The sequence below is a fragment of the Bubalus bubalis genome, chromosome 14 (assembly GCF_019923935.1).
Source record: "Bubalus bubalis isolate 160015118507 breed Murrah chromosome 14, NDDB_SH_1, whole genome shotgun sequence".
NCBI classification, from domain to species: domain Eukaryota; kingdom Metazoa; phylum Chordata; class Mammalia; order Artiodactyla; family Bovidae; genus Bubalus; species Bubalus bubalis.
In genome coordinates this window covers 9,797,784-9,860,280 of record NC_059170.1, presented here as the reverse complement: position 1 = coordinate 9,860,280, position 62,497 = coordinate 9,797,784, and the positions used below count along the sequence as shown (strand labels likewise).

Genomic DNA, 62,497 nt, shown 5'->3' with positions numbered 1-62,497 from the left:
TGAGTAAGCATTTGGACCTGTGAGTGTGGGATTTAGAAGAAACGATTAGATTGGAAGATCAATACATGAATTATCAGTGTGTAGGTGATGAGCGTGCCATGGGTGCCAGTGAACTTACCCAGGGAAAGATGGAATGAAAGGAGGGTTATAGGACCTAGCCTTAAGGAACATTAGGTCATTTTTCATATTAGGAAAAATAAATCATCCCACCTCCCTTCATACATCAAACCATCCATGGGATCAGTGACCTTCAGCCTAAATCTCAAAGCTCTCTGTGCAGTTCAGGCTGAGTGACAGGGCTGCAGGCTTCCCAATAGCTCCATTTTGCTTCCATCCCTGCAGGGGGCTGTTGTAAGTGACAGTTCTTAAGTGCTTTTCCTAGCACTGCTGAAAAACTGGTGGGAGTTCTGTGCCTCTTTTGTCTAAAAGTCTGTGTCCCAGTTGAGATCATCCACTAAGCTGGGCCAGGGCCCAGCCTCATGTTAAATTTTGTGGCTTTTCTGTATTGCCAATGACTTCACTGTACACAGAAGACACGGTCTTCTCAACCTCCTGACTTCAGCGGCTGAGCCTTCTCCTGGGCTGTACCGCATGGTATCTGCAGCTCAGCTCTGCAGGGTTTCTCAGTTCCTGGGATCCCCCCACTCCCCATCCAGGGTGAATGGTGGGAAGCTAGCCTGGCCTGTTTGCTGTCAACATGTCAACAACCCTGGGCATACAGTGCTAATGGGGGCAGGGAGCCTGGCTGGGGAGAGAGATCTACAGAACTCTGGAGAGGTGGAATTGTTCATGAGCCTACGGGGAGCCTTCAGTTCAGCTGCTATGAGCCCCAGCCCGCCTGGGAAAATCTAGGGTCAGCTGAGACCCCAGGACCACTTCCTGTTTGGACAATGATCTCTTCTTCTGCCAAACCACAGGGCCTTGGCTGGCCCTCAGAGCCAGCATCTCCAGCCGACTGTTTTTTTGTGGCCACAGAGGGCCCTTAGAGATGGGGGTGATGACTTGGTGCCAACTCCGAGGCAAGCAACCCAGCTTTCAGCCTCTAAACCACAGTGTGGCATCTTCTGTCTGTGGCACAGGCTTGTCATAGACCCTGAAGCAGAGGGAAGAAGACAGCCTCCTCCTATAGAATCCTGTGCTGTGGAGGGGCCACATCTCAGTGGAAGATTCCCTGGACGGCTCACACTGCAGCTGTCCCCAGGAGTGCACAAGACTTGATACTGTGAATAGCACAGCAATATGGGGACAACGTGGAATGATGTTATGATGTTGTCAAGTTTGTTTGTTCATCTGGACATTACTGAGCCCCCACTCTGTGCTAGCTTCCTTGCTTAGGCAACAGAAATACTAATGTGGCCAAGAGTTCTTCCAGGAAGGGACAATGTCACAGATAATGGAAATATAAAGTGGGCTGTAGCACCAGAGGGAGAAGGTAAGTCTTCTCTGGGGGTGGCTGGATCTTGAGTGATGGGGACAGACAATTTCAAAAGAAAACAAAGCATAGAAGTACAAAGTAATCATCATAATTGCAACTACCTTAACATTTTCTTTGAAGTTGGTGGTGTGGACTCGAGTTCTGACTCATTGTGATCTTAGGCAGTTATCTCGGTTTATGTACCTCAGTTTACTCATCTGTAAAATGGAGATAATAGTACCTTCTTCATAGAGTGGGCTTCCTCGGTAGCTCAGGGGTAGAGAATCTGCCTACAATGCAGGAACTGCAGGAGATGCAGGTTCAGTCCCTGGGTCAGGAAGATCCCCTGGAGGAGGGCATGGCAACCCACTCCAGTGTTTTTGCCTGGAGAATCCCATGGACAGAGGAGCCTGGCAGGTTATAGTCCATAGCATTGCAAAGAGTCAGACATGACTGAAGTGACTTAGCACGCACGCAGAGGTATGCACCTCATAGAGTTATTTTGAGTAAAGCTTTGCAGAAGTAACTAAGCACTTACTCCATTCCAGATTCTACATGCACCTAATTTCTGATCCTTACAATAACCCTGAAAGTAGGTTCATCCATTTATAGAGCAGGAAGTGTGGCGCTCAGATTGCTCATGCTCATATGGACTAAAGGCTGGGGGTGGGGATTTGAACCCACGTCTGTCTCACGTCTAAGCTCAAAGCCTTCCTTCTGTTCCATGTCTAGTGGGTCAGGAACACTTGATGTAGGTAGAATGAGGGTATACTGAGATGAAGACATCTTTTTGACTCTTCCTCTCTGGTTGCTCAAGGGTATATCTAGACCTGGTGGACACCAAATTTGGCTCTTCAGAGCCAAAATGGTTGTGAGTTTTACCAAGAGACTACAAAGCCCATCATGAATGTGCACCTGATTAGGCAGGTGGAAAAACCAAAGCAAGAATTGTTTGGAACTCCTCCAACTCAAGCCAGCACAGAAGGGGAGAGGTAGAAAAAGATTTTAACAGATCCTTTGCAAAAGAAAATATACGAATGACCAACAAATACATGAAAAGATGTTCAACATCACTAGGTACTAAGGAATGCAAATTAAAACCACAGTGAGATACCACTACATACACACCTACGTGGTAAAAACTAAAAAGACCCCCAAATTAAATGTTCACCAGGATATGGAGCAATAGGAATTCTCATACATTGTTGATACAAGTATGAAATGATAACTTCTGGAGAAAGATCTAGCAGTTTCTTATAAAATTAAACATATGTTCTCTTTCACCATTAGTAAATATTTATCCAAAAGAAATGTTAAGCTTATTCCTACAAAGTAACGTGTATAGCAGCCTAGCTCATAAGAACTAAAAACTTGAAAGAGCTCAGGTGTACATGGACAGAACAGATAAACTATGGTATATTCAGACAATGTATGAATGCTATACAGCAATGAAAGAAACAAATTGCTGATACATGCAAGAATATGAATGATTCAACAGAACATTATTCCCATGAAAGAAGTCTTTTACAAAAGACTGTACATAGTATATGATGATTTCATTTATACGGAGCTCTAGAACAGATTAATCCATTTTGTGGAGAAAAATCACAACAGTGGTTGCACCTGGAAGGCAGTGGGCACAGGGGTCGACTAGCAAGGGGCATTAGCCAACTTTCAGGGGTTTAAAGAACATATCTTGATAGAATATGTGTATCCATTTGTTGGATTCAATGGACGTGCACTTCGCAGTTGAACATTCCTGTTTGTAAATTTTACACCAAAAGAAAAATGTTAACAGGTATTGAACTCTAGTTAATGATGTGCATGCTAAACTATTTAAAGAGAAGTGTCCTTATGTCTGAAATCTCTTTGAAATGCATCAAAACATAAGATGAATTGTGGGAGTTAGACTGATAATAAGAGAAGTATAGTAAAATGATAACGGTGTAATCTAGGTGATGGGGAAACAGGTGTTCATTGTAACAGGATTTCATCCTTTCATCTTTGTTGTATGTTTGAAATTTTTCTTAATAAACAGGAGGGTTATTTGAGGGTTTTGCGGGGAAGTTTTGCACCATAAGAGCTGGCTAGGCTTAGGACAGAGCAAATAGAGACAAGAAGCTACTGGAGGCAGGGGCCCGGCTGTGGGACCTCGCAGAAGAAATAACCATTTTCAGTCTGCTTCTTCAACTCTCACGGAGGCACAATAGCAGTCATAGCTAAGCACTTTATCGTAGGGAAAGGGGTCCACAATCCAGACCCCAATCGGTTGTGCCCCGTCAGCTCCACACCGTCTTGAAGGGCCTATCCAGGCTGTCGTTCCGATAGCCGCACCCCGACTTCCGGGATAGCACCGGAAGTCACTTATCTTCCGCTCTTCCTATTGGAGGCCAGCCTTTCGCAGGGGTGGGGCCACTGGGAGGTGGAAGCAGCCGTAGGCATGGAGGCGGCCGTAAGGATTTTCCTGCTGGTGCTGCTGCTTCTGGGACCTGGCGGCTGGGGCCAGGCGGAGCCCCCACGCGACAGCCTGCGAGAGGAGCTAGTCATCACCCCACTGCCTTCAGGGGACGTAGCCGCCACATTCCAGTTCCGCACGCGCTGGGATTCGGAGCTGCAGCGGGAAGGAGGTGAGGAGAGGAGACTGACGGTAGAACCCTGTGGCACCTGCTGGGAGTGGGGTGGAGGACAGCCTTGGGGGCAGGCACTGACCCCACGGTGAGGTTCTGATCCCGGGGCTTGGGTCCTTGGCGGAAGGGTGGGGCAGTTTTTGAGGAATCACATTGTACCAGTGAAGAAACTGGGGCCCCGGGAGGGCTGACTTCTAGCGCGGTGGTCTCTCCGCAGCGCCATGCTACCACTGGTAAACCTTTAGTTAGCACCTTCCGTGGACAGCATTGATAAGGATGCTGTTGACGATTACCGTTTATCCTGGGTGCTGGGCATCGTGCTGAGTTGAGTGAACGGTTACAGGGAAGAAATTGGAGACAGAGAGAGATAAAGGCACCGGTCTAAGATCACATTGCTTAGTCAGTGACTGACTGGTCAGGAATTTAGATTCCTCTGACCCCAGAGTTGGGGTGTTTTTATTGTTTCTTTGGGGTGGCTGAGAGCCCTCCCTCCAGGATCATCACTCACCTGCTGTCTCTTCTCCAGTGTCTCACTATAGGCTCTTCCCCAAAGCCTTGGGGCAGTTGATCTCCAAGTATTCTCTCCGGGAACTGCACCTGTCCTTAACCCAAGGCTTCTGGAGGACTCGATACTGGGGGACACCCTTCTTGCAGGCCCCATCGGGGGCAGAGCTGTGGGCCTGGTTCCAAGACACCGTCACCGAGTGAGTGCCCACCTTGAGGCCTGTGGCAGGCCATGGTGGGAACGTGGCATGGCAAGTGTTGTCATCCTACCACTGCTCTTTGGGGGAAGCAGTTCCATGGGGGTAAAGCTGCACTGGAAGTAAGAAGTATTATGGCCTAGTGGCATTCTTGACTTTGCTTAATGTTTCCTTCCCCTGATACATCCAGACCTGTGGTTGCATGTATCTACGGAGATAGATAGCAGTTATCTGAAGCCTACTTGGATGTAAGGCACTAGAAAGCTGTGGCAAACCGGACAACCTTTTAAAGACATTCATTCACACAATAATAAAATGCCACAAAGGCCAAATAAAATATATGTGGGCTAGAATTGGCCTGCAAGACAGCATATCTCTGTATTCGAGAAATTACTGCTTTTTAGGAGAAGGCAATGGCACCCCACTCCAGTACTCTTGCCTGAAAAATCCCATGGACAGAGGAGCCTGGTAGACTGCAGTCCCTGGGGTCGTGAAGAGTCGGACACGACTGAGCGACTTCAGTTTCACTTCACTTTCATGCATTGGAGAAGGAAATGGCACCCCACTCCAGTGTTCTTGCCTGGAGAATCCCAGGGACGGGGGAGCCTGGTGGGGCTGCCATCTATGGGGTTGCACAGAGTCGGACATGACTGAAGCGACTTAGCAGCAGCAGCAGCAGCAGCAGGGGATGGACGGGTTAGGTACTGTGACTGGACCAGGTGCCTGTGCGCTGAGTCACTCAGTTGTATCGGACTCTGCAACCCCATGGACTGTAGCCTGCCAGGCTCCTCTGCCCATGGTGTTTTCCAGGCAAGAATACTGGAATGGGTTGTCGTTTCCTACTCCAGGAGATCTTCCTGACCCAGGGATGGAACCTGCATGTCTTGCATCTCCTGAATTGGCAGGTGGATTCTTTACCATTGCCCCACCTGGGAAGCCCAAATTCTCTTAATCTGACTATGGGAAATCAGCACGTATGTATAATTAAAAAAAATTTAGGGGGACTTCCCTGGTGGTCCAGTGGGTAAGACTTCATCTTCCAATGCAAGGGGTACGGGTTCCATCCCTAGTCGGGGAGCTAAGAACCCACATGCTTCATGGCTAAAAAAAAACACACATAAAACAGAAGCAATACTGTAACAAATTCAATAAAGGCTTTAAAAGTGGTCCATATTAAAAAAAAAACAAAAAACCTTTAAAGAAGATTTAGGGCCTTACCTGGGAGTGGTGGGGACTGTGGCAGGCTGGAGAGCTTGGGAGGACAGCTGCCACTCAGCCTCGATGGATTGTTGTCATGTGGGAACAGAGACTTACTGTTGTCAAATACTCTAATTTTTTCCAGAAATCTGGATTTTAATGTGAAAATTGGTAAGCTTAAGTATCAGCAAGTGACTTAAAAATTTAAGAAATGCCTGTGGGTTAATGTTGTGTACAGCAAATGGAACATGGCTATGGTTTGCATAGCGTTTTCAGGCTTCCAGTTTGCAGTCTTTATTTGAGGCATAAGGATTGGAGCAGTTGGAAAGCTCTGAACCCAGGACTGTTGAAAAACCCCAGGCTAGCTCTACGGTGGTATCAAATGAAGAGCAGGCCCCTGCACTGGCCAGGGCTTTCTCTCTTGCCTGAACTTAGGCTTCCTTGCCTTTTATCCCAACTGCTCTGCTGCCACTGTCTCCCCTCATAATTGCCTGTAGTGTGGAGGTGATGTTCAGAAATCTACTTTTATTCTATTATTTCTATAAAGAGCAAATCTGTTCTGCTGTTTCTCTAAAGAAAAAAAAAACACCTAATTTAATTCGATGTTTCTCTGGGGTCCTAGGATGCTTATTTTCCCTTGTTCCATGAGCCTTTGTAGCTGTAAGACTTCCCATCCTGAGGGTAGAACCAGGACTCACCAGGGTGTTCACAGGGAAGTAGGTTGTTTTGCCCAGCGGAGCACAACTCAGGGTGGATCAGTGAGCTGATCTCGGCTCCTGGGGTGTGGGGCGCTTTGTATAGCGTGGGGTGTACGTGGGTGACCCAACCTTGCTCCCTGTCCTCTGGTTGCTCTCAGCCTGGTCGAGGAGAAAAGATGCTTACGACAAGGTACTATTGCCACCCAACCATTTCCCAGAAGGGCCCTGGTGAGAGGCAGGGACGGTCAGAATGGCAACAGTGCGGCAGGAAGCTGTGGTTGAGGAGGGCAGGAACGCTGCCTGGAGGAGGGAACACCCTGGAAGGGGAGCATAAGGCACTACGAGGTGCGAAGAGGAGCCACCTAAGCAGAGGCCGGCGGGGATGCAGGGATGTTCAGAGGAGAGGGAGGAGGAAGGGGCTGATAGGGGAGATCCAGGCTGCAGGCCCAGCGGGGGCAGTTGCGGCTCCAGCAGCTGGCCGGCCTCACGGCTTGGCAGCCAGCTGCAGGCTCTGAGCGAGGGGGCAGGCGCAGCCCCGGGACAGTGAGCGGGTTTGTGTCTCCATCCAGCGTGGATGAATCCTGGAAGGAGCTCAGTAACGTCCTCTCGGGGATCTTCTGCGCCTCTCTCAACTTCATCGACTCCACCAACACGGTCACGCCCACCGCCTCCTTCAAACCCCTGGGGCTGGCCAATGGTGAGACTGCCCCACGCCCCGTCCTTCTTCCTGTGCTGTCTCACTCTGGCCTTTGCCTCCTTTCCCCTCTGCTTCCTCCTCCCTCTGCGGGGCCAGGTCATAAATCCCCAGGGTGGGCAGGCCCTCCCCCCACCCCCCGCCCCCAGGAAGATGTCTCTGCGTTGCTTTCTCCTGAAGGGACGAAGGGACGAGGCTGTTCCACACTCCTCCCCCAGCCTAGACTGTGAGAGCGGTGGTGCTGGAGAGTGTGCGGGTCCTGAGGAGCAGGGCCCCAAGGCCCCCCCCCCCCCCCCCCCCCCCCCCCCCCCCTCCAGCCAGGCTCCTGTCTCCCTCAGGCACGGACCACTCCTTCCTGCGCTACGCGGTGCTGCCGCGAGAGGTCGTCTGCACCGAGAACCTCACCCCATGGAAAAAGCTCTTGCCCTGCAGCTCCAAGGTGAGGCCAAAGGGGCCTGAATGTGGGTGGGAGCCCCAGAGAGTGGATGGTGTGGGCTGATGCCCCCTCCCTGCCTGACAGATAACCTCGGCCCCATGCTCAGGCGCATCACCGTGCAGGGCACTGACCTTTCCTCTCACGCCGCCTCCTCCAGGCAGGCCTCTCGGTGCTGCTGAAGGCTGATCGCCTGTTCCACACCAGCTACCACTCCCAGGCAGTGCATATCCGCCCTGTTTGCAGAGTAAGTCTTGGGGAACGGGAGACAGGGGCCATCCCGGGGCTGTGAGAGAAGGTGCAGGTAAAGCACATCGCCCATTGTCTGTCGAGGGCTGAGCCAGTGGTCAGTGGGAGACGTGATGATGACGATCCAGGGATTTGGTCAGTCACCAAGGAAACCTAGTGGTTGCCTGTCAGGCCGTCACTTAATCTTTGTCGTGGAGCCTGGTGGTTATGAGCCGTAGCTGTGTGGGTACATCTGCTAGCTCAGCCACTTTCTGGCTGACTTGACCCTGAGTGGGTCACTTTATCTCCCTGGTTTTCTCATCCATTAAATGAGAATAATTGTAGTATCAGTTCATCCAGTTGTTGGCAACGGTGCATCCCACTGATGCGCAGGATGCTGCCGGCACGGCGTCAAGCGCTCAGTACGGAGTGGTAGCAGATTGATGGACGGGGAGATGCGGAAGAGAGGAGGGATTGCGTCCAGGTTGCAGTCCCTGGGGCTGTGAGGTTGGGGGGAGGTAGGTTGTCACTGCTGCTGTCTGGCCCTTGTAGAATGCACGCTGTACCAGCGTCTCCTGGGAGCTGAGGCAGACCCTTTCTGTTGTATTTGATGCCTTCGTCACTGGACAGGGGAAGAAGGGTAAGCTCCCTTGCTCTGGCATCTCCACCCACCCATCGCCAGCCCCGCCCCATCTGTGTGGAGCAGGCCTAGTCCTGCCCCAGCTCATCCCCGCCCTCTGCTCCCCAGACTGGTCCCTCTTCCGGATGTTCTCCCGAACTCTCACCGAGCCCTGCCCCTTGGCTTCGGAGAGCCGAGTCTATGTGGACATCACCAGCTACGGCCAGGTACTGAGGTCTCCAGCCACACACGTCAGCCCCTTCCCTCCAAGGCCAGCCTGCCCCTCTGCTCGCTTCTCAGCCCTGTCCTTGTGTCCCCAGGACAACGAGACATTGGAGGTGTACCCGCCCCCGCTTACCACATACCAAGACGTCATCCTGGGCGCCCGGAAGACCTATGCCGTCTACGACCTCCTGGATGCAGCTGTGGTCAGCAACTCGCGCAGCCTCAACATCCAGCTGAAGTGGAAGAGGCCCCCAGAGAATGGTGGGTGGAGGGTGGGCTGCCATGGCCACCATGGGCTACAGCAGTTTCATCTTGTGGGGAAGACTCACAGCCCCATCTCTTCAGGAGACAACAGGCTTGTGTTTAGATCCAGATAACTGGAGTCAGACATCCTGGTTCTAACACCACCTCTTCTAAGCTGTATGACCTTGAACGTTCCTAACTTCACTGTCTCATGCTGAAAACAGGGACAGTAATACCTAACAGGTTAGATGAGATAATTAACAGAAAACATGGAAGTCATTCATGCATTTGTTCATTTAATTAACAAAAATTTTTTTTGAAGACACAAATACTCCGATTTCGAGAAACATTAACATATAATAGTTGAAGCAGGCCTCAAACAATTAGTTAACAATCATGTTCAGTGTTACCAAGGAAAAGCGTGAAATATTGTGAGAGCACTTGGTTTGGGTTGCAACTGGCAGAAAGCTCAGGCCTTGTTAGTACTCACTAAATAACAGTAATTGTGTTGTCATTGCTGTGAGTTGGGGAAGACAGGGATGGTTCCAGAATGCAGGTTTCCCAGTTCTGGCAAAGCATCTCCCCGTCCCCTTCTGGCTTTGAGAGACTGAATCTGGCCCAGGGAGTGGATTTGGGGAGTGACCCCCCCTCCCTTTTTGTTTTTCTTTAAAGGAGTGGTTAACTGTTGCCTTTTCTCTGAGCAGAGGCCCCCCCGGTGCCCTTCCTGTACGCCCAGCGGTATGTGAGCGGCTATGGGCTGCAGAGCGGGGAGCTGAGCACGCTGCTGTATAACACCCACCCGTACCGGGCCTTCCCTGTGCTGCTGCTGGACACCGTGCCCTGGTACCTGCGGCTGTACGTGCACACACTCACCATCACATCCAAGGGCAAGGAGAACAAACCAAGTGAGCGCCGAGTCCCCAGCCAGCCCCTCACCCCATCCCCTCCCCCTCTCCCTCCACATCCCCCAACACCTCAGTTCTCAGGATAATTCCAGAAGTACCTCGCAGTCTGCACAGGCATCAGGGGTAGTTTGAGACATAGAGTGACCTCACCAATGCCAGATCTGCAAGTGTTCATAAAGTCAAAGTAGTTAAACCACATAGTCCTGGTGACTCTTCCTAGGACGTGATCAAGGCAGGAGTTTCCTTATCTTTTTCACTTGCTTCCTCCTCTTTCCTGGAGCTCTATTTTGTTTTGGATGATTCCTAGAGTCTTTCAGGTGGAGAAAGGGCTAGTCGGAAAAACAGTATTGGATACAAAGAGGGTGCTGGAGTAGGTGGTTTTTGCTTCCTTGGCTGGGGTAAAGAGGTGCAATTTTAAAAATTTGTTTGTTTTTTCTATTATTTTTCTGAGGAGGAGTTAATATTTACTGAGTGCTTTCTATGAGATGCCAGGCATAGCACAAAAGCACTTGTTTTCCTTCGGAGTGGAGGGAGACTAAGGAACACAGGAGACTCCTTCAGAAGACGTTACAGCACAACCCCAACAGTTAGACTTAAAATCTTTTCTAAACCTCTTTGTGGTTTCCCATATTTTCTAGCCCATGGTTACTAGTTTTACTCATTTTCAGCTCCACTATCTGTACCCTTTAAAAATCTCTTATTTCAAACCTCCCACCTGTATATTTCGTGGTGTTTTTATTTGTTTTTTATTTATTTTTATTTTTGGCTGCACTGAGTCATCGTTCCTGAGCACAGGCTTTCTTTAGTTGTGGTGAACGGGGGCTCATCTTGAGGTGCTCGGGCTTCGTGTTGCGGCTTCCCTGGCGCAGAGCACAAGCCCTAGGCGCGAGGGCTCAGTGGTTGCAGCGTGTGGGCTTCAGCAGCTGTGGGGCATGGGCTCTCGAGCGCTCAGGCTAAGTAGTTCTGGCGCACGGGCTTAGTTGTTCTGTAGCATGTGGAAGCTTCCCAGGCCAGATTGAACCTGTGTCCCCTATATTGCCAGGTGGATTCTTGACCACTGGACCACCAGGGAAGTTCCTGTTTTGTTTTGTCTTTGCTCTGGCAGATTTGAAATACATACCCAAATGGAACAGAGTAATGAACTCCCATGTATGCATTACCCAGCCTCAGCAGTCTCCAGCTTCATATTCCGTTTTTTGTTTGTTGTTGATTTTTTTTCTAGTTTCATTGAGATATGATTGACATATAGCACAAGATAAGTTCAAGGTGTTCAGCATGCTCATTCGACTTATATCTATCATGAAATGACTGCAGTAAGTTTAATGAACATCCATCATCTCATACAGATACAAAATTAAAGAAATAGTAAAAAGTTTTTTCCCTTGTGATGAGAACTCTAAGGATTTGCTCTCTTAACAGCTTTCATGTGTAATGTACAACATTAACATATTTATCATGTTCTACATCACATTTCCAAATCTTGTCCTAGAACTGGAAGATTGTACCTTTTGACCGCCTTCATCCAATTCCCTTTCCCCTACCCCTTACTTCTAGTAACAACAAATGTGATCTCTTTTTCTAAGAGTTTGTTTATTTTTGAAGTATAATTGACCTGTAACACTATGCTAGTTCCTGGTAATAGCAAAGTGAGTCAGTGTTTCTGTACTTTTCAAATGATCATCATGATAAGTCTAGTTACCATCTGTCACCATGCAAATATAAGACATAGCTGTTGACTGTATTCCCCACACTGTACCTTTTGTACCTGTGACTCATTTATTTTGCAACTGAAAGTTTGTTCCTCTTGCCCTCCCTCATCTATTTCTCTCTTCCTTCCATCCCTCTCTCCTCGGGCAGTCACCTGCTTATTCTTTGTGTCTATGACTACTTCTGTTTGGTTATGTTTATTCCTTTTTTTTTTTGATTCCCAGTATAAGTGATATCATACAGTATTTGTCTTTGACTTATCTCACTTAGCCTAATATTTTCTAGCTCATCCATGTTGTTGCAGATGTCAAAATTTCCTTCTTTTTTGTAGCTGAGTGATATTCCACGTCTTCTTTATCTGCTCATCCATCGATGGGCGCTTAGGTTGTTTTCTTAGCTGTTGTAAACAATGCTTCAGTGAACACTGGGGTGCCAATATCTTTTCAAATTAATGTTTTTGTTTTCTTTGAATAAATACCCAGGAGTGGAATTGCTGGATTGAATGGTAATTCTGTTTGTAAATTCTGAGGAATCTTCCTGCAGGTGTTGATAGTGGCTGTGCCAATTTTCATCCCCAATGCAGTGCACAAAGGCGCCCTTCTCTCCGCGTGCTCACCAGCACTTGTTATTTGTTGTCTTTTTGATGATCCCGAGAGGTGTGAGGTGATATCTTATTGTGGTTTTGATTTGCCTTTCTGTGACGATTAGTGATGTTGAACTATTTTTTCATCTGCCAATCTGTATGTCTTCTCTAGAAAAATGTCTATTCAGATCCTCTGCCCGTTTTTTTAAACAATTCTTTCTTTTTTGACATTGAGTTGTATAAATACTTTTTATATTTTGCATATTAACCCCTTATCGCTATCATTTGCAAATACCTTCTCCCTTTCAATAGTCTGTCTTTTCATTTTTCTGGTCATTTCTTTCACTGTGCAAAAGCTTTTTAGTTTGATGTAACCCCATTTGTTTATTTTTACTTTTGTTTTTCTTGCCTGAGGAGACATATCCAACAAAACATTGCTAGGTCCAAAGGCATACTGCCTGTATGTTCTTCTGGAAGTTTCATCATTTCAGGTTTTACATTTACGTCTTTAATCCGTTTTGAGTTTATTTTTGTATTTGGCATAAGAAAGTAATCCAATTTGATTCTTTTGCATATAGCTGTCTTGTTTTTCCAACACCATTTATTGAAAGGGCTCTCTTTTCCTCATTGTGTATTCTTGTCTCCTTTGACGTAGATTAATTGCCCATATAAGTGTGGGTTCATTTCTAGGCTCTGTTCTATTCCATAGCTTCCCATCATTTTTGTTTCATCTTTCCCTTTATTTATTTGATTTGGTTACTTTTTTTGCTGGAGTATCTTAAAACAAATCTTACATATCATATCGATTCACCTTTAAACATCTCTAATAGGTAAGGGGCTTAAAAATATGTATAACCTATTGTTATCACTCCTATTTCCCCCAGTGGTCTTGAAAATAACTTTATAATTGATTTGAATTGGGTAAAAATAAGGTGCTCACATTATATTTGCTTGATATGCTCTTAAGTTTCTCTCTCTCTCTTTTTAGATTAATAGACTTACTTTTTAAAGAGCAGTTTTAAGTTTACAGAAAAGTTGAACAGAAAGTACGGGGTTCCCATATACACTTCCCTTCACTCCCATTTCCCCTGTTATTCCTGCCTTGATTGGTGTGGTCCTCTTACATCTCTTTTAATCTGTAAAACAGTTCCCAGTGGTTTTTTTAAAATTGACTTGTTGGCAAAACTGGGTCATTTGTTGGATAGGATGTTCTACATTCTGGTTGGCCCGTGTTTAACATGTTCCTCAATCCTCTGTGTATTCTTGAGTATCAGTGGTTAGTTTTAGAAACTTGATTAGATTCAGGTCTCATATTTTTGGCAAGAAATCTTCCCAGGTGGTTCTCTGGACTCCCTGTTGCATCACAGGAGACACTGGACGTCTGGTGGCCCAGTTTTCATGATGTGAAGATGGAAGAGGTTGAGCATATCCTGGAACAGCTGCCCTGGAAACACCTTTTCCCTTCCCTGCCCTCTTCCTCCCCCTCCGGGGGCCTGCCTGACTTCGTGATCCAGATTCCTCCTCCTCGGCTCCCCAGTCCCAGCCCCAAGGCCTGGACAGGTAGGGACAAGCGGTGCAGGTGGGCTGAGCCCTGGAAAGAGCTCTGGGTGCCCTGTCGGTCCCCAGGTTACATCCACTACCAGCCTGCCCAGGACCGGATGCAGCCCCACCTCCTGGAGATGCTGATTCAGCTGCCGGCCAACTCCATTACCAAGGTCTCCATCCAGTTTGAGCGGGCGCTGCTTAAGTGGACCGAGTACACCCCGGACCCCAACCATGGCTTCTATGTCAGGTGGGCTCCCCTCACCTGCCGCCCCCGCCCTCCTGGCCCACCCTCTCCACCATTCTCCCTGGTGAAGGAGTGTGAGGAACACAGCTCACGGAGTATCTGTCTGCTTCTCTGCAGCCCATCTGTCCTCAGCGCCCTCGTGCCCAGTGTGGTGGCAGCCAAACCCGGGGACTGGGAAGAGAGCCCCCTTTTCAACAGCCTGTAAGTGTGAGCCCGGCCGCTGCCGTCTGGGTGGCACCTGCACAGGGGATCAGGCTCCTGCGGGCTGGCCTGGGGCTAGAGGTTGTGTTTGCAAAGTAATGAGTAGATTGGCCCTGTCCTCATTCAAACCCCAGTGGTCTGTACTGTTAGTATAGTCTTTATGAAATGATCCTAGGGAGCTGCAGAAGGTGAGAAGGGCAGGACGTTTACTCATTGGTTCTCTTACAAATATGGAACTGAGCACTTATCAGATGCTGGGTACTTCAGAGAGCTCCACGTGGACAGCAATGGACAAAATGGACTTGCCCCTCCCTGCTCGTGGGCACAGTCTAGAGAGGAACTGCTGGGGAGTAATCTGTTGGGTAATCCAGGAATGCTGCTTGGGGGAGATGACCTGTAGGCCGAGACCAGACGGCTCAGGAAGAGGCAGCCCAGTGAAGGCAGGGTCCCTTTCCTCTCCCTCAATGTAGCTCTCCTTTGATCAGATAATCTGTATTGAGCTTTAAAAGGCTATGAGGCTAAGAAAGCTTTGAAAATGCTTCCCACTGACGTTGGCCCATGTGGCCAGAGAGAGGGGATGGGTTGGGTGGGGTGAGACGTGGGGAAGCAGCCAGTCCCGCCTCACCGCCCGCTCCCGACCCCCAGCTTCCCAGTCTCTGACAGCTCCAGCTACTTCGTGCGGCTCTACACGGAGCCGCTGCTGGTGAGCCTGCCCACGCCGGACTTCAGCATGCCCTACAACGTCGTTTGCCTCACGTGCACCGTGGTGGCCGTGTGCTATGGCTCGTTCTACAACCTCCTCACCCGCACCTTCCAGATCGAGGAGCCCAGGAAGGGCGGCCTGGTGAAGCGGCTGGCCAACCTCATCCGGCGTGCCCGCGGTGTCCCCCCACTCTGAGGCGAGTCCTGCTCACAGTTGGGTTGCAATTTCTCTTGAGAGGGGTGTGGTGGCTGACCCCCCCCCACCCCACGCCCCCAAGGCCCTTCCTGCCACTTGCCCTCCCCCGAGGAGGCTTTTGAACCAAACTGTCTCTTGGATTGGGCCAGGGCCTAGAGCTGCAGTGTTCAGGACAGTAGCCATGAGTCAAATGTGGCTTTTGAATTTAATTTAAATTGAAAATGCATTTCCTTATCCATACTGAGTGCATTTCAAGTGCTCAGTAACCAGAGGTGATTAGTGGCTGCTGTACTGGGCATGATGGGGACAAGTGTTCCCGCCACTGCAGAAAGTTCTGTTGGACGGTGCCCGCCTGGATAATAGGATGTGCTCAAATATTCGTACCACTGTGTGGTAGGTGGAGATTACTGGTAGTGGAATATAAAGTATCTAATTCCTTGGTTGGTTGTCTCCTGTCCTTGAGGCCTGGGGAGAGCTGGGGTCAGGGAGTGTTTGGCAGGTACCGGAACTGGATCTCCTGTCTGATACCCTCCCCAGCCAAAAAAACAACCAACCAACCAACCAAAGGCCCCTGCCTCCTCCCACCCCTGCCAGAAATTCCTTCTCATCTCCTGCTTCCCTCCGCCCCCGGCATCCTCTTCTGACTGGTTCCCAGAACTCCCTGGGTTTGACGGGGAGTGTTTATGTCAACATCTCCATGGCCATGAAAGTGAATCATCCTGTACCTTTTAGGAGCCCTGAGAGCCAGCCCCCTACCACCAGGGGTCGCGCTGGAGAGCCCCTGGAGACACCCAAGAGCTTTGGGTGACCATTTTCCAACCATCCTGTGCATTGCAGCCTTTTGGGGCTCTTGTGAAATAATGCAGGTTCCTGGGATCCAGACCCGTGAATTCAGTCAGTTTGGGTGGAGCCCAGCCTTTCAGTTTTTATCTGGCTCCTCAGGAGTTTGTGTTCTGGGTGGTCCTCAGACCACCCACAGGCTTTGAAGCCCTTGGGTTGAAGCCTGCGCCTGCCCACGTCCTGGCTGTGTAACCCCAGATTCCTGTGAAACAAGTCCTCTGGCAAGTGTCTGCCCTGCCCCCACTTTCGTTCTCTTCCTCTGACGCATTTGTCAAGTGTATACATTACTGGTCTGCCCCTCCCTCTCCCAGTTCTCCCATCCGTCTTTTGGTCGATTGCCCGTCAAACAGAATACCCTGCTCTGCTAACCACTGTGTCCCCCTCAATTGCCAGGTTCACTCTGACAAAACCAGGTGAGATGTTGTTTCCTCCAGGAAGTCTTCCCTGACACACTGAGCTGCTGTGGGTGCCCTCCCTGGACAGCTTTCATATTCCTTATCTCCCTGGTTGTTACTGTCCTTTAACTTCCAGTAGACTAGGAACTTGGAGGCACAAGGCTGTCCTCCACTTGAATGCGTCTGCACTCAGGACAAGCTATCAGTGCTCAGTCAACAAACGTGATTGTATGAATGGGCTGGGCTACTGTGGCTTGGGGTCTGGAGGCTAGAGGTAGGGATGGGTAAGGTGAGGGGCTCTCTAGAAACCCCAGCAGTGTGAGTGCAGGGTCTTTAATACAGTACATGTGTCGGGTGTACAGCTAACAGAGACGGGGCTGTTCAGGTTCCCTCTGAAGGTTTTCCCAGAGCTTCTAGAATGTACAGGCAATGTGTGTGCATGTGTAGGACAAGAGGTGGTGTGAGTGAGCTAGTCCAGACCATGGGCAAAAGCAACTGGGTCAAGATGCTTTTACTCAAGTTTACTTCAAGCAGTAAACACACCAGGTGTGACATAAGAATGCAGCTGAGTATGGGATTTCCCTGGTGGTCCAGTGGCTAAGACTCCAGGCTCTCAGTGCAGGGGGCTCAGATACGATCCCTGGTTAGGCAACTAGACCCCGCATGCTGGAACCAGCGGTCCTGCAGGATGCAACGAAGAATGACGATCCCATGTACTGCGCCTAAGGCCTTGTGCAGTCAAATAAATAAAAATAAATATTAAAAAAAGGTGGGTAGCTTATCTGAAGCTAAGTGGTCCTGGCAGCCTGCATGTAGTGGGGTGTTTGCCAAGTCAGAACAGTAGAGTTTATACCTGCAGCCAAGTCAGCACCTAGAAATGCCGTCTACTGCCATGTCTTGTATAATTTATATAAAGATGATACCCCATATCTTAGGTCTCCTCCTCCCTGAATTCCATGCTCATTTACCCAGCTGCCTACTTGCCATCTCCACTTGGATGTTAAAGGCATCTCAAATTCAATTACCTCCCAAACTTCTGATCATCTCCACCCTGACCCTAAACATACTCACCCATCGTCAGCTCATCTCTGCAAATGACGGCTCTCATCTCCCCAGCTGCCCAGGCCTAAAACCTTGGACTCATTTTTGATCCTTCTCCTTATTCTCCAGTATGTCCTGTCAGAAAAGCTGTTTGTTCTACCTTCAACCTAACTGAAGAATCCAACTCTTCTTCACCACCTTCACCATCAAGTTATCAAGAGGTCTCCCTGGCTACCCTGGTTATAAATTGCTTCTCCAGCTTCCAGCTCACCACTTGCCTGCCTTGTTTTTCTCGGTAGCCCTCACCACCATCTAATGTACTGTGTAGCTTCCATATCCTGCTCATTAATAATTAAGATCCATATGGACCAGAATTTTGTAGCTGCAGTGTCTGGAACAGTGCCCGGTTAAGGCGACCCTCACTGTCTTCCAGAGCTCAGTCTCCGAGTAGCTGTTCAGAACATGAAAGGGAGTAGAGACTTCCCCGCTGTGTGGTTAAGACTCTGTGATTCCCCTGCAGGGGGCGCAGGTTCCATTCCATGCCATGCGGTGGGCCAAAAAAAAAGAAAAAAATGCTCTTTCTCTTAACTACATACTTATTCATGTATGCTGAAGCATTTTTGGCTTTGGATAAAGCGCAAGGGTCCATTCGGCTTTGGGTCCCCACCTGGAGCGTCAGGCCAGGCTGGCTTCCCAGTGTGTCCTTGCTGATGTGATATCACACGGCGTAGGTTGGCTCCCAGGCAATAGGACATGTGAAAGGGGTGGAGTGGGAAGGGCACACCATTGTCCCCATGACATCGCCAGGACAGGGACCTGGTCTGGGAACCCCAGGTTCTGGCTTCTAGTATTGCTGCTTGACTTTGGGCCAGCAGTTTCCCTTCCAGCAGGAGGAAGTGGTTAGATCAGATGCAGGACATGAGGAGAGAGTTATTGGGGGTGGCAGGCAGGTTGGTCAATATCCAAAATGTATCTAACAGTGGTATATTATTTAGTCTTAAAAAGGAAGGAGATTTTGGGACTTCCCTGGTGGTCCAGTGACTAGGACCCCGAGCTTCCTTTGCAAGGGGGCACGGGTTTGATCCCTGGTCAGGGAACTAAGATCCCAGAGCAGCCAAAACAAACAAAAAAAACGGACAGAAATTTTGATACAGGCTACAACATGGATAAACCTTGAGGACGTGGCACTAAGTGAAACAAACCAGTTATGAAAGGAAAAACACTGTGATTCTACTCTTATGAGGTTCCTGAAGTATTAAATTCTTAGAGACAGAAGTTAGAGTAGTGGTGCCCAGGGCAGGGAGAAAAAGGAGTTAATTTTTAATGGCACAAAGTTTCAGTTTGGGAAGATGAAAAAGTTCAGGAGGTGGGTGGTGATCATGGTGTATATATACATACAACAATGTATGTATATGTAATACCACTAAATAGCACATTTAGAAATGGTTAAAATGGTAAATTGCATGTTGTATATATTTTACCACAATTAAAAAAATTTGTAAAAATCTTTTTCCAGTATTCCTCTTGGTGGAGAGAGAGGGCAGTCACCCTAGCTGGCCAAGATTCCCTGAATTTCTACCCCCTTCACACTCCTCCAGGCCATGGTTCCTGCTGGACAGGTAGAACATTCTGGCTTGTCATGCAGCCCTGGGTAAGAAAGAGCAGCAGGCCAGGATCCAGGGACGGACATCCAAGGTCCCCAAATTTCCATTCAGTCTGGCTTCCTTGAGGACCCCTGGTGAAAGGGGAACTTGTCCTTTGTCCTGTCTTCATTCTGGGAACACAGGACAGTGAGGGCCTGGAGGGCTGGGTGTGGGGTGATGCAGGTTTGATCACCCCTGTGACTGTGAACGATTTTTGAGGACAAGCCCAGGGCCCTTGTAGGAAGGCTTCAGGCCACGTCAACTTGGAACCCTTGATTGACCCAGCCCTGGAGGGACAGAGGATGGGCTCAGAACAGGGCCTCCAGCGGGAAGGGCAGCCGAGGCAGCGTTTGGCCGGAGCCTGGGAACGTGCAGGTGTCACTGTCAGTTCTTGGCCTCGGTCTCTGTGATGGAGATGGCAGTCAGCTCCCTCCTTGGCTGGCCCGTTGGCATCCTAGAGCCAGAGCCATCCAACTGGACTCCTTACCCAACCCCTTCAACATCCACCAGCCCGGGGACCTCCTCATATCTACCACCTCCCACCAAGACCACTGCCACAACGGCGTCCCTCGGCTCTGTCAGCAGGGTCACCCTGCAAGGTCGCAGGGCTGTCTTCGCCCCTGCCAGCGCTACTGTGTGCTTTATTTATTTATTTGACGGCACTGGATCTTAGGTGTGCCTCAGGAGATCTTTCACTTGTGGCGTGTGGGCTCTAGTTCCCTGACCAGGGATCACACTCCAGGCCCCTGAATTGGGAGGGTGGAATCTTAGCCACTGGGCCACCAGGGAAGACCCTCGCCCCCTGCAACCATCATGTGTTTTAAAAGGGCCTGCTACAGCGATCAGCCCACCTCTCATCTTTATCAGTGGCACCATCCACCGCTGCCTTGCTGTCTACACTGCCAGTGCCCTCATTGCCGCCCCTCCCAGGCATCAGTGACCAGGTATCTCACTCCCCTTATTCTCATCACCACTAACTCCCATATTAACAACGTCATCCGCATCACTGCCAGCATCCTCACCAACACCCTGTCCCTTCACACCCAGCATCCCGTCACCTCCGTTCCTCTTCCTGGGTCTATCAGAGGACTCACCAGGGGGTTGGCAGATCCTCAGACACATCTCTGTGGTCTCAAAATTGTTGTCATTGCCCTGACAACCACCATAGGAAAAGGGCTCACAAGCATTGGATGTAGAGTTATAGAAGTATCGGAGCAAAGCAGCTTTGCAGGGGCCCCTTGCTTGGGGGAGCTGGCACAGGTCAGGGGGCGTTTGGAACAAGTCCTGGGAAGCCTCTTGTTTGAGATTGTCTGCAAAGGTAAGAAAGAACAGAATGGTTACTGATGTGTCCTCTTAATGAACTGATTTTTTTCCCAGCACCTACTCTACACCAAGCGCCCTCCTAGGTGTTCACTATTCTTGCCGTTACTTAAATAAATCAAATGGGAAGAGTGTAACTGTCCCCGCTTCACAAATGGAGAAACTGAGGCTTGGAGAGGTTTGCTAATTTTCTCAAAATCATAAAGCCTGTAAGTTGAGAGCGGCTTGAGATTTAAACCCAAATCCAATTTCAAATCCCAAGTGCTGAATCTTACAACCTCTCATAACTTGACATCAAGATGTTGGCTGGAGCTTTGTTTATGAAGGCAAAAAATTATAATTTGGAAAAACTGTAAACGTTCACTAACGGGATCAGTGGACCAACACTACAGCAGAGTGTTGAGGATATATATCAGCATGAAGACAGGCTCATAACTTTTGCTGAATATAAAATGAAATTACAAAATAGGAGGTCTGGTGTGATTCTGTGGATATTATATATACATATAAGCCCATAGAATGTTGACATGAAGGTTATTCTTCCATATGTTTGAGCAGTTATCTCTGGGTGGTGGAATTTCAGGTGATTTTTTTCCTGAAAATCCTTTTTAGTATCATTTGAGTGCCAGTGAACAAGTATCATATTTTTTATATCTAGGAAAAAGATATTTAGATATTTACATTGAGTAATGTTTAATATCCATGGGTAATCAGCAAATAAAGAAACTGGCCTCCTTTACTGAAACACTTGTTATTTTACCTCCTTTCACATCTGGCTCTGGATATCACACAAAATGATTTATCAAACATGCACACAGACACACTCACACACACACACCCTCCCTCAACCATTTGCCTCGGACATTCAGGACCTCAGTGTCTCTTTTTATGGGATGTAGCACTTTGAGACCCTCTCCAGGGTTCTTGCCTGGAGAATCCCAGGGACAGGGGAGCCTGGTGGCCTGCCGTCTCAGGGGTCGCACAGAGCCGGACACGACTGAAGCGACTTAGCAGCAGCAGCAGCACTTTGAGAATGACACTTTCCCTAATAAGGACAGCATCCCTCAAACAAATAAGCACATGAGTCAACTCCGCTCCACGGAACCCTTATGTAAATCCTCAATGTGTGTGACCTTGACTGTTCGATTTACTGGGAGAAGCTTAAACCCAGAATAGGAAAGAGGCCATTCTAGGAAGAAATTTGAGACCTATTTGGGCAGCAAATTCTCAATCTTGGTTAGAATATTAGAACCTCTTGGGGAACTTAGGAAAAAAAAAAAAAGTCCCGATGCCCAGGCTTCGTCCCAGATCCATTAAATCAGAATTTCTGAGTGAGAGAACCAGAGTGACCTCGGGGGAATTCCGTGTGCAGCCAAGTTTGAAAATCTGGCCTCCTGTTCAAAGCACTGTCAACGTTTCTTTTCTTGCTTAAGAATTCTAGGGAGTAGGAATCTGGAGAGCAGGATTGTTGGGGCTGTGTGAAATAGGGGACCAGTTTTTTAAACTTCACACGTTTACATATAGTTTGTCTTTTTAAAACAAATATATGTATTTCTTTTTAAGAAAAATTAAAATTTGACGATGATATCAAAGAGACATTTGGGAGTTCTGGCCCCAGATTTTCCTGAGACTGGATGCTTACCACAGGGGAACCTCTTCCTGTGTCTAGGTCCTTGTTTCCTCCTGAGGTGGAAGTGACCAGATGGCATGTTGGATCCATCATCCCCCCTCCCCATAGGTGACGATCTCAGGGCCCCTGTTCCCAGCCCCTCAGCTCACCTGAGGTCTCTCCTGAGCTTGCCAAGCCCACCAGGCAGAGGGTGAGGCAAAGGGCAAGTAGGCAGCTGAGCTTCATGGTGTGAGTAGCTGTGTGTTCTGAGCTGAGGCCGGGAGGCTGGAACTTAAAGCTGCATCTGAGGGAGAAGGGGTCCTATTCCCCAGGGCTGAAGGAAGTATCCTGATTCTCATTACTTGGAATAGGAAGCACCTTGGGCCAGGGGTGTGGGCTGCAAGAACTGGAGGCCATGCCAATTGGCCTTGGGTGAGTTCTTCAAGGCCTTTGGGCAAGTCCCCTAAGATGGTGCTTCTCTAGCATTTGGATTATAGTCTCAGCCCCAACTACTGCAGACTTGAGTTCCTGTGACCTGGACTGAGAAGGAACCTTTGGGGACCTCTATTTCCCTATCTGTAAAACAGGTGGGCTGGACCATGTGGTCCCTGAAAGCCCAGCACAGCTCTTCTCCATTCTATTATTATTGGTTCCCATCCAGAGCCTCCCAGCTAGTGTCTCAGCATTCCAGGAGAGAGAACACAGCTCTTTGTTCATTAGCTCTTTTATTGAATTGTGGGATAATGAGTTTATTGTTTTATATAAATCATCATATTTCTTTTTAAAGATCAAGCTATAGTTAATAGCATAAACAAAAGGCAAAATCAGTTCCCCCAAATTCTACCCTAGTGTTATGAAGTAGAAATATAATGCAAACCACAAAGAGATTTTTAAAATTTTCTAGTATTTTTTTTTGTGGCTGTGGGGCACATGAAATCTTAGTTCCTCATCCAGTGATGGAAACTGGGTCCCTCCTAGCAGTGAAAGCACCAAGAGTCTTAACCATTGGACTGCCAGGAAATTTGCAGAATTTTTTTTTTTTTAAGTAGCATTTTTTAAAGAGGAAAAAGAAAGAAGTAAAACTAGTTTTATTAATAGTTTATTTAACTCAATAGATCCAAAATAGTATAATTTCAACATATAATCAACATGTAGTAAAGAGTAATATGATAGTTTACTTTTCTTCGTACTGTCTTTGGGATCTCACTTAAGGCAGAGTCATACTTCCTGTGCTCAGTAGTCGGACGTGGCTGATGGCTAGCGTAGTGGACACTGAAATTCCACCATGTGAAGTAAATGTCTTTACAAGGTATCCTCATAAACATTTTGTTGGATAATTCTACAAAAATAAGGGGCTTATATGTTTTATTTCCCCGGAGTTTTTGCATATTGCCTTTAACTTCAAGGACAATTTCATGGGATAAAAAACTCTGGATCAGACTTTCTCTCCCAAGAACAACTGTGGAGCTGGTTCCACGGAATTCTGCCATGGAGTGTCCTCATTAAGTGTCCTGAATGTTTTCCTGCCTTAGAGATGACTTTACTTCCTACCTGAAAGCCTGAAGACCTCGTTGTTTATCCTTTAGATGGAACATGAAATGCTTTTTAATTTACATATTTTTAAAGGGAAATTTTCTTGAAGTGGATTGGCCTGAAAATTTGTTTGGCTTTCTCCATAACATAACGTGGAAAAACCCGAATGAACTTTCTGGCCAATCCAATATTATGATGAAATAAATTTTCTTTTCCATTTGTTGAGTTTTCTATGTAAGACATCAGTGGTGTTAGATTATCTTTACTTGTGCTTCAGTAGTTGTTAAAAGCCTCATCACTGGAGATAGAGGAATTTAAATTCCAGCTTACTGGAGAAGGAAATGGCAACCCACTCCAGTACCCTTGCCTGGAAAATCCCATGGACGGAGGAGCCTTGTATGCTACAGTCCATGGGGTTGCAAAGAGTTGGACACGACTGAGTGACTTCACTTTCCTTTTGCTATTCCCTATCTGTGTGACCTCAGACAAGTTATCTACCTTCTGTGGATGTACTTTCTACTTGGGGATAATAATAGATACTGTTGCTGAAAACCTGGCTTCTGTTCACCTGTACCAAACAGAAAATGCAGAGCTTTGCAGGAGTAGAAAGGAGTGGCTTTATTACCTTGCCAGGCAAAGGGTACCACAGTAGGTTAACGCTTGCAAGATTGTGCCTCACTTCCTGGAAGTTAGGAAGGGGTCATACAGTTTCAGGCTAGAAAATGGGGCTGTAGATAAGGATGGAGCTGAGGTAGTCTTGCATTCTTCCTCCCTCCTGGAGACACGGAGATGGTTAAGACTGGCGTCAGGTGGTTCTGAAACAGGTTCTGGTTGTGCTCAAGGTTATCACTCTGAGACCTTCTTTCTGGATGGAGAATGCTCACAGAGGGGAGGAGTGTTAGGGGGTGTTGTCCCGGAGAAGTAAACATCAGGTGCCTAGTATAACCTTAGCTAGAAGGCAATCATTTTCAGCATGCAATTAAGCAAGAAAGAGAGGGTGGGAGGTAAAAGCCGTCTGTAGGAGCCCTGTTGAATGAGTGGAAGGAGTAACGACTGAATAGGGGCTAACACAATGCGGGGACGTCGATTAGTTTCTGCTGCAGCACAGCTACTTGTGTTTGGAGTCCTGAAGGCCACACTGTAGGCTTAAGAAATATTCACAGTCTAAGAGTTGAGAGTTAAGTTCTTCAGTGGGAATTTTTAGGACTCAATCCCAAGAGAGCCTCTCAAGTAACCCTGAGATAACTGCTGCGAGGAGGTGAGGGCGCAGCCAGGTTATATAGAAGTATAATTTTCCTGCAACAAAGGGCAGGTAGTATGAACATAGGGCTTCCCTGGTGGCTCAGTGGTAAAGAATCTGCCTGCAGTACAGGAGACCTGGGTTTGATCCTTGGGTTGAGAAGATCCCCTGGAGTAGGGCATGGCAACCCACTCCAGGATTTTTGCCTGGAGAATCCCTTGAACAGAAGAGCCTGGTGGGCTACATAGTCCATAGGGTTGCAAAGAGATGGACACGACTGAAGCAACTGAGCACACGTGCATACATGCATGCAGTCTGAATGTCAAAAGATTATTGTTAATTAAAGTCAGATATGGCGGATTCATGTTAATATATGATAAAAATCAACACAATATTGTAAAGCAATCGTCCTCCAATTAAAAATTAAAAAAATAGAAACATTCAAGAGGTCCATGACAAAGATCCCTTGCTGCTGCTGCTGCTAAGTTGCTTCAGTCATGTCCGACTCTGTGCGGCCCCAGAGATGGCAGCCCACCAGGCTCCACCGTTCCTGGGATTCTCCAGGCAAGAACACTGGAGTGGGTTGTCATTTCCTTCTCCAATCCATGAAAGTGAAAAGTGAAAGTGAAGTCGCTCAGTTGTGTCTGACTCCTAGCGACCCCATGGACTGCAGCCCACCAGGCTCCTCCATCCATGGGATTTTCCAGGCAAGAGTGCTGGAGTGGGGTGCCATTGCCTTCTCTGAATGATCCCTTAGAGGAGCATATTCAAAAATTCTGGTTTAGTGGTAGGCCTGTCATTCTCTGAAGTTGACAGAGAAACAGGGTCAAGCAACTAATCACTCTACCCTCATTTTTATCCACTTTTATTGAGATACAGTTGCTGTCAACATTGTATTAGTTTAAGGTGTACGTAATGATTTGACATAGGTATGTATTATAAAATGATTATACCACCCCTCATTTTTTATGAGCATCTCAGGATCATGGTGAGGAGTTATTCAATTATTGTTTCAAGCAGTACACAGAAAAAAAAGATATTTCTTAAAACATAAAGGTTTTATGAATTAAAAAAAAAAGAAAGCCAGATATTCCAAGTTAAAGAGTTGAGTACTTTTCTATGTATGAGAAGATGCAAAGTTTGGGTTCTGAAACCTTTTGACATCTTTCGTATCAAATAGTGAGTTTTATATTGAGATATCTAATTCATGACTAAGTTTAGTAAATGAAGCTAGATCTCTTGTCATGTCTGAGTATATGTACGTCTCAGTTTGTGTCTTTCTCTGTCTTTGGATAGTATTGCTGAGGTTAGCTTATAAATGAGCTCTAATTTAATTGGCCTAAACTAAAGCAATGGAGAAGGCAATGGCACCCCACTCCAGTACTTTTGCCTGGAAAATCCCATGGACAGAGGAGCCTGGTGGGCTGCAGTCCATGGGGTCGCTAAGAGTCGGACACGACTGAGCGACTTCACTTTCACTTTTCCCTTTCATGCATTGGAGAAGGAAATGGCAACCCACTCCAGTGTTCTTGCCTGGAGAATCCCAGGACGGAGGAGCCTGGTGGGCTGCCGTCTATGAGGTCGCACAGAGTCGGACACGACTGAAGCGACTTAGCAGCAAACAAAAGCAAGCACTTACAAACCAAACAACTCCAAATACGAGACACTAAACTAGATGGATTTCAAGTTCATATGAATTGGGAAATATTCAATATTAAATTAGTACCTGGTATTAATGTTTAAATTTGTCGATCTAATTAATATAGATATGTCTTAGAGTCATCAGTAGAACAATCAGTATAATGCTTTCTTTGTGCCTAGGTTTCAGTTCAGTTTAGTCGCTCAGTCATGTCCGACTCTTTGAAACCCCATGAATCGCGCAGCATGCCAGGCCTCCCTGTCTATCATCAACTCCCAGAGTTCACTCAAACTCATGTCCATCGAGTTGGTGATGCCATCCAGCCATCTCATCCTCTGTCGTCCCCTTCTCCACCTGCTCCCAATCCCTCCCAGCATCAGGGTCTTATCCAATGAGTCAACTCTTCACATGAGGTGGCCAAAGTATTGGAGCTTCAGCTTTAGCATCAGTCCTTCCAAAGAACACCCAGGACCCATCTCCTTTAGGATGGATTGGTTGGATCTCCTTGCAGTCCAAGGGACTCTCAAGAGTTTTCTCCAACACCACAGTTCAAAAGCATCAATTCTTCAGTGCTCAGCTTTCTTCACAGTCCAACTGTCACATCCATACATGACTACTGGAAAAACCATAGCCTTGACTAGACGGACCTTTGTTGGCAAGGTAATATCTCTGCTTTTGAATATGCTATCTAGGTTGGTCATAACTTTCCTTCCAAGGAGTAAGCGTCTTTTAATTTCATGGCTGCATTCACCATCTGCAGTAATTTAGGAGCCCCCAAAAATAAAGTCTGACACCGTTTCCACTGTTTCCCCATCTATTTGCCATGAAGTGATGGGACCAGATGCCATGATCTTCGTTTTCTGAATGTTGAGCTTTAAGCCAACTTTTTCACTCTCCTCTTTCACTTTCATCAAGAGGCTTTTTAGTTCCTCTTCACTTTCTGCCATAAGGGTGGTGTCATCTGCATATCTGAGGTTATTGACATTTCTCCCGGCAATCTTGACTCCAGCTTGTGCTTCTTCTAGCCCAGCGTTTCTCATGATGTACTCTGCATATAAGTTAAATAAGCAGGGTGACAATATACAGCCTTGACGTACTCCTTTTCCTATTTGGAACCAGTCTCTTGTTCCATGTCCAGTTTTAACTGTTGCTTCCTGACCTGCATGTTTCTCAAGAGGCAGGTCAGGTGGTCTGGTATTCCCATCTCTTTCAGAATTTTAAGATCTTATTATATCTGTTGCAGATTTTTCAGCAAGGAAAGTGACTCAATGTGAAGAAACATTTAAGGATAGAAAATTTAAGTGAGATAAGAACTTTAGATTAACTCTTTTAAGAATGATTGTGCTTTGGAAATGTCTATTTTAGTCTCTCTAGATTTTGGTGAATTGAATTTCTAGGGTGGTGCTAAATTAAATGATTTAAGTTTATTGAACAGCTAGCTAGGTCACTCTCAAATAAAATCAAACACTGAAACATTAATTATGGAACACTGGCTTCCTCTTACAGAGAAACTCACGATATTTTGGACTACTAATGAGTATGTTTGGTGCCATCCTGAGATGTTCTCTATGAGAAAGGAAATGTTTTTAGAAATTATCCCTGGTATTTATGCTCACCAGTCTACAGATTGCTAATATAAAAGTCGATTCATGGTTGCTTAAGGAAAGTAGGGTGTGTGTATTCAGTAAAGAAGGCATGAGGAATGGAATTGAACTTATTAACAAAAAGGGGGGCTTCTTTGGTGGCTCAGTGGTAAAGAATCCACCTTCCAGTGCAGGAGACATGGGTTCTATCTCTGATCTGGGAAGATCCCACTTGCTGAGGAGCGGCTAAGCTCACGGGCCACAACCATTCAGCCTGTGCTCTAGAGCCCAGAAACCGCAACTACTGAGGCCTGCGTGCCCTACGGCCGTGCTCCACAAGAGAAGCCACCACAGTGAGACTCCTGTGCACCGCAACTGGAGAGCCGCCGCAGCTTGCCACAACTAGAGAAAAGCTGGTGCAGCAATGAAGACCCCGCAGAACAAAAAATAAATTAAATAAACAAATATAAATAATAAAAAAATTAAAAGAAAAAGAAAGTAGGTCTTGACTTACAGGTAACTCTTTTTGGATGGGCAAATTAAGTGATGGCTACAGAAAGCTTTGTGGGAAACGGGCCTTGAGGAAAGAATTCTGTGCATTGTACAAGTTTTTTAAAAATGTTGAACTGCCTTTGATAACAGATTTTGAGTTCTTTACTTTAAAGTGATCTGCTCTGTATTTGCCTTTGAAATCTTTTATTTTCCCCAAAATTATTTATTTTTCAATTGAAGGATAATTGCTTTACAGACTTTTGTGGTTTTCTGTCAAACCTTAACATGAGTCAGCCATAGGTATGCATATATCCCCTCCCTTTTGAATTCTTTTATGGTTCCTTTGGTTAAGTGAATAACTCTTGTTTCACAGTGATCTATGATCCTATCTGAGTGTTCTAAACCCTTTTGATATTCTTTGACAAAACTTCCTAAGTGAAATTCTAAGGAAGTCCTTTTGACTTTTATCTATTTGGGATGCTTCAAAGGGCCCCTGAAACATCACTAATATTAAACTAATTAGGTTCATTTTGTATGTTAAATTACATGGGAAGTATTGTCAAATGAGTAATTAATCTTTTCAGGTTATACTGTATCATAATTATTACTAATATAGACATTCTAAAATTTATATGGAGTTCCTAAAATTCTGACATGTCCCAGTCAAATGTTGTCAGTCGTAATTATAGTTATTATCTGCAAGTATTGTATGTCACAGCATAGCCAAGTTACTTTATCAATTGGATTATCAGATTTTAAATGTGACTTCTTTTGTCATTATAAACAGTTATGGTTTTCTTCTGATGACTTTGCAAAAATGCTTCCTCTTCAAAAAGATTAACAGAAAGAACTTTTGTATAAATGTTTCTGACTTTCAGGTCATTAATGCTAAGCTGGGTAAGAAATGAAAGAATCCTAATGAGAAACCTAGGGGCTTTCCCGGTGGATCAGTGGCAAAGAATCCACCTGCAATGTAGGGGATGCAGGAGTTGTGGATTCGATCCCTGGGTCAGGAAGATCCCCTGGAGGAGGGCATGGCAACCCACTGCAATATTCTTGCCTGGAGAATCCATGGACAGAGGAGTCTAGTAGGCTCCAGTCCATGGGGTCACAAAGAGTTGGACACGACTGAAGCAACTGAGCAAGCACACAGTGAGAAAACTGATGGCTTCATAAACTGTTAACAAAAGAGTTAGTTAACAAAAAGACTGAGTAAACTGGTGAAAATGGTTATAATTTTTATGGTTTCTGTCTGAAAAGTTACTGGGTTGGATCTATGTTTTACAGGTGTAAAACACAGATTCTCAATCTAATGATGATTTACAGTAATTTGGTAAATTATACTTTTGTATAAATCTTCCTTGAGAGATTGTGAACTCTTAGGTTTTCAGAAGCTTTATCATATACATTAGGAAAGCAACCTCATCAGCAGATACAGAAATTTCAAGGTATTTTGAGGACTTTGTAAAGGGAGAAATTCACCTAGATCTGTAGGTGAAACATGTGATAAGCCCTTGGCGTGACCTTTCTAATCCTGAGAGTTTTTCTTTTCTTTTTTTTAACGTTCAGTCTGAGACTTCTTATAAAAAATTTCAGAAAAGCAAGACTATATGATCAATTATTGTTATATAAATTACCAGACCAGGGTTTTTTTGAGACCAGACATATTTTGCAACAAATTAGTCTTAATTTGGATACATTTGGTAGAAATGAGGGTAATTTTGGAGAGAAAAAGATTATGTTAATTCCCAGTTTTGTTAATGGAGGTCTATATTTACCGTGTTAGTCGCTTAGTTGTGTCCGACTCTTTGTGAACCCATGGACTGTAGCCCGCCAGGCTCCTCTCTCCATGGAATTCTCCATGACTCACTTCCCAGATAGTTCCTTGCTGTTACGCTATATTAAAGTTAATTGAATTATTAAAATAACATTCTAAGTTTTGTTTCTGAAGCTTATCTCAGTAATCTTCAGATGAAGGTCAGATGCCCCATGACCTGCAAATGGTATTATGTGTATTGGAAAAGGCATAGTTTAAAGGGCTATCTCCAATCTGGATGGAAGGACTTTTTATCAGGTACTCTTAATTAGCTCATGCACAGTGAAGGAAAATTAGCTCTTGGATTAATTCCCACTTCCAAAGGCCCCTCTGCTGGACTGGTCTATAGAGAAGACTGCTGACCTCAAACTCACCTTGAAATGATGATCAAACAGAGGAAACTACACCTACACCAGGATGAGAAGAAGATGATATAAGTAGACAACTTATCCAAGATGCTGGACCTGATTCATATGACCACTTATAATGTTTTCTTGACTTATTAGACCTTTGCAATTAAATCAATTGTTTTTCTATCATGGACACGAACCTATGCTAGTTTTAAAAATCAATCCAGTTGTTGGGTTGTGGTAATTATCTGTGTCAAGTACTTCTAGATTGCCTTGGTGGATTTCTCTACTCCAAGGCTCTAATTGGATGATCTTTAAATAGTTTTATTTTAGAAGAAAGAAAGTTCAGTCCTGTCCAGGTTACACTTGATATTACTAGGTGGAATCTTCTCACCTGACCAATTAATAATACCTCTGACCGTGGCCATAATATGAATTTTCCTCTAAACTACTCAAGCTCAATCAGAGCAACAAGCAAAAATTCAACCAAGCAATAAGACCTCTCACATGGATTATGGATTATATGGTTAACACCAGACTATGGTCATTTAAGATTTAAGGACCCCCTTTATCATGGGAACAGTTAAGTTATACTAAGGATAACCAGCCTAGTAACACTAGGAAATTGGGCTGGGAGCCTTTATGGCAGTGCCAATATATAATTTTTCTCCTACCCCAACAAAAAAGATTGGTATAGAATAGACTAAGTCAGACAGCCTAAGAATATACAGGGCTATACCTAACAGAAGTTCTTGGCTTAATTCTTACTTATGACTTTAATAATGCTACTAGTTATTTGTGCTTTGTCTGTTTTACAAGATTGCTGTTTCTTGCATTACCAAATGTGTGACTGAATCTCCAATGAAAATAATGATGATTAGGGGACTTGAATCAGTTGAGCAAATATATAATTCTCTATGTGGTCAATGATTATAATAGTATAACTCTAGATATGGGAAGATACAACAAGAGGGAATTTTTCCTGGACTATAATAGTTTTAAGTAAGACAGGTTAGTCCAGAGCCCTTTCAATGTTCATAAGACCTAGTCCAGTAATAGCACACTGAGTGGCCTATCAGAAGTCTTCACGAGAACTAGGAATGAGCCTTTCTAGCAATGTGGGACAAAATGGTCATGAAATGGCTCCCAAATTATGGCTGAACTTATGACCATCATGAGGTGAAATTAAAAGATGCTTGCTCCTTGGAAGAAAAGCTATGACAAACCTAGTGTAAGTGTTAGTCGCACAGTCTTGCCCAGCTCTTTGCAACCCCATGGACTGCAGCCCACCAGGCTCCTCTGTCCATGAGATTTTCCAGGCAAGGATACTGGAGTGGGTTGCCATTTCCTTTTCCAGGGGATCTTCCTGATCCAGGGATCAAACCCCGGTTTCCTGCACTGCAGGCAGAGTCTTTACAGACTGAGCTATAGGGGAAGCCCCAAGAGAATATTAAAAAGCAGAGACATCACTTTGCCGACAAAGGTCAATATAGTCAAAGCTATGGTTTTTCCAGTAGTCTGGTATGGATGTGAGAGTTGGACCATAAAAAAGGCTGAATGCTGAAGAACTGATGATTTTGGATTGTGGTGCTTGAGAAGACTCTCGAGAGTCCCTCAGACTGCAAGGAGTTCAAACCAGTCAGTCCCAAAGAAAATCAGTCCTGAATGTTCACTGGAAGGACTGATGCTGAAGCTGAAGCTGAAGCTCCAACATTTTGGCTACCTGATGCGAAGAGCTGACTCATTGGGAAAGACCCTGATGCTGGGAAAGATTGAGGGCAGGAAGAGAAGGGGGCGACAGAGGATGAGATGGTTGGATGGCATCACTGACTCAATGGACATGAGTTTGAGCCAACTCCAGGAGACAGGGAAGGACAGGGAAGCCTGGTGTGCTGCAGTCCACAGGGTCACAGAGTCAGATGTGACTTAACCACTGAACAACATGACCATGAGGGGGTGTTGTCAGCTACAAATTGGCAGTTGCCATGGGGGCTTGCAAACTTCCTCTGTAAGGATTAAATCGTGAGCTGTTGTAGCTGCTGACGTTCAACATTCCCTGAAGGAGTTCATTGAATGTTCAGTGAATGGAGAGCAGAAATGAGGCACTCTGTGCTCAGGAAAAAGGTGGCAGGGCAGGTATCCAGGTTAGATATTTCAGGAGCTGACTTTATGAGTCCAATTCTGTATCTCCTCATATCTAGAAAAGCATTAAAACCTTCATGGTGACAATTGTTTCTCAAGACTAGCAGAAGCTTCATGAGACTGGAAGAAACTTTCTACAAAAAATATGTGCTTGATTGCATGTGCTCTCCCTTTACCAAAATCACATATATACTGTCCTGCCCTATGTCTTTGGAGGAGTTCCTCAGAGTTATGTGAGATGCGTCTTCTGGGCTGTGATCCTCATTTTGCCCCCAGTAAAACTTAACTGGCAGCGCTCACATTGTGTGTTGTTTAAGTCAGCAGCTTGCTGAAATCATTCCTATGATATGCACCTCAGCTGTCTGGGACCAGTGTCCTGTGCTTTCACACCTGAGTTCCCTCGGGGCTCATCGTGGGGAGTGGCTGCAGTCTGATGGCTGCTAGATAACAGGTGTTCTTTCCTATCTGAGTTCCCTCAGGGCTCACCAGCTTACATTCCATGGTGGCTGCAATTGTGACTGTCCTATTTGTTTTTAACTGATAAGGCAGAAAGTATTCCGTTACTGGGACTCAAGGGACACAAAGTTATACTTAAGTTTATAGCAAATGCATGCAGAGTAGAACCAACAGAGGGACAAAATGCATGTGGTAAAGCTGGAGAAACACAGGCACAAGCCTCTGCTTGGATCCCTCAACCCAACGTGTCCAGGGTGTTGCCAACTAGGGAAGCTCACTCCTATCTGGGAGTCTTGGGTTTTTACTGTGGTCAGGCACATGGGCATATACTTTCTGCACTGCTGACCTCAGAGATGCCTTAGACCCCAGAGGTAAAGAGGCAATACCCACATTAAAAATGACTAAAGATGGCAGTTTAGGGGACACAGACTTTACTTAACACTCCGTGAAGTGGGCAGTCTCCACCCCCAAGGCTCCAAAGGACTGTGGACCATTTATAAGAACACAGAATAAAATTTAAGGTTGTTAACACAGCCCCCCAGACATCTTGGGTCTAGATATTTATTTCAACACAGGCCTGGCATCTGATCCAGACATTCTTACTGGGAGTTGGGTGTCACAATGATGATTTTAAGAGGAGCCCTGAAATCTTGGAGCATTTACCATCCAGGGGCATAGAGCTGAGCATTCTCTCTTCATTGGTCACATGTGTTCACAGCATCCTGAATAAATGAGGTTGATTTTTATAAACAGTCTCACTTTACAGATGAAGGCACTGAGGCCCCGGAACATTAAGTAATTTGCAAACCCAGGTCCTCCTACTGTTGTAGGGGAGGAAATATTTCCCTATTTCCCTTCTAGATTCCTTGGCTGATTTGGTAATAAAATCAACATAAGACAGATAAACAGGAGAAAAACAAGTTTGATCTGTACAGCATCACCAAAGACATGAGACCTGGAAACTGTCTGGCAATTGAGGCTTATATGCCATCCTGAGTGAAGGAGAAGAGAATGGGGGTCTCATCAGTCATTTCATCCTTGAGGGATGGAAGAAGACCCTTTATTTTTGCAAAGGAAGTTCAGTGACTTGTACTTGTCATATGCACTTATCATATAGCGTGTGACCATTCCAAAGAAGTAAGGTAGAGGTGGAGAATTAGGAAGAAGTGCAAGTTAGTGGGAGAGAATGTGGGGTTTTCTGAGTCAGCTCTTCCTGATCTTGGCTCCTCTTTCACTTTCCCAAGGTGCGTGGGGGAGGCAGCTTTTCTCTGCCTTAGACCCCAGAGGTAAAGAGGCAATACCCACATTAAAAATGATTACAGATGACGGTTTCTCCTCCAGCCCAGTGAGGGCTCCTCCAGGCTTGCTTTCAAAGCATGGTTTTATGGATCATTTAATCGGAGAGGAAATGGACTGGGACACACCTGTAACAGGGAGTCTGTTAGGAATGTTGCTTCTCAGGCCTCACCCAGACCTGGGGAATGAGAATGTGTTTTTATTTCCACAAGACCAACAGGCGGAGTCAAGTTTGAGAAGCGCTGTTACTGGGCATTTTCCCCAGCAGACATAAGCAGGAATTCTGGTTGTGTGGGAAGATTTCCCACTGGACAAGCCTGACCCCAGGTCCTCCCCTTCCTTACTCCCCTCCCTGTCGCCTGTACCCATCTCTCAGTAGGGGTGTGAGAAGCTCTGTCAGCCCCTCGCATCTGCAGAAGCCCTCCCGCAACCACAGGGTTGAACCAGCTCTGCCTTTCTGCAGCCCTTCTCATTGTCATCATGGGTACCCCAGTGGCCCACACCCAAGGGGGTGCAACCAGCAACCAGGCCCAGGATAAGTCCCAGTTCACCTCTCCTCTACAGGCGGGGGGCAGGGGGGTGGTGGGTGGGGGGAATGAAGGGATCAGTTGTCTGCTGGGGAAAAAAAGATGCAACCTCGAAGTTGAGAGTTGTTTTATTTGGCGGAAATTTTTAGGACTTCAAGCCTGGGAGACACCATCTCAGTTAACCCCGAGAGAACTGCTCTGAGGAGGCAAGTGGGTTGGGGAGAGGGAGCCAGGTTATACAGAAGTTTTGCAACAAATGGCAGGTAACCTGAATGTCAAAAGATTATTGAAAATTGAAGAAAACCAGATATCCCAAATTAAAGAATTTAGCACTTTTCTATTTGTGGGGAGATGGAAGAGTCTGGGCTCATTGAAATCATTCCTGTGGTATGCACCTCAGCTGTCTGGGCCGTTTTCACATCCTGAGTTTCCTCAGGGCTCACCAGCTCACATTACCTGATGGCTCCAATTGCTGAGACTGCGATACCCTTTGTTTACTGATCTGGCTGGAAATAGTCCATGATACTGGGCAAGAGTGAAGGCAGGAGGAGACGGGAGACAGAGGATGAGATGGTTGGATGGCATCACCGACTCGATGGACATGCGTTTGAGTAAACTCTGGGAGTTGGTGATAGACAGGGAATCCTGGCATGCTGCAGTCCATGGGGTCGCAAAGAGTCAGACACAACTGAGAGACTGAATTGATTCCATTTCTCATCATGGAAGGGACTGGGGAGCAGGGATGGGTTGGGTGCTGCTAACCATCTCTGGATTTTTTGGATAGTTGGGCAGTTTTAACTCAGGGATGTTTCTTAACTCTCAAAAGGAATCATTATGTGTTTAGCCAATACAATATTGTAATTAGCCTCCAATTAAAATAAATAAATTTATATTAAAAAAAAATCTCATCTCATTCTACCAGACCAGGGATCCCGTTTCTGAGACTGTTCTTGGTCACTGCCTTATTCCTGAACTGCACTGTAGTGGAATCAAAAGATCAGTTTTTGACTGTTGTCCTGATTCATGGAACAGCCTCTGGAAGCTCTTGAAATTTACTTTTATATGGCAATGAGATGACTATAAGAGAAGTCTGTACATAGCTTCAGGATCACACTGAAATCAGTTGATTATAAGTTTAGAATATTCAACTCTGCCGACCTCTGGGGAGGGAAAGGTGCTGAGATGGAATTCAGTCACCAATGACTGATAATTCAATTTCAGGACCTAGTGAAACCTCAATAAAAGCCCCTAAATACTGGGGTTTTGGAGAGCTTCCAGGGAAGTGAACACATCGAGGTGCTGTAAGGGTGGCATTTCCTGGGAGGGGATGGTACTCTGTACCCCGAAAGCCCCTCACTCTACACTTCTCCTCCATTGTTAGTCACTCAGCTGTGTCTCACTCTTTGCGATCCCTTGGTCTGTCCATGGAATTCTCTAGGCAAGAATACTGGAATGGATTGTCATTCCCTTCTCCAGGGGATCTTCCCAATCCAGGCTTTGAATCCAGGTCTCTTGCATTGGCAGGGGGATTCTTTACAGTCTGAGCTACTAGGGAAGCCCTCGTTCTATCTGTGATCAGCGTTTCCTAAACGTGTGAATGGATGAATCAATGTCTCCTCAACATCTTCCCATAAATAATCTCCAGGCACCTTGGACTCAACTTTGACCAAACTGAACTCATCCTCCCTTCCCTGGGACTCGCTTTTCTTGCCCTTCTCCCGTGAAACTGTGCATGTCTTGGTCTCTGGCTGCAGCTCCATTAGGCAGAGCAGAAGCTCTGCTCAGCTGTTCCAGGACTTTCTGATTAATTTTAATGATGTAGAAATAACATCAGTCTTTGACAGACAAATATTTTTACTAGGAGAATGATTGTTACATGGTAGAATAGAACCCCTGACTACATGCTGGGTCTGTCTCTTTTACTTTCACCCTTGTTTCTCATTGCTTCTGTTCACTAAAAGGATACTGTCTGTACATAATGGCCTGCCTTGGGGAACCCTGCCACTCTGTCTGAACGTTAAACCAAAGTGCCTTTGTTTGAGGCACTGAACACCTGACCCTGTCCACCTATGAATAGCCCCAAGAAAAAAGTAATGAACACATTCCCTCCCTGAGGCTGGTCATTCCAGGAGATACTTGTAAGACTTATGGTCTTTTTACTTTACTTCCTTACCACCGCCCATTCTCTTTTGTAATAAAGATCCTGGCATCCAGATGCCATAAGATGGTTAATTTGAGACAATAGCCTGCCATCTTCTTCTTGGTTTGCCTGATTTCTGCACACCTCATCTCCTGATTTATTGACCTGTTGTGCGGCGAATAGAGCGAGCTTAGACTTGGTAACAGAGATGGCAATGGCACCCCACTCCAGTACTCTTGCCTGGAAAATCCCATGGATGGAGGAGCCTGGTAGGCTGTAGTCTATGGGGTCGTGAAGAGTTCGGACACAACTGAGCGACTTCACTTTCACTTTTCACTTTCGTGCATTGGAGAAGGAAATGGCAACCTACTCGTGTTCTTGCCTGGAGAATCCCGGGGACATGGGAGTCTGGTGGGCTGCCATCTATGGGGTCGCACAGAGTCAAACAAGACTGAAGTGACTTAGCAGCAGCAGCAGCAGACTTGCTAACAATATCTTGGTGGAAATGGATATCTTGGCCATAAAATGTGTAAATAAACTCTTTCTATGATGATAGGTAATCCCTTCCCAGAACCTGCATGGTAGACGTCACTGTTTCCACACAGGAAAATTGCAGATTAGTGAGTGGCCCTCGGTCACTTAGTAGTGAGTGGTAAGTTCAAGTCAAGATATTATTCTGTCAAAATCCACTGGATAGAGTGCCTGACATCTGCAAGAACTGTTAAAATGCAGATATTGGGTAATAGTTTCTGGACGCACTTCCCCACACTCATCACTCTTCTGTCCCTAAGCCTCATCTCAGCCCCTGAAGCCCAGAGATGAGTGGCCCTGGGTTTTTCCCAGACACCAAATTCTTGGTGTTCCTACCAACACCAGCCAATTCTCCGACACCAACTGGCCATCTCCCAGTCAGTTCCGTTCTGACAAAATCTCCAGGGTTAGAGCAGACCTCACAGGTGGAAGATGCGGTCCTATAAGACTGCCCCACTTCAAAGGCCGGCCACCAACCCTCCCTGTCCTCTCAGCTCATCTCCCTGTTCTGAGCCCTCCTGACATTTGTCTGGGCATGTTCTTGGAGCTTCTAGACAGTGAGCCTGGCTTCCTTCTCCTTGACCCTGAAAGTGGAGCATGGGGTGTGTGTGTGTGTGTGTGTGTGTGTGTGTGTAATTGCCTAGAAGATTGGGCTCTGTCTTTGTTTTATTTTTACTGTGGTCTTGTTTTTACTGCTGATCAGCAGTTTGGTGTTGGCTGATGCCTTCACCTCTCTGTGCTTCATTTTTTCTGTCTCCGTGATAGGTGGCAAGGTGGAAATATCCCCTAGAGAGGAGAGATTTGATGTAAGCATTAAAGGGGATAAAGTTTTCACAAAGGGAATTGTGTGACATCTTGGCAGTGGTCGCTGTTAGTGTGTATGTGTGTGTCAGTGGGAGGATGCTTGTCTGTGTGTGGATGAGTAAGCGTGTATGGGAGAGCCTTGTTGCACACAGCTATAATGGGGAGTGAATAGATGGGAGGAGTGGAGGGGAGGGTGTGTAAACCCTCACCTGTGCACTACACTTTATTCCTTACAAAGCAGCAGAGTGCATGGTGCACAGACTGGATGCAGCCAGTTTCTTGGGTTCAAATCCTGTCTACCCAGTGGGACCTTAGTCAAATGCCGAATTTCTTATTGCCTCAAATTTCTCCTCTGTATTGTTAGAAAATATGAAGATTTCCTCACCCTCTCTTTTAGGATTATCCTGAGGATTAGATGACATAATGTACATCAAATGCTTAGAATAATGACTGCACACAAAAGGAGCTAAATGTTAACTGCTGTCATTACTCATTAGAGTTATTATTACAAAGGACTTTGACTTTTCCGGGAGAAGGAATGTCTGCCTGTTGCCTCCATTGCTTCCACAGCAACCTCGTGATGAGGGCATGACTCTTCTGACACCTGAAGACACGGGGCTCTGGGAGATTTCTGGCCCCAGGTCACAAAGTAAGAAGGAGGCAGAGCCGGGATTCAGACTGAGGTGCTCTGATTGCAAAACCACTGAGGAGAGAGTAGAGAGAAGAGATGGCTGCAGGCAGTCTTCCAAGTCCCCCACAAATCCACTCCAGCCTGTCCTCAGGTCCACTCAGACAGACAGATTTCCTGTGGCTAAAACCAGGTGAGGGATGGCAGGTGATCATGCTGCAGAGACATGTTCGGCTCCCTGCTTCCCCTCTGCCCCCTCCCCTTACTCCTTTCTGTCCCCAGAAAATGAGTATCTTTGCCCCCTGCGCCAGGCCCCCTAGGAGAACACTGCCTTCCCCCAGCTCAGCTACTGCCTGGGCCTCTGCAGGTAAACTGCAACTTCCATCTGCTTGAGATGTTACCACAATGGTTGCAGGAAGGTGCCTTTGTTACAGCTGCCTCCTGAGGTAGGTGAGGTGGGAGGGCGGGGAAAGGGCATTGATGCCCAGATGTGATAACACCTGCAGCAGGCTGAAATGGGGGACTGGAGCTCACACACTGCTGATGGCTTATCTGTCCTTTGAGCGGCTCTCATCCACTCACAGACGTCCATCAATGCCAGGCACTGCTCTAGGTGCTGGGGTGCTTCTTGAGTGACCATATTGGACACAGTCCCACCTGTCTGATTACAATCCTTGTTTCCATGAGACCCACAGGTATCATCATGTCTGAGAAGTGCTGTTATTGGGCATTTGGCCCCTGCACGCAGAAATGGGAACCCTGGTTAGGTGGGGAGATTAAGCAACAAACAGGACTGACCCAACTCCTCCCCTTGCCCACTTCCCTTCCTCATCACATGATCCCACCCCTCAGCCAGGATATCGAAAGCCCAGTCCATCCCCAGCATCCTCAGGAGCCCTCCTGAAGGCCACAAAGATGAGCCGGCTCTGCCTCTCTGCGGCCGTTCTCCTTCTCCTGGGCACCTGATGACCAGCACCCCAGGGGTGACACCAGCCGCAAGGACAATGGTAAGTCCTGGCTCACCTCTCCTCTACAGATTGGGAGTGGATGATGAGGGGAGTCCATGAAAGGGGCTGGGGAACAGGGCTGGGGTGCACACTGCCAACCCTCTCTGGATTTCTCCTGAGAAATTGGGCAGTTTTAACTCCAGGGACGTTTGCTGATTCTCAGAAAGAAATCATCATGTTTCCAGCATAAAAAAAGTTTCCTGCCCAACTATATGACATCAGGGACCTGATCTCTGAGACTCTCTGTTCCTAGTCTCTGCTTTGTCCTCGAATCTCACTGTAGTGTAATGAAAAGATCCGTACTTGATCCTTGTTCTGGTTCCTGGCCCAGACATCCTGTTTGGGATTGACCGTCTTTTGTAAGGTAATGTAATGAGTCAAAGAAAGGGACCCAGAGTAGTTTCAGGATGGGGCTTGTCTCCAAAAAAATCTCATCAGGTGATCAGAGAATTAGAACTCTAAACCCCTAGTACTTCTGGGGAGAGGAGAGGGGAGGTACTGAGACTGAGTTCAATCACCAGTGATCAATGATTCAATCAATTTGCCTACCTATTGAAGCCTCAGTAAAATTGCCTAACACCGCAATTCAAGTGAACTGACTTGTGGGATGCCCAGTGGGCATTTCAGAACTGGTTGGTATAGGTAGGGACACCAAGTATTTGCTGTCAGGGACAAAACCCAGACTTGCTCTTGCCTGTGATTGGGTGACTGTGGCTCAGGAGCCAGGGGTGTTATTAGTGTGGGTCTGTGCTCCCAGCAGTGATTATCAATTATCTACTTTATAAGAATTCCTCAGCAGAATCAGGTCCTCTGTCAAATGGGATGTGACATGATTATATTATAGTGACTTTAGTAGTTACATGCTGTGTGTCCCGGGGCAAGTCATCTCCAGTTTCCTCACTTGAATGGAGGGCGGGGTTACCTGTTAAACAGGTTCTTTTAAGGAATGACCAGTCATGAATATTGAGAGTTTAATCACATTTCATGGCTTTCCAAGTGGTGTGAGTGGTAAAGAACCCACCTGCCAACCCAGGAAACATTAAAGATGCGGGTTTGATCCCTGGGTTAGGAAGATCCCCTGGAGGAGGTTATGGCAACCCACTCCAGTATTCTTGTCTGGAGAATCCCATGGACAGAGGAGCCTGGCAGAGAGTTGGACACGACTGAAGCGACTTAGCACGCACAATCACATTTCATAACCAGTGATGTACATTTTCCATCAACATGTCTTCATCTGGAAGATCTGGAAGACTTACTCTACCTACCTTTCCCTTCCCTGCTCCAAATATCTTGGTATCAAATAATGATTATTTCTATATCATTAAAATTAATTAGAAAGGCAGGGGTGGAGGCAGGCAGCTGAGTTTCTGCTCTGCCTGAGACAACTGCAGGGAGAGCCAGGTTCTCTCGTGGGGCCAAGGCTATTTTTTCCAGATTGGAGCAATGTTAGTCAAAACTCAAGGCCCTTCCTTTTGTCCCCTATGTCTATTATTTTATTATCTTCTCAAGATATAGAATGTTAGGGCTGGATTCATAGTTATGTTGACTTGCCTCATCATCAAACAGCAATTGAATGATATCCATTCTATTCAACAGCTGTGTTCTTGGCTTGAACATGGAATGGGAAGTTGATTCCTTTAACAAATACCTCTCAAGTCCCTAAAAGCATTGTTCTTGATGTAGGGAAACAGCTGTACACAAAATAGCAAAATAACTTCCCTCCTTGAAAGTGAAAGTTGCTCAGTCATGTCAGACTATTTGTAACCCCATGGACTATACAGTCCATGGAATTCTCCAGGCCAGAATACTGGAGTGGGTACCTTTTCCCTTCTCCAGGGCATCTTCCCAACCCAGGTCTCCTGCATTACAGGCAGATTCTTTACCAGCTAAGCCACAAGGGAAGCCCAACTTGCCTCCTTGGAGGGAGACAGATCATAGAGAAAGGGAAAAGTCCTCTGCCAGGTGGCAATGAGTGATATGAAGAAAAAGAGTGAAGGGGATAAAGGAGGCTGTACTAATTCTATAGAGGGTCAGGGAAACCCTCTGTTATAAGGAGGCAGAGGCTGCCAAAAATGAGCTTGGTGAGTTTGTGCAGCAGCCAGGACCAGGGTGACTGGAACTGAGTGGGTGAGGGGAGGGGAGTGGAAGGGGATGAGGCAGAGAGGCCACGGGGGCAGGTCGTGAGGAGCCTTGTAGGACTTTATAAGAATCCAAATTTGACTCTGAGAGAGCTGAGGAGTCACTGAGAGATTGGTCATGGGAGCCATGCAATAGGACTCAAGTTTTAAGAGGATCCCTGAGGCTGCAGAGCAGAGAGTGTCTCTAGGAGATGAAGGGCAGAGACAGAGGTCTGGGGAGCAAGATGCTGCAGTGGCCCAGGTGAGCAGTGATGGAGCAGATACCTGTATTGTTTGCTGGGTCCATCTCAGTTCTCTTGAAGGACATGAATGACTTGCTCTGTTGAGGGTTTGATGGAGGCTTCATTACCTAGTCATGATGCATTAAATCATTAGCCATTGGAGATTGTTCAACAGACAGCTCCTCTCCCCTCCCTAAGCTGGGCGGGGGAGGTCAAGGAAGAGGGGAGCAATGAAAGTTCCAACCCTCTCTTTGGTCAGGCAGTACCCAATCCTGGGTCACCTAGGGACTCTCCAGTAGTTTCTCCCCTTCCCATAACAAAAGACAGCTTTAGAATTTCAGGGTTTTAGGAGCTCTTTGCCAGGAATGGCACAAAGAACAAATATTTCTTTATTATAAACTGCAATGTCAATATTCCATTATTCCAGTCTCTAGGAGGTGATCCCTGTTAATACACTGGTTTATTTTCTTCCAAGATTTCGCAGCATGATTCCTTCACACCTTCTTCTTCTCTTTTTGGTTACTTCTCCATTGTTTCTTTCCATTTATTTTTTCTTTTTAATTTATTTATTTTTTAGTTGAAGGATAATTGCTGTGCATAATTTTGTTGTTTTCTGTCAAACCTCAACATGAATCAGCCATAGGGATACAAATATCACCTCCCTCTTGAACCTCCATCCCATTTCCCTCCGCATTCCACCCCTCTGGGTTGAATCAGAGCCCCTGTTTGAGTTTCCTGAGCCATAGAGCAAATTCCCATTGGCTATCTATTTTACATATGGTAATGTAAGTTTCGATGTTATTCTTTTCGTACATCTCACCCTCTCCTCCTCTCTCCCCTTGTCCATAAGTCTAGTCTCTATGTCTGTTTCTCCACTGCTGCCCTGCAAATAAATTCTTCAGTACCATTTTTATAGATTCCTTATATATGTGTTAGTACATGATATTTATCTTTCTCTTTTTGACTTACTTCACTCTGTATAATAGGCTCTAGGTTCATCTCCCTCATTAGAACAGACTCAAATGCATTCCTTTTTATGGCTGAGTAATATTCCATTGTGTATATGTACCACAACCTCTTTATCCATGTGTCTGTCAATGGACATCTAGGTTGCTTCCATGTTCTAGCTACTGTAAATAGTGCTGCAATGAACGATGGGATACATGCGTCTTTTCCAGTTTTGATTTTCTCAGAGTATATGCCTAGGAGTGGGATTGCTGGGCCATATGGTGGTTTTATTCTTAGCTTTTTAAGGAATCTGCGTATTGTCTTCCGTAGTGGCTGTATCAATTTACATCCCCACCAACAGTGCAAGAGCATTCCCTTTTCTCCACATCTCCTCCAGCATTTATTGTTTGTAGACTTTTTGATGATGGCCATTCTGACTGGTGCCTTCACACCTTCTTTTTTGGCTGCACACACAGAGATGTACAAGTACAAATACATGACACATACATGCTTTTGTGAGTGTGTGTGTGTATGTGTGTGATTTTAGTTCCCCAATCAGGGATTGAACCTGTGCCCCCTAACCAGGGGACCATCAGGGAATCCCCTTCAAACACATTTTTTTTTTTTAACAGTGGAAACTTTCAACCTTTCACTTAAATACAGAGAATAGTATTATAAAATCCATTTATTCATTATTCAGCTTAAACAGTTACCGACATGAGAATATTATTGATGTAGGTCTTCTTGTTTTTCATGAATTGTTTTGAAGCTAATCTGAGGCATCGTGCCAATTGATCCATATATACTTCATGAAGGAGATATCAATTTTTACAGATTACCATATCACGGTCACGACACAACATTAACAGTAACGTGAATGGCCTTTTAATTCTTTACCACCCACGCCCCACCCCTCTACTGCAGACAAGCTGATTGTTGCTGTTGACCTTGTACTCAAGCTATAATGAGTATCTGCATAACAGACCCAGGGCCCCTCCCATCCTTGCAGTCCTGCGGCCTCACTTCGGCCTGGAGCCTCCGTACAGAGGTCCCTGCAAGGGTGTGAACGTCAGGTACTTCTTCAATGCCAGCTCCACGTTCTGGGAGCCCTTTGTATATGGTGGGTGTGACGCCAAGGAGAACAACCTCCTGAGGGCAGCAGACTGCAGGAGGACCTGCGGTGGCTCTCTTGGCCACTGAGGTAAGACAGGGGGCAGGCAGGGTGAGGGAAGGGCTGGGGTAAGAGCTCGGGGGCGCACACAGAACCTCACAGTGACTTTTTCCCTCGCCGCCGCCCAGGAGAAGTGGCTGCAGTGTCTGGTGAAACCGTATACTGAGCACGTCTTCCAGGGGCCAGCTTGGCAGAGGGTCACTGCTACAAACCCCATCATGATAATCTGAGCCTACTCACATGCTCCCCTTTCTCAGATAGGAACACTGAGTCAGCACCTCATGGAGCAGGTCCGCAGTGCTAGGCTTTTCCAGCTAGGCTTGGAAAACTCACTTTCTTCTTGTTGGTCACCCCGGTCCTAGGGATTGCTCATCTCTGGGGTGGTCAAGCACATGTCGGGATGAACGGTGTCCAGGTCTGGGGCTTCAGAATTGTCAGTCAGCAAGTTCCTTTCTTTTTTGCAGAGAACCTGTGAACTGTGCTCCGCTGAGATGCTGACGTCCAAGGAGGACCCACATAGGGCTGGGTTCTGGCTGCTTCTGAAAGAATTCGGCCTTCTCCTCTTCCTTCTCAACCCTGCCCTCCTCAGCAGAAATCCATCTCTTTGCTTCCTCCCATAGCTCTACTTGCTTTGGTTCTGTCTCCTGCAGTTAGCTCTAAGGACCAGGAGAGCTAGTCTTTGTTGTGTGCCTAGCACTTAGCGTAGCTTCTGGCACAAAGCAGACAGTCCATCAATATCTGAAGTAAAAAAGAGGAATGCTGATGAGATAGAAGCAAGTATCTAGTCCTACCCCTTATCCTCACTGCATCCTTACCTTCACCCTCCTCCCCACCATAACTTTCCTTCTTGTGGGTGTTGGGATACTTTTGGGAATTTTCAGTTCAGTTTAGTTCAGTCGCTCAGTTGTGTCTGACTCTTTGCTATCCATAGACTGCAGCATGCCAGGCTTCCCTGTACATCACCAACTCCTGGAGTTTACTCAAACTCATGTCCATTGAGTTGGTGATGCCATCCAACCATCTCTTCCTCTGTCATCCCCTTCTTCTCCTGCCCCCAATCCCTCCCAGCATCAGGGTCTTTTCTAATGAGTCAGTTCTTCACATTAGGTGGCCAAAGTATTGGAGTTTCAGCTTCAGCATCAGTCCTTCCAATGAATATCCAGGACTGATTTCCTTTAGGATGGACTGGTTAGATCTCCTTGCTGTCCAAGGGACTCTCAAGAGTCTTCTCCAACACCACAGTTCAAAAGCATCACTTCTTTGGCGCTCAGCTTTCTTTATAGTCCAACTCTCACATTCATATGTGACTACTTGAAATTCATAGCTTTCACTAAATGGACCTTTGTTGGCAAAGTAATGTCTCTATGACTATTTTTTACTATTTTAATATGCTGCCTAGGTTGGTCATAGCTTTTCTTTCAAGGAGCAAGTGTCTTTTAACTTCATGGCTGCAGTCATCATCTGCAGTGATTTTGGAGGCCCCAAAAATAAAGTCTGTCACTGTTTCCATATCTATTTGCCATGAAGTGATGGGACCAGATGCCATGATCTTCGTTTTCTGAATGTTGAGCTTTAAGCCAGTTTTTCACTCTTCTCTTTCACTTTCATCAAGAGGTTCTTTAGTTCTTCTTCACTTTCTGCCATAAGGGTGGTGTCCTCTGCATATCTGAGGTTATTGATATCTCTCCCAGCAATCTTGATTCCAGTTTGTACTTCATCCAGCCCAGCATTTCACATGATGTACTCTGCATATAAGTTAAATAAGCAGGGTGACAATATATAGCCTTGACTTATTCCTTTCCCAATTTGGAACCAGTCTGTTGTTCCATGAAGAGGCAGATGAGGTGCTCTGGTATTCCCATCTCTTTCAGAATTTTCCAGTTTGTTGTGATCCACACAGTCAAAGGATTTGGCACAGTCAATAAAGCAGAAATAGATGTTTTTCTGGAGCTCTCTTGATTTTTTGATGATCCAACAGATGTTGGCAATTTGATCTCTGGTTTCTCTGCCTTTTTAAAATCCAACTTGAACATCTGGAAGTTCACGGTTCATGTACTGTTGAAGCCTATGATTTTGAGCATTACTTTGCTAGCATGTGAGATGAGTGCAATTGTGTGGTAGTTTGAACATTCTTTTGTATTACCTTTCTTTTGTATTGGAATGAAAACTGACCTTTTCCAGTCCTGTGGCCACTGCTGAGTTTTCCAAATTTGCTGGCATATTGAGTGCAGCACTTTAACAGCATCACCGTTTAGGATTTGAAATAGCTCAACTAGAATTCCATCACCTCCACTAGCTTTGTTCATAGTGATGCTTCCTAAGGCCCACTTGACTTCACACTCCAGGATGTCTGGCTCTAGGTGAGTGATCACCCCATCATTGTAATCTGGGTCATGAAGATCTTTTTTGTACAGTTCTTCTGTATATTCTTGCCACCTCTTCTTAATATCTTCTGCTTCTGTCAGGTCCATACCATTTCTGTCCTTTATTGTGCCCATCTTTGCATGAAATGTCCCCTTGGTATCTGTAATTTTCTTGAAGCGACCTCTAGTCTTTCCCATTCTATTGTTTTCCTCTATTTCTTTGCATTGATCACTGAGGAAGACTTTCTTATCTCTCCTTGCTATTCTTTGAAACCCTGCATTCAAATGATTATAGCTTTCCTTTTCTCCTTTGCCTTTAGCTTCTCTTCTTTTCTCAGCTATTTGTAAGGTCTCCTCAGACAACCATTTTGCCTTTTTGCATTTCTTTTTCTTGGGGATGGTCTTGATCACTGCCTCCTGTATAATATCACAAACCTCTGTCCATATTTCTTCAGGTACTCTATCAGATCTAATCCCTTGAATCTATTTGCATTTATTGCATTTATTTAATCCCGTAATCTAGTTGCATTTATTAAATCCCTGCAAAGTGGAGCTCTCAGTAGCCAAAATATGGCAAAATATCTTGCCTTCCTTGAGGGAGATAGATAATAGCAAAGAAGGGGGGAAACCCTATGGTAAGTTATGAGTTTTTTTTAAGGTAGAGAGTGATGGTGAGAAAGGATGTTGTGCTCTTTCTGTAAGGGTCAGAGAAACTCTTTGTGATAAGGAGAGGTTTGAGTAGAGGCTTTGGTCCAAGTGCCTGGTGTGTTTGAATAGCAGCCAGGACCATGGCTGTTGAAGCTGAGTGAGTGGAATGGAGGGGAGTGGAAGGGAATGAGGCAGAGAGGCCATGGTAACAAGTTATGCTTGTGAGACTTTAAGAGTCAGAATTTAACTCAGAACGATGGGGATTCATGAGGATTTGGTAAAGGGAGCCATGGGATACAACTGGGATCTTCGAGACTGGAGTTCAGAGACTGCCCTCTAGAGGGCGAAGGAGAGAGACAGAGGTCCAGTGAGCAGGCTGCTGTGGTCCAGGTGAGTCGTGATGGAGCCTGTACCTATATTGTTTTCTGGATCGATGTCAGTTCTTTGGAGACATGAATGTCTTCTCTTTGAGGTTTTTATGTAAGTGTCTTTACCCACAAATGATGCATTCAATCAGCTATTGGTGATTGTTCAATCTACAGAGTCAAAGTTTCATTAGCAAGATGAAGATTTTATTGTGCTGTATACTTTTATTTTTTAAATATCTCACTATTGGGATTTTACCAGAAAAAAAAAATATGTATATGAAAGAAGTACCAAGGTTTAGGAACTCTTCCAGGAAAAGGATGAAAAACAAATACAATATTTCTTATTATAAATCACAGTATCAATATAGTGTACCCAGCTGAATAATTACTGACACGTGGTGAATGTTTTTTACCTGTGTCGTATTGTGTGTTTTTTGGTAGAGTGTTTTGAAACTAATCAAAGGAATCACACCAATTAACCTTAAAATACTTCGTGAAGGAGATGTAAATTTGTACACGATTGCCATATCATGGTCACAACTAGCAATATGAAAATAAGGTCCCAGGAAGCAGATTGTCAAGTGGCTTTTCAATTTGACCAGCCCCACCACCCTGACATTCTGTACTGCAAACCAACTGGTGGTTTCAGTTGTTGACCTTGTAGACCAAGCTGTGATGACCAACCCACTGCCTCTGCCATTCCAGAGGCTTCTCGGATGCTCTTCTGTCACGAGTCCCTGCAAGGACTGGAAGATTGGGTATTTCTGCAATGCCAAGAGCGGACACTGGGGACCTTTATATATGGTGGCTGTTTGGGGAATCAGAACAACTTCCACACATCACAGGACTGCGTGAAGTCCCACTGACATGTGTCTGGTCCCAGAAGTGAGGGAAACGACAGGGCAGTTTGAGAGGGGAAGGGCTGGGGAAGCAGGTGGAGCTCAGGGCACCACACACCATTCACACCTACATGGTGTCTTTCCTCCTTGCTGTGTCCCAGGAGAAGTGGCTGAATTGTCCTGTGAAACCACACACTAAGCATGTCCTTCAGGGGCCAGCTTGGCAGAAGGTTATCCGCTGGACTGTCCATCATGATAACTGGAGCCTACTCACATGCTCTCCCTTTCCAAGATGGGAACACTGAGTCAGCTACTCTAGGAAGCCTGTCTGTAGTGCTTCTGTGCACCCAACCTAGGCTTGGAAAATTCACTTCCTTCTTGTTGGTCATCCCGGCCCCAGGAAGACTGTGCATGCACATTTCCAGGAAAGTTTAGGATCCATCACGATGACAGGTGTCCAGGTCTGGGGCTTCAGTGGTGTCCATCAACAAGTTCCATTCTTTTGGCAGAGGACATGTGATCTGTGCTCTCTCCGACAAGGATCCATGCAGAGCTGGACTGTGGCTGCTTCTGAAACAGTCAGTTTCCTCCAAGTCTAACTCAAGGCTACACTCCTTAGCAGAACTTTGCCTCTTTCCTTCCACCTGTGGGACTATATACCTTGGTTCTTTCTCATTCACTTGGCTCCAAGCTCCATGAGAACAAGTCTTCACTTTATCCTAGCCCTTAGCACAGTTCCTGGCACAAAGAAGACTGTTTATAATTATTTGAGGAAGGAAGGGATGAATGCAGGGACACAACATTCAAACCTGAGAACTGTACAGCCTACGGTTTTTGCCAGGATTTTTGTCTTTACCCCCATTCTCACTCCATCCTCACCTCATCCCCCTCCTCACCATCACTTCTCTCCCTGTGGATGGCCAAGGTAGAATCTCTGGTATCTGGTTCTTGGCGTAAGTGTTGGGATAGACCTTTTCAGAAAAGAAGCCACCATCCCCCACAATGATATTGCATTTTCTTTTCTGTATTTTCAAACTGTCTAACTTATATTTTAATACATTCATATGCAAATTAAACTAACTGGAGTGGAGTCTGGTTGTTTGCAACCACAAACCGTAACCAACTGGGTCCATGGAAATGGTGGTCCTTCTCACTGTTCTGCAGAGCAGCGCGCACCTCCCCTGTTTTCTTGTCCTCAGGCGAGACCCTACCAGGTACAGAAAGGCAATCCATCACAGCACCATGGACGCTACACAAAAACTCAGGAGACAGAAAAATCTACATGAAGGCTTTCATTCCTCACTTCTTGGGCTAGGTCACATTTGGGTGCAAGGTGTCCTCCTGGACTCTCAGAAGGAGTAAAGACATGAGGCTCAGTTGTCCACTTTTCTGAGCACTCCCTCTCCTGAGGGCATGCGTGGGGATGGGGATTCTTACTTCAGGTAAAGAAAGGCAAGTACCTTTTTTGTATCCCAGGCTCTGCCCTAGCATTTTGCCTGCATTATTGTTTTCGTCATCCTAGGAATCCTTCAAGGGAGGAAATGGAGGCAGGGAGATGGCTCTTAGCTGCTGTATTTGCTTGCTAACATCGCAAGTCTCCACTGCCCCAAGCAGAGGGACTTTGATGATGCTTTTCTGCTCCTGCCTCTGGGAGGATGTAGGATGGAGACAACTTTGGAGGTCAGAGAGTATCTGTTTCATGACAGATGAGTAAAGTGAGGCACGGGGACCACAGCAAGCACAGTATTTCAATAAACAAGAGCACTGATGATGCCGGTACTGGTACTCACTTCCTTGTAGACTTGGGCAAATTTCTCAACATCTCAGAGCATTAATTTCTTTAGTTATAAAGTAAGGACAATGCTTCTGCTTGTTGATGTTTCTAGCCAGAGACCACTAGAACCACTTCTATTCCTAGTTGAACTAGTTGGGTTTATTATTCACAGCAGGAAGGAACAGGAGTCATCTTGGAAAGCAATATGATCTCTCATTAAGAGAATGTTAGAACTTACAGGATGTGGGCTTGTGTTAGGTGATTTTGGGGAGAGTTCCCGGAAGCTAGCTCTGCTCTGGATGGATGGTGTTAGGAACAGGGCAGTTCTCTGATTGGGTATCTTAATCTTAAGAAGGGAAGACTAGATGGAGTTTAGAGTTGTACTTGGTAAGTCAGCATCTGTCATTCACATGGAGCAGGAGAGGGGGGCTTTTGGTCATTTTTGGTGGCTTTTATAATTTAGCCATTTGTGTTTAAACATGAGTGTAGAGTACCCTATTTTTGTCACGATATATCATGATCACAGAATACCCTTATTTGATGTTGATGTTTTGTGAAATATTTACATTCAGCAGGAGAACTAAAGGCCAGCGGTGGTGCCAGGGCTGCTCCTGGAATCAGAGGTTGCGTTTCTCTTTCTCTGTGAAACTCAGAGCATTATGATGAGAAGTAAGAGGATATGATATTTGTAAAATGCTTTGCACAAGTGTTGAAACTAAGCCCTCAATGAATGACTGGTCTGATAACATTGCTGCTAAGTCACTTCAGTCGTGTCCGACTCTGTGTGACCCCATAGACGGCATCCCACCAGGCTCCTGTCCCTGGGATTCTCCAGGCAACAATACTGGAGTGGGTTGCCATTTTCTTCTCCAGTGCATGAAAGTGAAAGTGAAGTCGCTCAGTCGTGTCCGACTCTTTGCGACTCCATGGACTGTAGCCTACCAGGCTCCTCTGTCCATGGGATTTCCCAGGCAAGAGTACTGGAGTGGGGTGCCATTGCCTTCTCCACTGATAACATTAATCGGAGCAAATAAAGTACAAATTATTACTAATAATTTGTTTAATTAATAATAATTAATATGTAATACTTAAAAATATTAACTATTATTTTATAACAGTTTAATGTTACAGATTCATTACTAATTAAAAGAGTTTGGCTTTGAGTAGGTTTTGATGTTGCTGTGTGATCTTGGGCAAGTCCTTTCACCTCTCTGAGCCAAAGTTTCTTTTTTTGCAAAATAAGGTGCTGGTATCTGTTTTAAGAAAAACAAGGACTCTGCTCTTTTGAGAGTTACATTGATTTTGGTGTAAAGTTCTTCGAACTCCTCAGACCAACACACTTTTAAAAGAACACGGAGTATTAGTTTCCTTCGTTCCCAGTTCTTTAAATGTGCAGTCCAGTGCATTTTAAAAAGGGACAAATAAGCATTTTTTTGGGGGGGGGATGTCATATTTCATATCCCCTTCAGAAAGCTCTCCACTATCCAGTGTCACTGTTTCCTGAAACGGTCCCTCTCTTCCTCAGAGGTAACCTAAAGCACCTTTCCTTCCGTGACAGGCCTCACTCAGTTTGAGTCCCTCGCCCACTCCATGCTGCCCTTTATTTGATCTGCTGGTGTCTCAAAAATGTAGATGGGTTTGGGGATTTCTGTTGGTTCTCTTTGGGATCAAGTCACCTGTTCCTTGGGGCTTTCAAGGTGGCTCAGTTGTAAAGAATCCGTGTGCCAATGCACGAGATGCAGGAGACTAGGATCAATTCCTGGGTCGGGAAGATCCCCTGGAGAAGAAAATGACAACCCACTCCAGTATTCTTGCCTAGAGAATCCCATGGACAGAGGAGCCTGGAGGGCTCTAGTCTATAGGGGTGGCAGAGTCCGACACGACTGAACACAAACACCCCAACCTGTTCCTCAGCCGTCAGAAACAGCTCTATACGGCCCTCTGGTGGCCGCCTGAGGAAGTGCGATCTCCGGCTGAAGCTGCGCACACTTTCTCCCTGTTCGGCCGGAGTACTGAAGTTTTTTGGTAGCTGCCTTTAAAGGTGAAGGTTCTACGACTTGGGATCGATTCCAATTGAGGATCCACAAGCGACTCATTGACCTGCACAGTCCTTCTGAAATTGTCAAGCAGATCACTTCCATCAGTATTGAGCCGGGAGTCGAGGTGAAGTCACTATTGCCGATGCCTAAATCAACCTTTTTAATAAATCGATAATCAGTTGTTAAAAAAAAAATTAAAGGTTGTAGTTGTTGTTGCTAGCTTCTGGCTTGGGGGCTGTCTGTGTGCCAGAAGAAAGCTGTGAACTGCAGTGCACGAGGCTGAAGGTTCAGTTGGCAGCTGGGTTGCTGTTGTTCAGTCGCTCAGTCGTGTCGGACTCTTTGCGACCCCATGGAGTGCAGCTCGCCAGGTTTCCCTGTCCATCACCAGCTCCCGGAGCTTGCTCAAACTCATATCCATAGAGTCGGTGGTGTCATCCAACCATCTCTTCCTCTGTCGTCCTCTTTTCCTCCTGCCTTCAGTCTTTCCCAGCATCAGGGTCTTTTCCAGTGAGTTGGCTCTTTGCATCAAATGGCCAAAGTATTGGAACTTCAGCTTTAGCATCAGTCCTTCCAATGAATATTCAGGGTTGATTTCCTTTAGGATTGACTGGTTTGATCTCCTTGCTGCCCAAGGGCCTCTCAAGAATCCTCTCCAACACCACAGTCTGAAAGCATCAATTTGTTGGCACCCAGCCTTCTTTATGGTCCAACTCTCACATCCATACATGACTACTGGAAAAACCATAGCTTTCACTAGCCGGACTTTTGCTGGCAAAGTAATGTCTCTGCTTTTTAATATGCTGTCTAGGTTTGTCGTAGTTTTTCTTCCAAGGAGCAAGTGTTTTTTAATTTCATGGCTGCAGTCACCATCTGCAGTGATTTTGAAGCCCAAGAAAATAAAGTCTGTCACTGTTTCCATTGTTTCCCCATCTGTTTGCCATGAAGTGATGGGACTGGATGCGATGATCTTCGTTTTCTGAATGTTGAGTTTTAAACCAACTTTTTCACTCTCCTCTTTCACTTTTATCAAGAGGCTCCTTAGTTCCTCTTCACTTTCTTCCATAAGTGTGGTGTCATCTGCATATCTGAGGTATTGATATTTCTTCCAACAATCTTGATTCCAGCTTGAGGTCCATCCAGCCCAGCATTTCTCACGATGAACTCTGCATATAAGTTAAATAAGCAGGGAGACAATATACAGCCTTGACATATTCCTTTCCCAATTCAGAACCAGTCTGTTGTTCCATGTCTGGTTCTAACTGTTGCTTCTTGACCTCCATATAGGTTTTGTAGGAGGCAGGTCAGGTGGTCTGGTATTCCCATCTCTTTAAGAATTTTCCACAGTTTGTTGTGATCCACATAGTCAAAGGGTTTAGTGTAGTCAATGGAGCAGAAGTAAATGTTTCTCTGGAATTCTCTTGCTTTTTTTATGATCCAGTAGATGTTAGCAATTTGATCCCTGGTTCCTCTGCCTTTCTAAATCCAGCTTGAACATCTGGAAGTTCTTGGTTCATGTACTGTTGAAGCCTGGCTTGAAGGATTTTGAGCATTAGCTTGCTAGTATGTGAAATGAGTGCAGTTGGCCGCAAAGTTTGAATGTTCTTTGGTATTGCCCTTCTTTGGGACTGGAATGAAAACTGACCTTTTCCAGTCCTGTAGCCACTGCTGAAATGTGGAATTTTCCAAATTTGTGGAACATATTGAGTGCAACACTTTAACAGCATCATCTTTTAGGATTTGAAAAAGCTCACCTGGAATTCCATTACCTCCACTAGCTTTGCTCGTAGTGATGCTTCCTAAGGGCCAATACTGACTTCACGCTCCAGGATGTCTGGCTCTAGGTGAGTGATCACACTATTGTGATTATCTGGTCATTAATATCTTTTTTTGTATAGTTCTTCTGTGTATTCTTGCTACCTCTTCTTAATATCTTCTGCTTGTGTTAGGTCTATACCATTTCCATCCTTTATTGTACCCATCGTTGCATGAAATATTTCCTTGGTATCTCTAACTTAATACTGCCATAAATTAATAATTATTGATAAAACTTAAAGAATTTTTATATTTGCAGTATTACTATTACTCTTATCTATCTAACATTCATTAAAAGGTTACTCTGTCAGTACTTGGACAGACCAAGCATTTAACAAATACAACTCTTTTATTCTCATCATGACTCTATGAGATTGATATAGAAAGAGAAAAGCAACTTCTGAGTTCCAAGACCTGAGCTGGTACCCAATGGTCCTTCTGTTTTTCTGCTCAACATAAACATTTTACAGAACTTCAACATCAAATGAGGCCATTCTGTGTTTGTGAAAGATCTAGAAAAAAATAATACACTGGATAATCATATTTGAGCATTGACAAAAGGAGCTAAATTACAGAAAGCACCAATATGATCAAAGCACCTTCCTATCTTGAATGACTGCTACTTCTTGACCAAGTACCGCTCTCAGAGCCTCGATCAAGCCTTTCCTTCTTAGATTTAAGATTATGATACTCAGTCAGAGAACTACCCCACTTTTTCACAGCCCTCATCCAGAGAAAAGACAGCTTCCTGAAACCCTCCACCAAATCACCTAATACCACCCACATCCTATAAGTTCTTTCTAACATTTTCTTAATAAGACAGCATATTGTTTTCCAAGATGATTCCCGTTCCTTGCTGCAGTGAGCAATAAGCCCAATGAGTTCAACTAGGAATGGAAGTTCATCTAGGAACAGGGGTGTTTCTACTGGTCTCTGGCTAGAAGTATTAACAAGTAAGATTGTTATCCTTATTTTATAACTGAATAAAGGAAAACTCAGAGATGCTGAGAAATTTGCCCAAGACTCTGAGGAAGTGAGTAACAGCACCAGCACCATCTGTGTTCTCATTTATTTCATTACGGTGCTTGCTGTGGTCCCCATGCCTCACTTTACTGATCCATCGTGAAACAGATACTCTCTGTTTTCCCAAGGTGCCTCCATTCTACATCTTAGAGGCAGAGCTGGAAAACACCATCAAAGTGGATCTACTTGGGAGGCTGGGAAGTTGCTGTGTTAGGAAATGAATGCAGCAGCCAAGTGTCATCTCCATGCCTCCATTTCTTTCCTTGAAGGATTCTTAGGAAGATTATAGAAAAATGCAGGGAAAATGCTAACACAGAGCCTGAGGCACTAAAAGGTAGTTGTGTTTCTGTAACTGAACTAAGAAGCCCCCTCCCCACATGTGACATCAGGGAATCGAATTTCTTAGAAAAGTGGACAACTGAGCCTCATGCCCATTCTCCTTCTGCGAGTTCAGGAGGACAACCTGCTCCCAAACTTGACTGAACTTAGAAGAATGAAATAAAAGCTGTCATGTTGAGGTGTGTGTCTAGCATGTTTCTGTGTAGCTTGGTGTGGCTACTAAGAGTTCAGTGAGGCTATAACGGGTTTGCTTCTTGTACCTTGGCACAGTCTCTGGACAGGGAATTGGGAGGTGCCCACTGCTCTGCAGAACAGTGAGAAGGACCACTATTTCCATGGACCTTATTGGTTAAGGTTTGTAGTTGCAAACAACAGGCTCCACTCCAGTCAGTTTAATTTTAATATGCATTTATTTAAATATAACTCACAGTGTTTGAAGTTACAGAAAGGAAAATGCAGCATCATTCTGGGGTTTAGGGGCTTCTTTATCCCAAACTCTTCTCTCAGTATGGGTGCTGAGAACTGGATGCTGGAAATACCACCTTGGCCACCCACGAGGAGAGCAGTGATGGTGGGCAGGGGGATGAAGGTGAGGATGCCGTGAGGATGGGGGTGAAAACGAAAATCCTGTGATAAAGCGCAGGCTCTGCACTCACTCTGGTCATGGGGAGTGTGCTTCTACATCCCTTCCTTCCTTCCTTCCTCAAGTAGAACTGTCTCTTTGGTGTCAGGAACTGTGCTTAGTGTTTGGGATAAAGGGAGGACATGTTCTCATGGTGCTGAGAGCCAACTGGATGAGACAGAAAAGGCATGTAGACTGTGGAAGAGAGGAAATAGGCTGGCTCTGCTGTGGAGGGTAGGGGAGAGAAGAATTGCGAGGAGACCTAACGGTTTAGAAGCAGCCATGGCCTAGCTCTGCAGGGGTCCTCCTCGGACTTCACATTTTCTGGGAGACACTCTTCACATGTCCTCTGCAAAAAGAAAGGAACTTGCTAAGTGCCATCATTTGTAGCCCCAGACCTGGACACTGGTCATCTTGACAGATCCTAGATTTTCCAAAAACATAGAACCAGAGTCCTCATGACCCGAACGGCCTACAAGAAAGAAGTGAATTTTCCAAGCCTAGGTGGGGCACTCAGGAGCACTGCAGACCTGCCCTGGAGGGTGGCTGAAGCAGTGTTCCCATCTAAGAAAGAAGAGCATGTGATCAGGCTGAGATGACCACAAAGAGGCCTCTGGGGTTGACCTTCTGCCATCCTCTCCCTGGAGAACTCGCTCAGTGTGGGTTTCACAGGACACTGCAGCCTCTCCTCCTGGCAGCAGCGAGGAGGAAGACACCGTGCAGGGTGAATGGTGTGTGGCCCCCTGAGCTCCGGCCCTTTCCCCAGCCCTTCCCTCCCCCTGTGCCCTGGCCCCTGTCTTACCACAGGGAACCAGCCCCTTGACCGCAGGTCTTCATGCAGTCCTCTAACGTTAGGAAGTTGTTTTTGTTCCCTCCGAGGCTGCCATATGTAAATGGCTGACAGTGACCGGTCTTGGCATTGTAGAAGTACCTGGGCATCTTAGTAGTGCCGTGACCAACTACATTAGGCTCCAGGCAGAAGGCAGGCCTAGAATCTGCTGGAATGAGAGGGGCAGTTGTCAGTTATGTGGACGGTCATCACTGCTCCGTACGAGGCCAACAACTAGAACCACCAGTTTGTTTGGAATAGAGAATGTTAGGGTTGTGGAGGTCAAATTGAAAAGCCTATTTGAAAATCTCCTTTTTTGGATGAATTATGAATGTTGCTGGGGGTGACATGATGTAGTAATCATATGCAAATGTATGTCTCTTCATGAAGCCTTGTAAGAAAATCTGGCATAACGCCTTTGAAAAGCCTTAAAACTTCTATAGGACTTCCCTGGTGATCCGTGGTTAAGACTCTACCGTGCAATGCCTGAGTCCAAGGTTCAATCCCTTGTCAGGGAACTAAAGTCCCAAATGCTGTAGACACTAAGTCGACAGGCTATAACTACTGAGCCCGGGACCCACAACTAATAACCAGCCCACCCAAATAAATACATAAATGCTCAAAAAAGAAAAAAAAAACCTCCACAAGTGTACAGCAACAAGAGGACAAAGGTAAAAAATATTCCCTGTATGTCGATAATTACTGGGTCTGGATACCTGAGTTTTATAATACTATTAATATCCTCTGTGTTATGTGTGTGGTAAAAGCTTTCCATCGTTAATAAAAATTGTGAAGGAATCGTGCTATAATGGAAAAAGGCATGAAGAAAACATAACACTGTGTTTGCTTCAGTTATTTCATGGGGATTCTATGAATGAATATTGATACTATATATTGTGTATATAAGGAGAAATATACATATTTGTTTTTTCATCGTTTTCCTGACACTGATCCTAAAAATCTTGGTATTTCTTTTGTGATGAGAGCAATAAAAATGTCCTTTGATATGTGAAGTGGTTGAGTTTGGAAAGACTCTAATGAGCCCAGAATGGGCTCTGATTGCACAGGAAAGGTCTGCCTACCGGGGGGTGGGCACTTTCATTCCACCCTTCCCCTGGTCTTCTATCCACTGCTCGTCTCCTTCGCTCAACCTCAGGGAGGGTAATGGAGCTGTCTGTTGAACAACCTCCAATGGCTAATGATTTAATGCATCATGACTAGGTAATGACGCCTCCATAGAAACTTCAACAGAGCAAGACATTCATGTTATTCAAGAGACCTGGGATCCACCCAGGGAATGACACTGCTCACTGGGGCTTTGTCTCTGCTCTTTACCCCCTCGAGGCCACTCTCTGAACTGCAGCCTGAAGGATTCTGTTATTATTCTGTCCTTTCGCATGGCTCCATCACGACCAATCCCTCAGTGAGTCCCTTTTTCTCTGAGAGCCAAATTCTGATTCTTAAGAAGTCCTACAAGTGTTCTCTCGACCTGCTGCCATGGCCTTGATGCCTCATCCCCTTCTACTCGTCTCCCCTCATATAAACCCTCTCATATCCAGCTACCCTGGTCCCTTCTGTTGCTCAGACACAACCAGGCATGTTATTTCTGCAGCTCTGCTCAGTGCCTCCTTATCACAGAGGGTTTCCTTGACCCTGTAGAGAAAAAGGACAGCATTCTTTCTCTGCCTCGCTCTCTATCTTCAAGAAACTGATAACCTACCATAGGATTTCTCCCCTTTGCTATTTTTATGTCATCCTCCAAGAAGGCAAATTACCTTGCCATGTTTTTTTTTATTGCTGTGTCCCCATCCCCAAGAACAGTGCTTTAAAGGGACTTCCTAACTCCCATTTTCATTCTCTCCACAGGTGCAAGGTCATCAAATAGAATGGGTATAATTGATTTCCTTTTAGTACAAAATCACCTTGATGATGGGGCACATCAACACAATGGTCAATCTCCCTCTAACATTCAGTCTCCTGAGAGGATAATAAAATAGTCTGTCCTGGTAATCGTTAACCCTGAAGCCTCTGAACCCAAATATTTATGGATTTTTATGGAGGTTTTCAATAGAGAGCCACTTTGATTGAATTAGTGGCCATTGCTCATTGATCTTGATCTCAGAGCCTGCCCCTCTCCCCAGAGGGGCTGGCAAGAAAGTGGTGAAATTTCCAACCTCGAAATGGGTGTTTGAGTTTTTGGCAGACAACCCAGAACCTGAAGTTTTTCCCTGAGTGGTCTCATGATCTATCAAAGAAAGTAAGTTCCAAGAGTTTCAGGATGCCTGGACCATGAACCAGGACAAGGATCAAATATAGGTCAAATATATGAACAATAAAATAATAGTCAAAAGAGGACAAATGAAAGGGCCTGGAGACTTTACTCATATTTTCCCAGCCTTGGTCCCACGAGACAAACCACACAAGGGCTGTTTTTGTGCTCCTGAAGTTGATCTGCTCAGTGGTCCCACGTCTTTCTGCTTATTTTTAATAATAGAGGTATAATCATTATTTGAGCCCTCAATATGTTTTATTGCAAGGATAAACTTCTTCAGATTAATGCATTGGTGGAAAATGGGCAAAACTGGTCCAGAAATGTGAACAGATTCTTTATATTCATGACTGGCAAACTGTTCAGAGAACTCATGTAACATTTTCCCCTGTTCACATGAGGAAACTGCAGATGACTTGCCCCAGGACAAAAGCATGTGGGTGGTAGGGTCAGGACAAGTAACTATGATGTCACAACCCATCGATTACAATACCTGATTCCACCAGGAGTTCGGAAAATACAGCTTACTTGTTAAGAGTTTCTGGATGCAGTGTCCTACTTTTTTTGCTTGCCCATCCCAAGCAGCTTCATCTAAGCCCCCACCTCACAGGGCAGAGTGAGCTTGGGTTAAATCCTGACAGCGAATATGTGGCGTCTCTACCAACATCAACCAATTCCCCAGATACCTGCTGGGCATCCCCCAGTCAATTGAAGCCTGATGTGAAATCCGTGCAGTTAGTGCAGATCTCACAGGTCGAGGGCTCAAGACTGTCCTCACTTTAGTGCAGTCACGTGTTCCCCTGTTACTTACACTTGTGACCAAACGGTTAAAATGTGGAGGTTCCATGACATCACTTCCAGGTTTAACAACTGAATGGAACTGATGACAAAACTTAGGAAAACCCTTACTGTTCTCAGCTGAATATACATGAAAAGTTCACAAATAGTGAAATGGAGGGGACGTGTAGAGCAAAGGAGGAGTGGAGGTGTGTGGAGCCTCCATGCCTCAGTGAACACAGCACCCTCACATCACGTACTTGTGTTCACCACCCAGGAAACTCTCTGAACTTTAATATTTTTACATTTTTTTGAGGTTTCAAGAAGTAGGCTTATTGATTGAATCATTGGCCACTGGCCATTGGCCGGTGGTGACTGATCTCAGTCTCGGTGCCCTTTCCTCTCCCCAGAGGCACAGAAAGTACAAACCTTTATTCTTCTCACTGAGTATTAATTGTTGAGTATTGAATGTTGGGGACTCCTCTACTGTGTGGTTCTTGAGTTGTGCTCTGGAAGTCATCACGTGACCTATGAAGGAAAGTAAATTTCAAGAGTTTCAGGAGGCCTGGTCCACGAAACAGGGTAAGGATCAAACATGGATAAGATAATAACAGTCAAAAAAAAGACAAGGGAAAGGGCCTGGAGACTTTAACAATGCTGTATCAGCCTTGATCCCACAGCCTACCACACAAGGGCTGTTACTTGCTCTCCCTGCCTTTGCTCTCCTCTGTGGTTCCACATCTTTTGATTAGTTTTAATAATAGAGGAATAACCATTATTTGATAAAGAAATATTTTTACTTGTCCAAAGCAAGTAGGCAGAGAATTTTTTTTTTCAGATTTGATACACCATAGTGGAAAATGGACAAATCTGGCCATGAAATGTGAATAAACTATTTATTTACATGATTTGTCATCTGTTCAAAGAACTCATGTAACGTGTTTCCCCTGTTCAGATGAGGAAACTGCAGATGGCTTGCCCCAGGACACAATCATGTGGGTAGTAGGGTCAGGAAAAGATACCGTGAGGTCGCAACCCATCTGATACACTACCTGATCCTGCTAGGAGCTTGAAAATACCGATAACTGGTGAGTGTTTCTGGGTGCAGGGTCCTACTTTCCCTACTCACCTCTCCCCAAGCCTCATGTGAGCCCTCAAATCACAAGGGAAGGTGAGTATGTGTTTTTTCCTGAAGCAAAATACGTGGTTTCTGCACTAACATCATCCAGTTCCCAACACCCGATGGGAGAACCAGTTAATTGACTTCTGACACAAAATCTGTGGAGTTTGGGCTGATGCCACAGGTTGGGGGATCTAGACTGTCCTCTCTTCAGAAGCCAGCCATGTGGTCTCAAGTCACTCATGCTTCTGACCAAGTGACTAAAAATGAGAGTTTCTGTGACCCCACCTCCACGCATAATAATCAGTAGAACTGGTGACTGATCTCGGGAAAACTCTTACTGTTCTCAATCCATGTACAGGATAAAACTCAGAAAGAATGAAATGGAGGAGATCTGTAGGGTGAAGGGGGAGTGGAGATGTGCAAAGCCTCCATGCCCTGGTTAGATGAGCACCCTCATATAACCTCCTTTTGTACCGTCCCGAACGCTCTCTGAATGCCAGTATTCTGGATTTTTAATGAGGTTTCACTAAATAGGCATATTGATCGAATCATTGACCAGTGGTGACTGACCTCAATCTCAGTGCCCTCCCCTTTCCCCACAGGAGCAGAAAGTTCAAACCTTTATTTCCTTTACGTATTGCTTTAACCACTTGACGTATTAAACTGGATCCCGCATTGGCAATCTTGGCACCTATGAAGGACAAAAATTCCACAATTTTCAGGAGTCTTAGACCATGAACCGGGACAAGGTTCAAATATGGATAATAAAATGATAGTCAAAAGTGAACAAGGGAAAAGGCCTGGAGACTTTGCTAATATTATATCAGCCTTGTCCCAGGAGCCAGCCATACAAGGGCTGTGTTTCATGCTATCCCTGCAATTGCTCTGCTCAGTGGTCCCAGGTCTTTGTGATTTATTATTATAGTAGAAGGATAATCATTATATGACACATAAATATTCTTTCTCACCCCAAAGCAGTAGGTAGAAATATCTTTTCAAA

At 45.6% G+C, this 62,497-nt stretch overlaps 3 protein-coding genes across 5 annotated transcripts in view; 1 reads left to right on the top strand and 2 right to left on the bottom strand.

Moving 5' to 3' along the window:
- Nucleotides 1-3,815: 3,815 nt before the first annotated feature.
- Nucleotides 3,816-18,947, top strand: PIGT (phosphatidylinositol glycan anchor biosynthesis class T). 2 transcript variants are annotated; one of them, XM_006077636.4, is made up of 13 exons: nt 3,816-4,041; nt 4,568-4,745; nt 7,207-7,334; nt 7,670-7,770; nt 7,925-8,011; nt 8,545-8,632; nt 8,741-8,838; nt 8,932-9,097; nt 9,784-9,984; nt 13,901-14,066; nt 14,181-14,264; nt 14,910-15,163; nt 17,568-18,947. In XM_006077636.4, exons 1-12 carry the CDS (start codon nt 3,855-3,857, stop codon nt 15,160-15,162), a joined length of 1,737 nt encoding a protein of 578 aa, XP_006077698.2. In that variant the 5' UTR covers nt 3,816-3,854; the 3' UTR covers nt 15,163; nt 17,568-18,947. The 2 variants fall into 2 exon arrangements, with proteins under 2 accessions (XP_006077698.2, XP_025119169.2); XM_025263384.3 differs by lacking the exon at nt 17,568-18,947 and having other exon boundaries at nt 14,910-15,602.
- On the bottom strand, nt 16,893-22,313 carry LOC102405068 (colostrum trypsin inhibitor). 2 transcript variants are annotated; one of them, XM_006077637.4, is made up of 3 exons: nt 22,181-22,313; nt 20,176-20,391; nt 16,893-17,126 (listed from the first exon to the last, which is right to left on the bottom strand). In XM_006077637.4, exons 1-3 carry the CDS (start codon nt 22,254-22,256, stop codon nt 17,050-17,052), a joined length of 369 nt encoding a protein of 122 aa, XP_006077699.2. In that variant the 5' UTR covers nt 22,257-22,313; the 3' UTR covers nt 16,893-17,049. The 2 variants fall into 2 exon arrangements, with proteins under 2 accessions (XP_006077699.2, XP_044783537.2); XM_044927602.2 differs by lacking the exon at nt 16,893-17,126 and adding an exon at nt 19,348-19,485.
- Nucleotides 22,314-56,284: 33,971 nt separating this feature from the next.
- Nucleotides 56,285-62,497, bottom strand: part of LOC112578693 (trophoblast Kunitz domain protein 1) — a 9,691-nt gene continuing 3,478 nt past the window's right edge. Inside the window, exons 3-6 of the mRNA XM_025263381.3 lie at nt 62,117-62,188; nt 60,804-60,902; nt 57,302-57,497; nt 56,285-56,848 (exon numbers count right to left, since the gene is read on the bottom strand). Of these exons, the coding sequence (XP_025119166.2) occupies nt 56,848; nt 57,302-57,497; nt 60,804-60,902; nt 62,117-62,188 (368 nt within the window). The 3' untranslated portion in view covers nt 56,285-56,847. The remainder of the gene's footprint in view (nt 56,849-57,301; nt 57,498-60,803; nt 60,903-62,116; nt 62,189-62,497) is intronic.

Coding starts and splice junctions, on each gene's coding strand:
- PIGT (XM_006077636.4), top strand. CDS start 3,855: ATGGAGGCGGCCGTAAGGATTTTCCTGCTGGTGCTGCTGCTTCTGGGA. Junction 8,839..8,931: donor ACATCACCAGCTACGGCCAG/GTACTGAGGTCT, acceptor TTGTGTCCCCAG/GACAACGAGACATTGGAGGT. Junction 14,067..14,180: donor AACCATGGCTTCTATGTCAG/GTGGGCTCCCCT, acceptor GCTTCTCTGCAG/CCCATCTGTCCTCAGCGCCC.
- LOC102405068 (XM_006077637.4), bottom strand. CDS start 22,256: ATGAAGCTCAGCTGCCTACTTGCCCTTTGCCTCACCCTCTGCCTGGTG. Junction 20,392..22,180: donor AAGCTCAGGAGAGACCTCAG/GTGAGCTGAGGG, acceptor TTACCTTTGCAG/ACAATCTCAAACAAGAGGCT. Junction 17,127..20,175: donor GAGGATCTGCCAACCCCCTG/GTGAGTCCTCTG, acceptor TGACTGCACAAG/GCCTTAGGCGCAGTACATGG.